The 72089-nt window shown below is 40.9% G+C and overlaps 1 protein-coding gene across 1 annotated transcript; it reads right to left on the bottom strand.

Annotated features, from left to right (window-relative positions):
* Positions 1–24183: 24183 nt before the first annotated feature.
* CERK1 (chitin elicitor receptor kinase 1) lies at positions 24184–49046 on the bottom strand. Its single transcript, XM_087668272.1, has 10 exons — positions 47913–49046; positions 46026–46211; positions 27429–27634; positions 25932–26021; positions 25746–25848; positions 25422–25573; positions 25207–25304; positions 24840–24999; positions 24603–24701; positions 24184–24421 (listed from the first exon to the last, which is right to left on the bottom strand). Exons 1-10 carry the CDS (start codon positions 48559–48561, stop codon positions 24272–24274), a joined length of 1893 nt encoding a protein of 630 aa, XP_087524398.1. The 5' UTR covers positions 48562–49046; the 3' UTR covers positions 24184–24271.
* Positions 49047–72089: the final 23043 nt, after the last annotated feature.

Here is a 72089-nt window from a genome sequence, read left to right as displayed (position 1 = left end):
TGCAACTTGGGTAATTTTTGAGAACATGTTTTCAGTAAATACAAAGGCACGGAAGATTCAACTCAAGCAAGAGTTGAATACCTTGAAGAAAGGGGAAATGTTTGTCAATGAGTATGATTTGAAGGTGAGAAGCATTGTAGATGCTTTAGCAGCAATTGATGCAATGCTTAATGATGATGATTTGGTTTCATTCACTTTGAGTGGCCTTAATAATGAGAAGGCATGGAAATCATTTGTTACTTCAATATACGTACGGAAGCCATTTCCATATTTTGATGAGCTGATCTCTCTCATGATTACTGAAGAGATTAATATGCAGGGTGACTCATCTGGAAAAAATGGTGAACAAGTTCGAGCATTTTACTCAAGTTCATGTTGAGGTAAAAGGCCCTTGGGCCTGCCCGTATATAGTGACCACCCATATTCTTTATTTATATATATGTGAAAGTGCAATAAGGCTGTCATAACATTGTTGACAGTATCTACATTGTCTGTGCTCTTCTCTCCCGCATCTCCTACATCCCTTTCAACTGGTATCAGAGCCACTCCTTCGGGAGCTCTTCCTGCCATCTACACGAGGTATGAGAGCTTGCTTCTCACTTAGTTCTCAGCCATTTTTTGACATGAATAGTAGGGTTTCATGAAGAGACAGCCATATCTTCCATTATTGAAGCTTGTTCTCTTCACCTCTTGCTTGGACTTGTCCTAGGCTTGTGTAGGCCTATTGTAGGCCTTCATTGGGCTCTTGCTTATCCCCTACCCACCCTGACTTGGTCCCTCAAGTACAACAGCATACTCACATTTTATTTGCGCCAGTTTGCAAAAATGGCTCAAAAATCACTCTTTTTGTCATATCTCGGGCATTCGAAACCTAATTCAGGCAAAGTAAGAGTCTAAGTTGGGATTTTGGCACACTCAACGTGATGGTGATATTGTATTTGCCAAATTTTGATGACAAAATATTCTGCAACAGATTTCAAGTCTGAGACAGTATGTATTTATGTGTCTATGGCTTATGTGATGCTTCTACTAATGTCTATTGATACCGGATCACTTGTGGATGTTATGCCTCTTATGTGATACGCATTTGGAGCTAATTTAGCTTAGCCATTCACTATTTTGAATAGTCCCAAATCTGTCCATAACAGGGCAGCCACCTATTACTTCAATTTTATGCTTATAGGTCTAGGCATTTGATGCCCGATTATGCCCGGTTGGTGCCTATACATACGGGAATGTATACCTATGGTTTGCCTATGGATTTGAGCTTGGATTGAGCTTGATTTGCTCAGTTTATAGAGGTTTTATGCTCTGGAAACTTCAGGGTTGAAGCTATTTATGCTACAATTGGGTATGCCTATTGGTCATGGGGTGCTCCCGACTACTCGATATGATGTCATGATGTATTTGGACTGTGCCATGTGTCTTGTTTATACTTTGGAATGCTTTTGAGCTGAGATTAGAGCTCGATTTGGGTTTGACTGTCACTTCTTTGCAACTGGCATTTCATCTATGACATGGTTTACACCTAGGCTACCCAGTACGGGTTCTGATATCTTGGTGAATGCTTCTTCATGCTTTGGCTGTGGATGACAGTTGTTTGAGCTCGTCTCAACATTCATTTGAGTATTCCCTTGAGCAGTTGGACATTGACTTGGATTTTTTCGTTACAACTTGGCTTTTTCTGTTACGACCTTGGATGCTATATGGGATTTGATGCTCTGATTATGGATCTTGGCTATTACTTGGATGCACTTACAAGTATTGGGCAGTGAACTAATCCCTTGTTTTGGCCATTTCCTATTGAGCTGTGATTGCTCATTTGCATTTGATATGCGGAATACTTATTGATCAGTGGACTTGGATAGCGCTTGGGATTTATAATTATGGTTGTCCTGCTTCTCTATTGTATGGTATCTATGCTATTTGGGCTATTATTGCCCGTATATGTCAGGGAGCAGTTGGTCTTTATGGCAACCCGTGTATGCACGTGGTCTGCTGCTATGTATTTTATAGAGCCTCTTACCTAGATGCTTTTACACAGATATTTGGGCTTTTATTGGAGCTTGATTCTTGCAGGTTTATTTGCCACCTGCCGTTCTTGGTTGGACATGTATGTTAGTACATGGTATGAGACACTGCAAAGTTATGTATACTCCTATGTTTCGGGGATACTTATGCACTTATGGCTCTGAGGCATGCTTACGCTTTTATAGCTGCGAGCTACTGTGGTTGGTTATGTCATACAGTTCGCTATGACTCTTCTTTATGTGGGAGCTTTTGCATCCTTGATTGATGCCTTTATATCCTTCCATTCATTGAGGTTTCATGAGCATTTGCAAAATGCTTCTACCACTACTGTACTAGCAGATGATTGTCTTTATGAGTAGGTTCCCTATGTTAGGACAGCCCTCGACTGCTTGAGCTCTGTGGATGCTACGGATAGCCCTATTCATGATGACTTGGATTCCTAGTCATCTTCTATAGGTTCTTCTACTTCTGATGTTGTTTGCTTCCATTGTGGGAAGCTTGGGCATATTCAAAGAAAATGCTTTAGATGGATTAGAGAGCAACAAAGACAAAGACAGACTCAACATGAGCAAAGATTCAGAGATACAGCAGATGTAGCAAGTGTTACCACTCTTACTAGTGGTGAGGTACATGTTGTTACTCATGATGATGTAGATGAGCATGTACTCATGTCATCTAGTTTTCCTACAACTTACTTGCTCAATGATCAGGCCCATACCTTTGATTGGCTTTTCGACTCTATGGCATCTTGTCACGTTATCCCTCATAGAGCATGGTTCTCTTCTTACAGGGAGGTTGATGGAGGTCTTGACCTTTCTTTGGGCCTTGAGCAGACTTATGCTATTGTTGGTATAGGGGACATTCACCTAGCTTTGCATAATGGGGCTTCTCTTATGCTTAGGGATGTTTTACATGTTCCCATGCTTAGTAAGAGCTTGATTTCTGTCTGTCTGTTGCATAATGCAGGATATACTATTTCTCTTCAAAATAGGTCATAGAAGATCTGTCATGGTTGCTTGGTTTTGGCCAAAGGTTCTAGAGTTGGTTCTCATTGCCCAGTGGATGTCTCTCATGTGGGAGATTCTATGGTTGCGGTTATCTGGATACCATATGCATTGTTATGGCATTATCGCCTAGGCCATATGCACTACAGAGAGATGGAGATCTTGTCTCGTTCAGACTCATTGCTGCCTTCGATGTCACTTACAAATCTTGATGCTTGCCTTGATTGTACTCTTGGTCCTTGCAGAGCCTCTCTAGCTTATGGAAATCATGTAAGGCATGCTCCTCTAGATCTTGTCCATGTTGCAGTATATGGATCTATACCTTCCCAGTCACTTGGTGGAGCGTCGTATTTTGTGACCTTCATGGATCATGCTACCCACCGTGTTTGGGCTTACCCTTTCGTAGGGATTGAGAATGCCGCAGCTATGCTTGACAGGTTTATGGATTCTGCTGGTTGCAAGCCTAGGTGCTTACATATGGATTATGAGAGCCATGCTATCTCTCCTAGCTTACGAATCTCTTGTCAGCAGTATGGCATTGATTTCTTATGCCCCCGATATTATGGGATTGCTCATGGTATGTGCCTGACCTTACAGGCAAAGATTGCTGCTATGTTTACCACAGCTGGATTGTCTTATGGCTTTTGGGGGCTAAGGCTCTTATGGCGGCAGTCTACTTGGTTAACAGGACACCGTACTTGACTTTGGACGGTATTACACCGCATGAGGCATGGAGTGGTATGAGACCCTCCTATGATCACTTGAGGATATTTGGCTGCCAAGCTACTGTCAATATGCCACATGAGCCTATGTCACGCAGATGTCTTCTCCTTGGTTATGGAGATGGTGACTTTACGGCTTACAAATTTTGGAGTTTGGAAGCCTAGCAGGTTCTACGCAGCCGTCATTCGTCTTTTATGAGATGCAGACGCCTCTCAAGCCTCTTGATGCACGTTCGGTGCGCTTTATGGCTGATTCTGCAACTGTATGTCATTCTTCTGCTTAGTTGAGGTCGCATACTATCTTGAGACCCCATTTGACTTGTGTCCGGGGGATGCTTGCCCTCTTTCAGTGATTGACTCTGGAGAGTTTGAATGCTCTCCGATGTCTTGTATGCACCACGCTAATGCTATGCGCTACTCTGATGATGATGATGTACAGCCTTGCACTCATGACTTGTGTTGGATTGCTCCGTTGTATGGAGCTGCGAGATCACTTGCCTCATGGATATCTTAGACTCGGAGATTCCCGACACTTATTGCGCAGATCGCTTTTCGATTGGGCGTTGGGTGAGATGTCATGATTCCTCACCCTGTCTCTTTTCTTTTGTTTTGTTTTTTCACTCCCTGGCCCATTGGCCTTTTAGTAGGAGATTGTTGGGGTAAAAGGCCCTTGGGCCTGCCTGTGTACAATGACCGCCCATATTCTTTATTCATATATATATATATATATATATATATATATATATATATATATATATATATATATATATATATATATATATATATATATATATATATATATATATATATATATATGAAAGTGCAATAAGGCTATCATAACACTGTTGACAGTACCTACATTGTGTGTGCTCTTCTCTCCCACGTCTCCTGCTTCCCTTTTAGTTCAAGAAGGGGGCGTGGTAGATCCTCTTCGAGAGGCCATGGTATGGGACGTGCTGGTGATAACCAGCAAAACAGGTTCAATCAGCAATTTGGTGAAATTTCAGGAGGCCGAGGAAACTTTAGAGGCAGGGGGGGCTCTAGAGAAAGAGGTGGATGGCAGAATAGAGGTTCTAGAAATTCTGTTACTATTTGCCATTATTGTGGCAAAACAGGCCATATTGCAGTCCATTCCTATGCTAAGAAGGATGATATTCGCAGTGGTAAATTGCAGCAAGGAAACTATGCATCGTCTTCACGACAGAATGAAGACAAAAATGAGCGTATGTTTCTTATGCAGCATATAATGAATGCAGTTACAGGAAATGGGACACATGATTATGTATGGTATGTCAATTCAAGTGCATCTTATTATATGACCAGTCATGTTGAATAGTTTGGAGAGATGCAAGTCTTACAAAATCCAGGTTATATGCAAACGAGTGATGATTCATGCCACCCAATTTCACACATTGGAAAGGTTCCCGTGTCCTTGTATGATGGCCAAACAAAGAGTCTGACAGATGTATTACATGTGCTATCAATCATAAAGAATTTAGTGTTTGTTAGCCAAATGGTAGAGCAAGGGTTGCAGGTCCGATTCAATGCAAAATATTGTTTTGTAGAAGAATTTAATGATAAGTGGAGGTTGGTCGCAAAAGGAAGTAGAGTTGGCCGCATGTTCACTTTAGATGTTGGAATTCCTACAATGGATGCTGCTATGTATGCTAAAGGAAAAGGAGTAGTTGCAAATATTAAAATATGGCATAAACGTATTGGACATGCAAATGTGCAAAGGTTGAAATTAATGTAGTCTAAAGGATTAGTTACAGGGTTGCCTTCTTTTAGAGTTGCAAAATTGCATAAAGTCTGTAGCATGTCAATTTGGTAAGCAGGCAAGACAGCCTTTCTCGCATGACAAAGAAGTGAGTAGAAAAATACTTGATGTAGTGTATACTGATGTTTGGGGGCCTACAAAGAATGTATCTCTTGGTGGCAGCAAATACTTTGTCACATTTATTGATGATTGTTCAAGGAAGTTATGGGTATACTTCATGAAGGAAAAGAGTGATGTGTTTGAGCACTTCAAAACTTTTAAGGCAACTGTTGAAACAGAAACATGCTTAAAAGTGAAGTGCTTGAGATCAGATGGAGGGGGAGAGTATCTCTCTAATGAGTTTAGTGGCTTCTTGAGGACTCATGGGATAAAAAGGCAATTTACTTACAAGTATATCCAACAACAAAATGGGGTTATAGAAAGAAAAAATAGGCATATTGCAAAAGTCGCACGGACATTGATGGCTGAAAAGAATATGCCCAAACATTTTTGGTTTGAGACTGTCCATATTGCTATCTACATTATGTACAGAACTCCCACAGTTGCAGTTCATGGGATGACTCCTGAAGAATGCTTTATTGACAAGGAGACCGATGTATCGCACTTGAAGGTATTTGGATGTGTTGCATATGTTCATATGCTAGATGAGCTACAGAAGAAGCTTGATCCAAAGGCAGAAAAATGTATTTTTATTGGATACTCTTTAGAGCAGAAAGGGTATTGCTGTTATAACCCTGTCATAGGTGAGTTCAGAGTGAGCATGGATGTTATCTTTGATAAGATGGGCAGTTGGTATGTGCCTACTGGTGATGCATTAGATGATGATAATAATCAGGACAGCTATGTGCAGGAAGAAAAACAAGAATCACGAAGTCTTAGTGGACTAGAAACATTATCTGGTACTATACCTATAGTGAGCCCTTGGTCTGGGAAACTAAGGAGTAGCCCCACATCTTCAAGTGGATCTATAAGTGTTGTAGGAAAGGACAAAGGAAATAAGAAAGTGCTGGATGGTAATGATGCATCTACCAGTCATTTGGGATTTGATAGAGATTCTAGTGGTTCGAAGAGTTTGGATGATGAGCTTGGTATTCCTTCAGTCAGGACACCAGGTGTACAGAGAGCTCATAGTAATGTAAAGGCTCCATTGAGTGATCCGGTTGGTACGCAGATCTAGCAAGGTCAGATACCATGTTAAAAGATTTGGTTTTGAAGCTTATGCAACTCACCATTATGCTTATATTGTGAAACTAGTTGAGGATATTAAGCCCACTTATTTTGAGGATGTTGTTAGTCATGCTCATTCGGATGCAACAATGGATGAGGAGATGGCTGCATCAGAAGCTAATAAGACTTGGGATTTGGTACCCTTACCTAAGGGTACGAAAACTATTGATTATAAGTGGGTTTACAAAGTCAACCATAATGTAGATGGTTCAGTTAGCAGGTATAAGGCTAGGCTAGTTGCAAAAGACTATGCTCAAACATATGGCATAGATTATGAAGAGACATTCAGTCCAGTTGCTAGGATGGCAACTGTTAGGTGTGTGATTGCCTTGGCAGCAGCCAAAGGTTGCAGTTTATAGCAAATGGATGTTAAGAATGCCTTCTTACATGGTGAATTGCAAAAAGAAGTGTATATGGAGTAGCCAGCAGGTTATGAGGATTTAGAGCATCCCACATATGTGTGCAAGTTAAATAAGGCACTCTATGGGCTGAAGCAAGCACCTAGAGCATGGTGTGACAAGATTGGAGAGTATCTTGTCAATATTGGATTTTGTATTTCTGATGCTGATCACTCAATTTATGTGAGAAAGGGAGATGTAGGTTTGGTCATCATAGTCATCTATGTGAATGACTTGATTATTACAGGTGACAGTGACAATGGGATTGCTGAAGTTAAGGACTTCTTGAATAAGAAGTTTGAGATGAAGGATTTGGGTGAGCTGAGATACTTTCTTGGTATTGAGGTGATCAGATGTAATGATGGTATATGGCTACCCCAAAGGCAATATGGCTTGGATATGTTATCCAAGTATGGTATGACAACATGTAAGCCTCTTTTAGTACCATTGAAGCAAAATGTGAAGCTGAGTGCTGATGTAGGAGATGAGATAGAATACCCTACTATATTCAAGAGGATGGTAGGAATTTTGATTTACATGACTATCACAAGGTCAGACTTAAGCTATGTTATTGGCCTTGTCAGTTAGTTTATGCAGATGCCTAGAAAGCCTCATTTGGATGCAGTTAGACGTATATTGAGATATGTGAAGTCCACTTTATATTATGGACTTTTTTATGGGGCAGGTAAGGATGTATATGTCTTTGGATACACAGATGCAGATTGGGCTGGTAGCATGTCAGACAAAAGATCTACTAGTGGATTCGTGTTTTCCCTTGGTAGTGCAGTAGTTACATGGAGCAGCAAAAAGCAACCTACAGTTGCTTTATCGAGTACGGAGGCTGAGTATAGAGGTGCTGCTATGGCAGCATGTGACGTGGTATGGTTGCAAAAGTTATTGGGTGATTTGGATGTGCAAGGAGATGTTCCAATTGTCATTCATTGTGATAACATGAGCAGCATACAGTTAGCTAGGAATCCAATGTTCCATGCTAGGACAAAACACATTGAGGTGCACTACCACTTTATGAGAGAGACGGTACTTGCAGGAGAGATTGACTTGGTATATGTCAGCATAAAAGATCAGATAGCTAACATTTTCACAAACGCATTACGTGCAGAGAAGCTTCAAATATTCCAGAGCTTACTTGGAGTTGCAGAGATAGAGTTGAGCTTGGGGGGAGTGTTGAGATGGCAAGCTCAACACGTGTAGACATTGATGAGATGGACCACCTGACTAGATGAGTCCGCACGTCTGCACTTAGCATGTTGGTGGTCATTATGATACTCACATGGCCATTGACTTATCACTTATTATATTTAGTTTGTTACACCTACCTACAGCTGGCAAAGATATAGCGCCAATCAATTAGTGTAGTCAGTTATGCACTATTTAACTTAGAAGGCCACTTTCCTTTATGTTGTATCTTATCTATACTTTGTGTATATTGTATAGTGTGTGAAAGAAGAAGAAGAAGAAATCATCAAGAAAATGTTTTGGCATCCATCTCTCTTCTTGTATTCTTGAGTGAGATTCCTCTTGTGTATACAGTGTATGTTTGGCGCAACAGCTCAAGCAAATCCCCCACCACGTGATTCTTGACAGAATCAAGGTTTCCTTCCTAGCCAAATCTGTCCTCGAAATATTGATGACAAGCCAACAAATGTAGTCCCATTGCCAATCTTTAAGGGAGAGTACAATGAAGACCTCGATCTTCATGTAGCTAAGTTTATAATAACATGTGTAGTTAACAATGCCAAAACCCCTGAGCATTGGTTAAAAATATTTCATGCCACTTTCAAAGACGCAGCATTTCAATTATATAATTAAAGCAGCATTAACTTTTGACACATGGGATGACCTGAAGTCTTCCTCACCAAATTCAAGTGTGAAAGTTTTGAAGAGCGGATGCAAGAGTTCATGAACTTAAGTCAATTCTCTAGTAAACTAGTGGAAGCATATATCTCTAGAATGGAACCCATATTGAAGAGATGGACCAACCATCACTTGGATGAAGGCATTTGGAATGGAGATTTTCTTAGAGGCATACAACCAAAAGCTCATAAGTTTGTGGAGCTGAGAAGACTAGTCAACTGACAAGCTGTAGTAGCTACAACAAGTACTCCAAGAGGAGAAAATTTGAAAGATTATTTGTCCAATTTTGTTGCAAGCATCAAGAAAGAGTTGATGGATGTGATTATAGAATAGCCGTAGACATTGAAGGTGAATGCCACTAGAATATCCAATACTACAAGAGTTAGAAGAGATGTGATATGAACTAATACATGGTGCAAAAAGTACCATCAGGCAGGACATTTAGCCCCACTGAATGTACCCGAAAGCCAACTATCCCTGGAGCCTTCTGCTTGTACTGTTTAAGAAAGAACCACATAGAGTATATCCGCTCTTTGAAGGAGATATATGAACAAAGAAAGACAGATAAAGCAAGATTCAACTTGTTGGAATCCAAGATTACCACCCAAGATATCGAACCAAATCCTAAATAATTTGGCCCTATTTTTTATCCAAAGAGGTTCCCTACCCAAAGTTACAGAGGAAGACAATCTAACGGTGCCCAAAGATCAGTAGTGGAGTGTTATAGATGCAGAGAAAAGGGACATATCTCATCAAATTAGTCCATGGACTACAAGCCCTTATGCAATCGATGTAAGGGAGAAGGCCACATTGCAAAAGACTATCCTAGTCAAGATCCTGTGAAAGCAAACACCACTAATAATCAACAGAAGACCCAAGAACCTACCTCCAACTTGGTGAAATTGGAAGTTGCCATAATAACGCATGCCAAGAAAAGAGAACCCACTATTCCAAAAGAGAGCATTCCCTCGCAAAAAAGAAACAGAACAGTATAAAACAAAATAGTATAGTATAGAGCAGTCAAGTGTCACAAAAGCACACAAACAGTTACAAAAGCAGAACCAATGGTCTAAGAGATAAAGGATGTAGAAGTACCCCCAGTAATAGAAGAAGTTCCAATGTTGCCACTGCTAGAAGAAATAGAAAATATGGAAGTGGATGTTGTCCCATTCCCTAGCCGACTAGAGAAGCCGGTAGACCCTATCAAAGAGTATAACTTGGTCAAAGGCCTAGATACCTTCAAACCAAACCTAACATTCTGATAGTTGCGAATGATATTCCCCAGTTGTCGAAAGAAATTTAAAAGCATACTCACTAGAAGACCTGGCCTAAGGATTACCCCCACAACTGCCACTAAGTCTAATAAAGCCCCAAAGCCTGTGAAAGAAGTGAATGTGGCTAACACCTTCCTAAATCTCGATACCCCAGAGATTGGCGTTTGGATTTAGGAATGTTTTATTGCAAATGCATTGATTGATGGCAGCTCATCAGTGAACGTAATGGAAGATATGACAATGAAGAATATAGGCTTGCAAGGCATGCAACCTACATAGTGGCTTATTAAACTAGCAAACCAAAGCAAAATTAAGCATTTGGATATTCTCCCATATGTTAAGACAACTCTCGCAAAAAGAGACTATTGGTTGACTTACTTGGTGGTGAAACCAAATTCCTATGGAACTTTATATTCTCTGCTACTAGGAAGACCGTGGCTTTTTTAAGCGAGAGCATAAATGGATTGGTTCAAGGGAACCCTGACCCTGGGCAGAGGACCTAACAAGTGGTAGTAAAGTTATATGGCTCGCAAAAAGTAATGAATCCACCTCTATCGAAGTCTTAACAAACTCCTCCAACGAGGTTACAAATAGTACATCATCATACAAAAAAGCTGTCAAACAGATCTTTCCCAAGAAAACAAAGGCATAGTCCCTGACAGTGGACACTGTAAGCTAACTCCCAAAAGAAGCAAAGTCCTTATCAATGGGTGAATATATTCTACCTGAACCAAAAATGACTTCCAAAATTACTTCTGACAGTGAGAGAGACATGGTGATAGTAAAGTTGTATGGCTCACAAAAAGTAATGATTCCACATCTATCAAATTCTTAACAAACTCCTCCAATGAGGTTACAAATGGTACATCAACAGATAAAGAAGCTATCAAACAGATCTTTCCCAAGAAAACAGAGGCATAGACCCCGACTGTGGGCACTATGAGCCAACTCCCAAAAGAAGTAAAGACTTTGTCAACGGATGAATATATTCTACTTGAACCAAAAATGACTTCCAAAATTACTTCTGATAGTGAGAGAGACACAGATGTACTACTCTCCATGTTACATGGCCCCACAATAGAGCTAGAGATAGAGCAGTAGATACACAAGCAGAAAAAGAAGATACAATAGAGTCTGTTTTTCTCCTACAGAGTCCCTACACAAGTAAAGCCAAAGTTTGAAGAGGACAATAATGAAAGTCAAGATAAAGATTACGAAAGCGAGGTGGAGGAATTTATTCAACCTGAAGATGATACTAATGAGGAGAAACTCCTAGAAGCGTTTGAAGCTAATGATCCCATATTATGGGATAGAATGACTCTAGTACCGTTTGGACAGGTAAATGAATCTTATCGTATGCAAAATATTTATAAAAAATGGATTAAGCAAAATAAGCCATTCTTTAGCAATGACTTTTGTCGCCTTAATTTATCCTCAAGAAAGGACGATAATGATGCACCTTGCCAACAAACATCAATTTTGCAGTAGCCTGAACAGAACGCAAATGGTTTTTGTTATGTGACATTCATGTATTTAGAAACACGGATCTTGAGCAAGGTTAGCTATGGAGGTTGAAATTCATGGACAAAAAGCGTGATGACAAATGATTGAACAAGACTCTTACTCAAGTGAATTAGATTTCAAGATAAATTAGCTTGGACTCATAATTACAATCTTAAGTAGATGTAGGCAAGACTGAAAGTACAAAGTACAATAGCATTCTCATCAAATAATTATGAAGTACATTACTTTATAGTTACGAGATAGTTCAACTTTTCCCTACTGTGTCTATGGGATACATGATAGTTTTTCTAGGCTATTGCATATTCCTTGCCTTATTGTTCCATACAAAGAGGCTATCATAGGAATGTGATTGCATATTTCTCAACATCTTGGATGTATCCTCAAAAAATGAGACTTCGAGTCGAGAGAATGACTCTCCCACAAAATCCGAAATAGCCATGATACCATTTCAACATTCCAAAGAGCCAACTAAGTCCCCATGGAAAGAAGTCGCTTCCATAGAGCATCAAATGAGAAGACCACTCCCTTGGAGAAGTCAAATTTATACCCAAAAGCAATCCACAAGACCTTCATCCGCGAAATGAAAAGTAAAATGCAATTAACTTTTGTGGATACAGGTGGCACTAAACATCACTTGAAAGTGGGTATCAATCTTCCAAAAGAGGAGTTGTCGGTCTTACACAACATACCGAAAGAGAACTTGGATGTGTTTGCATGGTCATATAAAGATCTAAAGGGGGATTGATCCCAAGGTGTGTCAACATCATATCTGTAAGAGAGGGGAAAATACTAGCTACATTGGTTGGTAGATAAGGTGTTAGGGACTTGATTTTTGACCATCAAATAATAATACAAGCCTCCTTTTATCTTCACCTCTCTCCAAGCTTTCATGGCTTCGTCCTCTCTCTTCATGTCTTTCTCTCTCCTTTTCTAGTCTTTCTCTCTCCTCGTCACTCTCTTTCTCTCTCTTCTTGTAGTCTTTCTCTCTCTTCTACATACTCTCTCTCTCCTCCTCTCTCTCTTGTCCTCTTCTTGGCAAGTGGTATCAAAGCTCTAGTTCTAATCCATTTAGTTACCTTACATGCTCACTTACCATCGTTTTCAATTAAAAATCCAAGAAGCTTCAGGTACACAAGGACAAGCACTAAAATGGAGGAGCATTGAAGGACCCAGAGGTCAAGGGCCAAGAAGACACCAATCAGAAGTATTAATGGAGTCCTTGGACCAAGTTTAGAGGCTAGAAGATCGGATTTGGTAGCTCATGGGTCATTTTGGGCCAAATTTGAAGGTAAATTTCTAAGAACAATGGTCACAGGAGTTAGAAAAGAGTTTAGTCTTGATTACTTTTCACATGGAGTCTTCTCTCTCCTCTTCTCATTCATGTACTCTGTCTGAGCCACACTATCTAAAATACCAAGGATACCCACATTGCCTTCTTTAGCTCCGCCTGTTAGACCTTCATATCAAAGTCCTGTGATTTTATGTCTGCTAGCTCATTAGTTGAGTGACCAAGAAGAACTTCAGTATGTTCATTGAAGGCAAATGCCCAGGCTTCACCAGTGAAATCAAAAATCTTTACAGTCATGATGTATCTTCGGCTGAAATTATCATATTGCTTTTGGCATCCCTCACACCAGAACCTCGATCAAGATTGGTATGCCATATACCACATGGCTTGATCAAGCTTTATAAAACTAATGTAGGCTCTAACCTTGAAGTATGCAGGCTTCTCTTCTCCAACATTAGGTTTAATTATCTCCGAGATGAATTCTCTCTCTGGATAGAGAGATCGAGCATCATTTCAAGCACCACCCTAAGAAAGACTGGCACCTGCGCAGCAGTCAAATGAGCATCTTTGCCCTCCCCACTGAACCATGATCTTAACTTCTGAGCTTCTTTAACATCATGATTGATAAGAACAAGATTGTTTTGCGTTGTTGAAAGTGAGACACCTTGGAAGTCAGAGACTTGTAGTCCCTTGATCAGCACTATAGGCGAATCATTCAACATGTTCACCTTCCTTTAAAGCAAGGCTATTCCAAAGGCTTACGATGACAGTCTTCTTGATGTCATCTGCTATTGTCACATCTCGCTTGAGGATCTCCTCATTATTACTTTCCTTCTAATGCTTACTACACTAGCAACATTTGGTACCACGCCAATCACATCTATAAGCTCTCCCATTCACATGAGGGCCAAGTTCATCAATCTTCATTGGTCGGCAAAAAACCTCAACAGGTGCAGCATTATGATGTTCTTCTTGGGGAGGTTTTTCTTCTATGGCCCTCAAAGCTCAACCCCTCTTTCTCCCATTGAAGAATCAAGCTTAAAGACTCAATTCTTGACTGAAGTTTTGCCATCATGAAGCTAATTGGAGCATTGGAGAGCAACCTTGGGACATTGGCCAATGATTCTCAACCCTTCTTCACTAATCAAAGAGGTAATTGACTCTTGAACTCTCTTTTATTTCCATCCTATTGCTGAGCCAAAAAGCCTATTGTTGGGAGAGATTCAAGTAGTCAATCATGCATTTTATTGAAGGTTTCAATGCTTACATGCTTCCAATTTAATCTCAGTCCTCTCTTAGGCTTTCTTGCATTGAAAATTTTCCATTCTATGCTGAAATTTTTCATTATTGTTTAGTGATTACCTCACCCTAATCTCTTCACTTGTGATGATTGTTTGAGCATAAACTAATCTCTAAAATCCATTGTAAATGGGGTGAGATAGCAGTGAGTCGCTACTTGGTAAGCCCTATCCTTGACCCCAATTTTCCTTTCCATGCATTTCATAAAAAGGTTCAATTCCTACTTCCGAATGCATCTCATGCTGGGTGTTTAATTAATAAATGTTTGCCATGTATATTTTAGGTGAGGAAAAGCCTGATGCCAAGAAAAAAGAGGGGTGACCCCCCCCTTGCCATCAAAGACCCTGAAGGGGTGCACAACCTGGCCCGAGTGGAACTTTTCCCACCTCCCAATGATCCAGAGCCTGAACTTGTTTGTAGGTGCGGATATATTTTGGGGACAGTGAGAATTGGCATGTCATGATGATGCCACTAACGTCTATGATATATTGATGTACTTGGGATTACGCCACTGATGTATATGGCATATTGATGTACCACTGATGTGCTTGCAATGATGTATGACTCAAAATCAATGCTAAAATGTATCTATAGATACACATGCAGTCATGTATGTAGTTATGACAGTGAATGCAACAAACAATGCATGTATGATACTCATACGTAAGTGACACGGTCATGGGAATGCTCATTTTCATGCTCAATAGTGATGTTATGGTGTAGACCGTGTGTATGTATGTTGAAGCAATGTATGGTGCAATGGGAGAAGTGGTTGCAGACATACAATAGACAGGGGACCATATTTCAGCTCCCTTGAATTCCTACAGGGTACTGTAGACATTTTCAGTCAGTTACATAGGTAAAGAGTGAGTACTAGCACTGAAGAGTGGGTCCCAAAGAGTGTTTGCAAACCTCAGTAACCCCCCTATCAGTTTGGCACTTTAGTTGGGCAGCACCCATCCCTTACAGGCCAAAACAGTCCCCTACTACTCCCAAATGGGGTGTAGGACTGCATAAAACAGCTACATATTTGCTGTTACAAAATTTTCTGTACTAAACATGTAGCAGTGTGCTTATGCTCAGTTTGAAGAGGACATCCTTGTCTTCGACTTGAACAAAAAGGTAGGTCAATCGGAGCCCTAGCTCAAGTTACGAGCAAAACAGTGAGTGGGGGTCTAACAGGACTGCACTTAGCCATGGCAGGGAACAAGGGAAAAACTAAGGCAAATGATGACCTCCAACAACAAATAAGGGATGCACGCGCCCCGAGGGATGAAACTAACCCTGAGGTGGAAGATGAAGATTACTCTCATGATGTGAGGAGCCTCAGCATGCTCACTAACACCCTCAGTTCGCATGAGACAAGGCATGCTGAGAGGCATAGAGAATTGATGGAAGACATTGGTCAAATGAAGACCACTATGGACACCCTTGCTGTGCCCAACTCACTAAGTGGATGGAATTCCAAATGAAAGGGAAGGAACATGAGGATAAGTCAGGTATGCATGCTGAAAGAGTGACTGGCCCATCAGTGAATGCAGCAAATATGAACTCCCAAGGTATTTTGGGGAGAGTGGACATCCCTAATAGCACTTTTGAACAAGAAGAGTCTTCACATAGGCAAGAGGACCCTGTGAACAATGTAATGAGGGGTAATTTCCAGCCATCGCAAGGGCCCATGCCATCTATGCGAGTTCAACCATCTTTTAGCAGAAATTACTCTAATAATGGATCATTTTTGGGCAGCCACATGGATCACCCTCAGTTTGGATATATGGAACACCCACCTAATCATAAAAGAGAGTTGAGAGACAAGATTATTTTCTCAAAATTCAATGGTTAATCATCATCTCCAACTGAACTCGAAGAGTGGCTTTCCAAGCTTCAGGATTATTTTGACATCTGGCCCCGTAGTGATGACCAAAAGATCCATTTTGCAACCATCCACTTGGAAGGATTTACACATACATAGTGGAGGTACATTAAAAGAGAAAATCAGCAAGTAGACTCGTGGGCAGCGTTCAAGGCACTTATGCTGCAAGTATTTGTCTCGCTGGTGAAGAAAGAAAAGCTTGCTCGGCAATGGTATGGCCTTGAATAGCATAGTCTAACTGTTAGAGAATACACAAATCAGTTCCTCAACCTTACCATGTATGTTGAGTCGATTAGTGATTATGCCAAGTTACACAAGTATGTGTATGGGCTGGATCCCCAACTCTGGGCTAATGTATCAGCTCAAAATCCATTGGATTTGTTCAAAGCTATTGAGTTAGTTGAGAGGTACTTTCGTAAGTATCGCCGGGATGCTTCATTTCAGCATGGACAGCAAAGAGGGGCGTCTCAGCCAGTGTTTGGGCAACAAAGAGGACCTATGCAATCACATTTTGGGCAGCAAAGAGGTGTTGTAAGACCGGGATAGTTTGGGGCAAGTTATGGTGGTGGTAACGTGCCATTCAACACTCCTAAGATTCCCACATACCCCACTTTTAATGCCTCAAGACCACAAAGTAATTTCAGGACAACAAACAGCCCAAGAATGAATAATAGGCAAGGGGACAACAAGAATAATAATGCTTCAACCTTTGGCAAGTCCAAAGTCCATTCCCATGAATTTGTATAAAAAAAGAAAGGAAAAAGGGCTTTGTTTCAAGTGTGGCGAGAAGTATACATCTGATCATGCCTCAAAATGTGCTTTTAGAAATGCTAAGGCACGAGTTCACAGCATGTTGGTATTTGAGGACTCAGAGGAGGACCCAGAGGATGCAAACGGATAATGCTGATGAAGAGTTTAGTCAATAAGAGTTCTTTGAACCTAGTGACTATTTTCCCCGGTAGTCGTGTATCATGGGATATGGGTGGAAAGAATGAACCACATGCTAAAATACATGCTGCCACTATTTATACCATATCTACGGATGCTTGGACAGGATCCAGAAGCCCTAATACATTGTGCATTAAGGGAAAAACTCATGGAAAGGATCTGTTTATACTTGTAGACAGTGGTAGCACTCGTAGTTTCATTAATAGAGCAGTCATGGACAGGCTGAAGTGTTTTCCACTTATTTACAGCAACCATTGAAGGTGCAAGTTGCCAATGGAGATGAAGAAGTTAGCACTCAAGTATGCCATGTTGTTCATATTCAACTTGCTGAAAATTTTGGACAGCAAATGGATTTAATTGCATTGGAAATGGGGCCTATAGATGTTGTCTTGGGTTTTGATTGGCTAAAAAGTTCAAGCACTATAGCCATGGATTTTTCCTTGCTGTATATGGAGTTTATCAATGCGGGACAGCTCGTTCACTTGCAGGGAATTCAAAATAACAGTGAATTTCAGCTCATTACCAACAAACAACTCAAGAAAGAGTTCAAAAGACGATCCCAAATCTTTGTATTGCAGTTAAATTAAGAAAATTCGGATCAGTCCACTAAAATAGTAAAGAATTCAACATTGAGAGCTCTTTTAGAAGAGTACAAGGACCTCTTCCAAGTACCTACAGCACTACCCCCTAATAGGGCGGTTGATCATCCCATAGATCTGGAGCCTCAGTCAAAGCCTATGAACAAGCCACCTTACAAATTGTCTAGGTGTGAAAGAGAAAAAGTTGCCAAACAAGTCAAAGAATTACTGGACATGGGATTTATTGAGCCTAGTTCTTCACCATATGCTTCCCCTGTGTTATTGGTCAAAAAGAAGGATAGATCTTTCAGGATGTGCATAGACTACGGGGATCTTAATAAGATCGTCGTGAAGAACGTGCACAGATGACTTGCTAGATGAGATCAAGGGGGCTAAGTACTTTACAAAGATAGATTTGAGGTCATGCGATCACCAGATCTGCATGAGGGCAGGGGATGAGGTCAAAACAACATTTCGAACTAATTGAGGGATTTTTCATTTCTTGGTTATGCCTTTTGGGTTAACTAATGCATTGGCCACCTTTCAAAGCTTAATGAACAAAATACTTCAACCCTTTCTTTTCAAATTTGTGTTGGTTTTCTTTGACGACATCCTCATCTATAGTAGATCACTTAAGGATCACCTTTGGCATATGAGGCAGGTGTTTGATGTATTGAGGCAGCATAGACTCTTTGCCAAGGAGACAAAATGTTATTTCATGTAAACAGAAGTGGAATACTTGGGGCACATTGTTAGTGAAGATGGAATTAGGGTTGATCCTAAGAAAGTGCAGTGTATAAAAGACTAGCCCATACCTGCAAATACCACTTCACTTAGAGGATTTCTTGGTCTCTCATCATTCTATCGCAAATTCATTAGGCATTGTGCCACTATTGCAACTCCCTTGACTAATAGGCTTAAGAAAGATGCCTTTTTCTAGAATGTCATAGCTGATAAGAGCTTTAATCAGCTCAAGAAATTGCTTCCCTCAGCTCCCATCTTGGTTTGCCCAAATTTTTCAAAAGAATTCACCATTTAGTGTGATGCCAGTGGCAGAGGCATAGGGGATGTATTGTTACTACAGGAGCATGGGGTTATAGCGTTTGAGAGCCGCAAACTTGCTGAAAATGAGATGACCATGAATGTATATGACCAAGAGATGTTGGCCATCCTTCATGCCATCAAGAAATGGCACCATTACTTGTATGGTAGTAGATTTAGGGTCAAGAGCGACCATAGGGTCCTCAAGTATTTCCTCTCTCAGTCTAATCTTACCCCCAAACAACGCAAATGGATACCGACATTGCAGAACTATGACTTTGACATTACACATACGCAGGGAAAAGACAATGTAGTTGTTGATTTGTTATCTAGAATGTGGGCCTGTAAAGTTTCTGCCACCATGGAACTTCATAATGATTAGATAGAAGAGCTTCAGAAGGCCTATTTGTTAGATGCTAATTTCAGTCGCATTTTCCAAAAATTACAGCAAGGGCATGTGGAAGAAAACTCTCCATATCAACTTAAGAATGGTCTTTTATGGTTTCAGGGCAGAATTGCCATCCCATACACTTCTCAATTCAAGCAAAAGATCATGTAAGAGATGCATTTCTCGCCTACATCTAGTCCTTTGGGAATATTTAAAACCTATGACAAGATTGCTAAGAGCTTTCATTGGAAGGGCCTATGGAAGGATGTAAAAGATTGTCTTGAGCTGCGTGCCATGGCAACAAAACAAGGACATAACCTTAAAACCGATTGGTTTACTTCAACCATTGCCTATGCCCAAAGGAAAATGGACACACATTACTATGGACTTCATTACCGACCTACATGTGACCAAAAAAGGATGGAACAGCATCTATGTAGTTGTGGGCAGACTCACCAAGGCATCCCATTTCATTCCTGCAAAGACTCAATATAATGCTTCTCAAGTAGCCATCCAATTCATGGAACATGTTTTCACATTACATAGCTTACCACAAGTCATTGTGCATGACCAAGATACTAAGTTCATGAGTAACTTTTGGCAGGAAGTTTTCAGCTCTATGGGCACTCAATTAGCCCCTTGCACTGCTTACCATCCACAAACCAATAGCTAGACAAAGAGGGTTAACAAGTGGCTAGAAACTTACTTGAGGCATTTCTGTTGTGATGTGCAACATGCTTAGGACTCATGGTTGCATTTGGCTGAGTTTGCCTATAATAACTATACACACTCTAGCATTGGAGTTTCACCTTTTGAGGCATTGTAGGACTATAAGGTGCCCCTTTCCACAGTTATCTTCAATGATAAGATAGACCCACAAAGCAAGGAGGAGTTAGATAGAATGCAAGCCTTACTTCAACAGTGTAAAGTCAACTTGAAGAAAGCTCAGGATCAAATGAAGCTTTATGCTGATGACAAAAGAATGAATGTTAAGTTCCAAGAAGGGGATTTGGTGCTTTTGAAGGTACCCAAGTCCGGATATGCCACCCTTAAGGATGGGTCCAGCAACAAGTTAGTTCACAGGTTCTATGGGCCATACCGAATTGTCAAAAGAGTGGGAGACTTGGCATATCGGTTGGCATTGCCCCCATCCACGAAGATTCATAATGTCTTCCATGTGAGTCAATTGAAGCCCTTCATAGGATCATCAGTGGATTATGTTGAGGAGCTAACACCGATAGATGAAGAAGGCATCATTCAATACATACCCGAGCAAGTTATAGGACAAAGGGAAAAGAAGCTTCACTCTCGCTCCATCATGGAATACTTGATCAAGTGGTGAGGTTTACCACTTGAGGAAGCTTCTTGGAGGCCAGCTTTAGTTTTGGAAGAGTTTCCATACATACTAGAAGCAAATTTGGCTAAAATCTAATTAACTATGGCGCTGATTTCTCTCAAATTGACTCCAAACAGCTCTCTGTTTCAAAGCAGATTTTATTATGTACTATGGACAGCAATTGGCATCATATATGGACTGAAAGTACTCCTTGAGAGCTTCATTTTGACATATGGCATACCCCGATTGGAGCCTCCTACAAAAAGTTATTACAAATTTACTACAACATGGCCCTATAGAAAATAGCTTGTTGTCCACTGTCTGCAGCTCGCATTTACTCAAGATATTTGGGTCAAATTTTCATTTTTATAATTCCCCAATAAGACCCATGTATAGTACATACCCCAATGACCCATCATACATAATAATACCTCTTTATTTATTAGTATACCCCTGTAATTATTCAACAGAGTAGTACTCTGATCTGCTCCTGGCCAATTATCATAAGTGTCCCAATTGCTTTTTAGGGAAAAAACCTTCGAATGGGGATGGAATGTAAGAGAGGGAGATTTAATAATGAAAAAATATTAGCTACATTGACTAGTATATAAGATGTTAGGAAATTGATTTTTGACCATCAAATAATAATACAAGTCTCCTTTCATCTTCACCTCTCTCCAAGCTTTTATGGCTTCTTCCTCTCATCCTATCTTTCTCTCATTTTCTAGTCTCTCTCCTCGTCACTCTTTCTCTCTTCCTACAGTCTTTCTCTCTTTTGCACTCTCTCTCTCTCTCGTGTCCTCTTCTTCACAATATCAACCTAGAGTCCGATGCCAAACCTCCAAGGCAAGCATAGAGACGCACAAATCCAAATTACTTATCCCTAATAAAAGCAAAGTTGTTGAAGCTCCTTGAAGCTGAGTTTATCTATCCAATGGCCAATAGTGAATAGATTTCGCCCATCGTAGTAGTACCCAAGAAGAATGAAAAGATGTGAATATATGTGGACTTCCACAAGTTGAATTCCAAGATGAAGTATCATTTTCCTATTCCTTTCACAAATCAATTGTTAGACACAATGACAAGACATAAACTCTATTCCCTATTGGATGGATTCAATGGATATAACTAAGTCCAAATAATAAAAGATGATCAATCCAAAACAACCTTTACAACAAAATGAGGAACATGTGTTTATAAAGTGATGCCATTTGGGCCCTGTAACGCCCCTACTATCTTTCAAAAAGTGATGATAGCTACATTCCAAAATCACCTACATGATTTTATTAAGATATACCTAGATAACTTCTGTGTTTATAACCTAATCCGTGAGCATTGTAAATACCTAGAGCTGTGCTTTAATCCATGCCAAGAATATGGGATCTCTCTCAATCGATTAATGCATCTTTGGAGCCTCTTCAAGAGTTTTTCTGAGCCACATCGTCTATGCACAAGGGATAGCAACAGACCCTACCAAGATTAAGAAGATCGCAACTCTAACAACACCAACCAATCTCCAACAATTGAGAGAATTTCTCGACCATATGGGCTATTACGAACACTTCATCACACATTTTACAACAAAAGCGAACCCATTGCACAAGCTCCTGAGAAAGATACAAAGTTCATTTAAATAAATCATTATGAAAAAACTTTCAACACTTTATAGTATCTGATTGAAGCCCCCATTCTATAACCTCTTGATTGGATAAAAAAGTCCCATGTGTATGCTGATACATCTATAGAAGAGTTAGGTGCATTTTTATGCCAAAAAGACTTCTCCAAGCTTAATCAACATGTCTATTATACAAGCCGTAAGGTCATTGATCAAGAAATGAACTATACAGTGCCTAAGTTAAGAGTGTCTAACAATGGTGTTTGCCTTGGAGAAGTTTCAACACTATCTATTGACATACTTCAAGTTCTATGTGGAACATAGAGACATTGTCTCTCCTAATGAATAAAGCAAATGTTAAACATCAAATGATGAGATGGCTCCTATTCCAAGAGTTTCATTTTGAAGTGATCACAAAGCCTAGTTACTCCCATGTTTTGGCCAACTATCTATTGTGGATTTCTCAAACTAAAAAAGAGAAACAAAATGATACAAACCTTTCTAATACTTCCATGTTTCTGGTCAAAACAATAATCCCATATTATACCGACGTTGCTAACCTCTTGGCCACACAATAGCATCCCCCCTACATCTCTAACAAAGAGAAGACACTTCTATTGGAATCAATCTCCTACACTCGGTTAAGCGATGCTTTGTACAAGAGATGTAAAAATGAAGTGCTACAGAGATGTGTTGTGAGAGATGAGATTGGAATTGTGCTAAAAACATACCATCACAAGCCATGTAACAAACACTGCGCGAAAGAAGCAACGGCCAAAAAAACTCTACTCACAAGTTATTGGAGGTCTATACTGCATAAAAATGCCTATGACTACTACAAACATTGTGATGCTTGTCGACAAATGAAAAAGCCTACCAAATCCAATGTTATGCCACTACAACCCATCCTTCCCCTAATGCCATTTGAGTAGTGGAGCATCGATTTCGTGGGCCCAATCGACCCTTCAACGAAAAGGAAGCAGAACCAATACATGCTGTGAGAACTGTAATATACTTGCCCTCTTCCAAGTCCACTCATTTTTCCTCTTCTTCAGGGGTTCTAAATTCAACAAGAATGCCTTAAGGCCTCAAAATTTAACAATGTTATTTTTCAACAAATAAATGAAGCTTTTTCAATGAAAAACAAGAAGCAGGAAAAAACATTTACTTACGCAAAAGAACTAAACAATAGAAAACACACAAACTATGTGGTCAACAATGTGTTGTGCACCTTGCACATAAGCATTACCAAACAAAGGAGGTTCAAGGCTTCATATCAACTTGCCATTGTCGTAATAGGCATACAAAAATGAGTCTCTAAACAACCAAACATAAGCCTCCATACCTTGTCATATTCTCCGACTAGTTAAAAGATTATAGTGAAAGGGAAACTTTTGAATGCGCAACTAAATTTGAAAATTAAACAAATAGCAGTGAGCCCAACTAAATTAGCCTTGCATCCAACTCTTACTAACATTAAGTCCATTGACAAGGAATGCTGCATAACCAATAACTGTCCATCAGTGACCATTCAGAGCATCTTCATCCTTAAACAATGTTGACATCTCATGGAACTCAGCTTACGAAGGATCACTCTCTTCTTTTGTTTTCATTTGCTGAGCCAGACATCTCATGAATCTTAGCTTTTAATATCCAAAAAAACACTTCAATCTGAGAGACTGTGGGACACAGTAGACACTTCACAAGAACTCATGCAGCATAGACTAGCTAACATTTTTAAAGCCATAGCCTCGCATTGAGAAGCGACTCCCTGCATGCCCACTTCTCTCACATTGCAGACAACCATGAAAAGCAGTGAATTCATGAAGACAGTACTACATTGATTAAATGGATCTTATAAACATACAAGAACTTAAGGCCTGCAATCCCTAACCTCAGTTTGGACACCTTCTCAAAGGAAGAACCCTAGACAGCTAAAAGGGCGACAGGGTGACAGGAGACAAATATTTGTGCACTAAAAAAACTTGAGACCAAAGAGATTGAAAAGTTGGAATTTATGAAATACATTTATGAGGAACTATTACACTCTGTAGCTTTATGCCTCTAAATTCATCATCTTCCAGATAAAAGACCCTCCATTCCATGATCCGTATCCCATTCCTGGGTTGCAGAGGATAAAGTCATTAGAGCCACCACAGCCACCCTCATGTTGGGTCTTAGGAGAGGCTCTTCTCTGGTGCACGCCCCCGCAAGATTAGCCATCTACAAGCCACCAAGCGTAAGATTTTGAAGCAACTTGTTGAAAAGGATAGCAAATGTTCCAGAAACTATTGAGCAGCTCATCAAAATACTAATGTGATGATAAGATCTGAACCTGAATTTCCTCCATTTTGAGAAAATCCTCCCTAAACTAGGTGTCTTAGTTCAACAACAAGAGTCTCACCTTCCATACAGACTCCAAGGGATAATCATCACCGAGTCCAGGGTCTACAAGCTTATGCAACTTTTCTTTTCCATTACTGTCGTTCAAGACATCCTGAAACTAAAATTCAAACAAATGGCAGATGTCAAATATGTGATATCATTATTTCAGACACAGTGAAACTAGCAATTACCAGAAACATTTTAAAACAAAAACGTGCAACTGTACAAAAACTTATTCAACAGAGAAGAAAGTTACCAACGTGACTAGCCCTTGCGAGTTTCCTTTCAGGGGCTGATTTGTAGAAGTCCCGTCCATATTGTGAACAATTGCTTCTTTGGCAGAAATGATTTCAAAAAGCACAACACCAAATGAATAGACGTCCGCCTTCGGTGACACATCCCCAAATCGTGCATACCTACCAACACATCAAGAAGCAGGAGCAGAAAATTTCAGCAGCTAAAAGACAAAAGGCTTCTCAGGACGGAGCAGTTAGATATACTCACTTCCAAAAAATAAGCCTCCTAACCAAATTATTAGCAGCACAGCAGATGAATTAGAGATAGGTCACAAATCCATTCAGTAATTGAGAAAATATACTAGCGAGCTGGCCAGTTCAACTTACTCAGGGGCCATATACCCAAAAGTACCGACCAATCTTGAAGGGATAGTACTTGACACATTTCCTGACTCTGTTAGCTTGGTCAGCCCAAAGTCAGCCACCTACATGTATATTCACAATAAAAGACATGTATTACATATAATGTTTAGACGTTGGCCACTATATAAGACATCAATTTCTATACCCAAAAAAACACTATATCAACCCAGAACACCAACCTTGGCACGGAAATTCTTATCAAGGAGAATATTGCTAGTTTTGATGTCACGATGAATATAGGTTGGAGTTGTATGTTCGTGAATATATTCAAGGCCTCTTGCAGCATCTAGGGCTATCTGGACTCTGATAGGCCATGTCAGATTTGAGCTCCCTGTCCTATCAGAGAGACTTGACGTTTAGTTCTACAGTTCCAAGTGTTTGACACTAGAGACAATGGTCTATGACTAAACAGCTATCTACTCTCTCAGAGATGCTGGAGTTCTCTGATAACTCTCACACTCATAAATTAAACAATTAAGTGTCTACTGCAATTCATTGCTTACCTTCTCTTTTTGAAGATTTTAGGTGTTGACCTAGAGTTCCATTTTCAACATACTCATAAACAAGAAAGAGTGATTCAACCGTACAGTAACCAATGAGACGCACCTGTATACAATTCATTTAGTGTCTATATCAAAACTCTTTCCAGTCAAGACTGGAAGCAAACAGTTGGAAGTCACAGTTATTACCAAGTTTGTGTGATGCACACGTGTAAGCACCTTCAATTCAGCCAGAAATTCCTTTGTAGCTTGCATATTCATCATCTTTATTGCCAACTTCTGAATACAACAGGCATGCATCTTATGAGGACCAAGACACTTTACATATTTTCATACATCTTCACTTGAAACATTGTAAAAACAGTCTCTCTCACTGGTCCATGAGAACACACCAACATACTGCCAAGCACATGCCATGACATCCTTGACCACAGATCCAAATTATTTACGGTTTTTCAGAATGCCGCTTAAGGTAAATTCTCAGAGCACACCAAAAGCCTTTGCCAACTTTCACCCCCTTTGTATCAAACACTCCTATGTTACCTTCTGACGAGTTTTGTGTCCTCATAATGAGATAGTGTCCCACCTATGTTACCTTCTAATGAGTTTTGTGTCCTCACAAACTCAGTGTTGAGATAGTGTCCCATTCCATTTTGGGCATCCCGATCTTGTGTCCTGGGTGCCCCACTATTTTGGAAACTTTATGCAAATTTGGCACACCTCAAGTGGCATTCCAGCATTGTCGATTTACCACTTCTAACAGTAGGGACCTAGCTTCGTTTTGCCAGGGCACCATGCATGAGATGCAGCATTTCTTTTCATACATCTGGAAATCACACAGTAGACCTAGACAGCAAGATGCAGCCTACTAACCAGCAGCATGCTTCCACTTCAGAGAGTCTCACCCACGTTTTGACAGAGTTACTCTTAGAGAAAGATGGGAAATACAAACATAAAGTCAATGCATATGAGGCAGTGGCAAGACGCCTTCTTAGACATTTGGAATTCTGATACATTTTTTCAAGTAGAACTTCAAAGCGGACAGCCTGGGAGCCTAGTTTTTATATTTTCAAATTTATTTTGCCTCCGCAATAGTCATTGCTGAGGGAAAATTTTAATAGGATTTTATTTTCCTAAAAAAGGGGAAAGGGTTTGGTGGTGATGGTGGTTGCAGGGAGGTAGTCTTTTTAAATGGCAAAAATGTTGAGCTTTGTAGGGAACGTAATGATTGTACAGATCAATGTATAATCCAACCTTTAAACTTAAAGCCTGGACACCTCCCTATAATTTCATGGATCTTTCCACAGTAAGTGAAGAAATCCATAAAATTTCTAAATTATCCAACCCAATATCTCATGCTTGGCATGCAGATATCTAATCTTACATTACATGCTCATCATGATGCATAAAACGAATTAATTGTCGTGTGCCCACTCATGCATTCAATGACCTAAAATAACATAAAAATTTCCCTTCAAAGCAACAACTTACCTACCTGACCACGTAGTTCCCCATAAAATTTCTAAATTACCCAACCCAATATCTCATGCTTGGCATGCAGATATCTAATCTTACATTACATGCTCATCATGATGCATAAAACGAATTAATTGTCGTGTGCCCACTCATGCATTCAATGACCTAAAATAACATAAAAATTTCCCTTCAAAGCAACAACTTACCTACCTGACCACGTAGTTCCCCATAATAAACTGAACCATAGCCTCCTTGGCCTATCTTTTTGGCAATGCTGAAGTTGTCTGTCGCAGCTGCAAGTTCCTCTAGTGAAAATTCAACAGACCTATCTGCACTGAAGTTTGATAGACCTGATGACAATGTGCCTGCTGTAAAATTCGAGTATCCACTGTCTTCAGAGAGATGTCGGATGGGCCCTGTTTAGATGAAAGAAAATAGCCATTTTAGACTCGAAAAGAATGCCATTCATAAGTTGAAGTAACTATAAATGCCATTAATAAGTTGAACTCACTATAAGCTTGAAATATCCAAATAACATGTTCAGAATTCAAAATGTTAAAGCCAATGGATACATTCGCCACTTCTTGAAGGTTGTACAATGCCTAATTCTTTCATACTTGCTGATTGAAAATAGAATTATTATATGAAACAGATCAAGGTACGTGATAGCATCAACATTACTCTTCTTCTTCCAAGACTGCACAACACAGAACTCTTCAAGACTCCACACCACCAGATTCTTCAAACTTGACACTCCACCACCATACGGCACTCAATTGGAAGTCAAAGACAATGCTCAAGTGCTGAAATTGTTTTCAGCTGAGCATTAAGCAAGAAATGTCTTCATATAGTGAGAAGGGATTGATGCTTCTCGGTCTGAAAATTCACAAAATGAAAGGGGAAATGCATTGGCTGATCTTGGACAAGGCTCATAACATGGGCAGCAAGATGGAAATGTTATGAGCAAGCTGAAAATGTTGATGTTAACCAAAATGCGGTTTCTTCTAGGCCTCTTGATGCTGATGATCAGCAAGAAAGTCAAGAATATGATGACAAATTCAAAGTTCAATTGAGACAGTAGCTGATATGTTTGCTCAGTTGGCAAAGGATGCTCAATTTGCTTAGTTTTTGAACTCATCAAAGAAGGACACCAAGGGCAAAAAGAGAGTCATTCTCTAGAACTTCAGGACAGCAGAATGTACTGAAAGAAATGCCAAGACCATCTCATGATGCATCTGTTGATCTAAAAATGCATTACCTTTATTAAAAGGGCCCCAAGACTTAATAAATTAATGAATTAAACCTTTTGTTAAGAAGAAATAGGTTCCTAGAGTGTGTATGTGTACCATAAGCACAAACGCTAATTGGTAGGACCCAAACTTCCTATAAATAGGTATGCTGGCCTCCACACTGCCACAATCTCACTTTTGCAGCTTGCAAGTGCCCCAACTTTGCTGGCGCACACCCCGTATGTGGAGAATAGGCGCCTATTGTCTACACTATTTCCAGCTGCCGCCTGCTGTCAGCCCGTTATAAAGCTGCGTTTGCAGCTGTTCTTCACCCTCCAACCTACATTTACCAGCCATGAGCTGTCACGTACAACTGGCAACTAGACAAGCTACGTTCTAACCAGCCTACTGCCACGTTGCATCCTCCTCACCTCCAACTAAGGCAAAAGCCTGTCCTTTGTTTGATCCTTGAACAAACAAAGTGATTGTCCAAAGAGATGTCGTTTTTTATGAGGGGGAAATTGTACATAGCACAGTACTGGCCTCTGAGCTAATCCCTTCTTCCACATCAAAGATAGTGCCATCTAAGGCGAGTCTACTACCCACTCCTAACCCACCTGCAAAGTCTTTAGGACCCAAGCCTCCTCCACAAGACCCGTTACCTTGGTACCAACAAACCATGCAAGATTTGGGGATCCTTCCACCGGATTCCACTCCAAAGTGCCCTAAAAGATCTTCCTACGTTGCACCTAGTGTTTCATTTACGTTTGTCTTTACGGCAAATTATATACCGCATTCTGAGCTAGAGAGTTGGCAAACGGCTCTAAAGCATCCTCACTAGCGAGAGGCCATGGAAAAGGAGCTTGCGAGCATTGACTGAAATGAGATTTGAAGCTTTGTGGATCATCTGAGCCATAAGAAAGTCATCAACAAGTGAATCTATATGACCAAATTTAAAGCTGCTCGAACTTTACATATATACAAGGCTCGCCTTGTAGTGCAAGGTTTTCGACAAAAACATGGCATAGATTATGAGGAGACCTTTGTACCCACTGCGCGGTTAACATCATTCCATTTGTTGGTTGCCCTCGTCACTCATCTGTCAGAAGTGGTGCAACAATGGAAGCGTAAACATGAGTTGTAATAAACTGCTGAAACACAAGACAAAAGAGAAAGGGAAAGAAAAAACACAATACAGATGAGAACTCAGATGTATGCTCAGGAAATGAAATCCATGTATCAGACATGAGACTGTCACACACAACAGTGGACACAATACAGATGAGAACTCAGATGTATGCTCAGGAAATGGAATCCATATATCAAACACAAGACTGTCGCATACAACAGTGAGTTACTGGCTGCGTGGGCACTGGCACCGGCTCCTCTCTCCACGGGACCTCCAAGTGGTGAACTGAACTAACTAAGGAGGAGGAGCCCATAATATATATAGGCATAAATAATGCCATAAAATATGTCAAGTTGGCCAGCATTTAATGCTGGCTGACTGGCACCAATAAATGCCCCAATAGCATAAAATTCTACACACTAAAATGCCTAAAATAACTATCTAATGTATCCAGCCATTATACATGCTCAGACTCACACATGAGCTGACATACTCTGCTAACATCATCATGGTTGGCCAATCTATCAAATGGACATCAAAAATGCCTTCCTGAATGGTTATTTGAAGGAGAAAGGCAATGTGTAGCAACCTCCTAGATTTTCTTTTGTTGACCATAAAGACAAGATCTTTCATTTGTGGAAAGTTCTTTATGGGCCGAAGCAAGCACCACGTTTCTAGTTCCATACAATGGATGAGTTCCTTAGAACTCATGGATTTCATTCTATCCCTTATGACCCAAATGTGTATATCAAAACCACTTTAGAGGGGGTAAGCTACATTCTCTCGTATGTAGATGAATTACTTATCGCAGGCTCAAATTCTACTACCATAGCAAATATTAAGGCCCATCCTTGTTCTACATTCGAGATTATTAATATTGGTCAATTATCCTAGAGGTAGTTCGATTTGAGGATAATATTTTTGGCTCACAACAGTACACTCTTCAATTAGTGGAACAATATTGTACTGATCAGACACGGCCTATGGCCACGCGTCTTAACCCAACTATCCACTTGTCTAAGAATTCCCTAGATTAGCCCTTTAATGAGCACACCTATAGATCTGTTGTAGGAAAACTTCTCTGGTTGATTCATACTCGGCCTAATCTTGCATATTCTGCTTATCTACTTGAACCATATTTCCATTGATTAGTTGTATGCGTGTGTTGAGATATGTTTGGTATACTTTTTCTTGTGCTCTAACTTATGGTCATGGTTTGCTTTTTGCAAGGGACCACAAGTACAATGATTCCAACTGGGCTGGAGATCTGTGTCAGAGTGAAGCAATGCGGGAGCGAATGACCGTGGCAAAGAGTGAGCAAAGTTAGAAGAGAGGGAGAGAAAGAGACAGTGAAATGCAAAAAATCTGCAATGAAGAATGTTGTATAAGGATGCAAAATTATACACAGGTGCAGAGAAAATATTTGCGTATGTCTCCACCTCAAGGACCTCGATCTCCATCAGCCCCGAGTGCAGTCTCCGTCACCAGTAGGCTGAAATCTGTCAGATACAAGTGTGTAAGACTGCTGAAAACTCAGCCTTATAAAGGCTGAAAAGAATGCCTCGAAAATGACCCAAAATAACCAAGTCGGCTGCATTTAATGCAGCCGTCAGGACTCAAGTCGGACAATCTGTCTACTGCCACATGGCAGACTGCAACGTGGCATTGCTGACATGGCAGGAGATGGCTCTCAACAACCCCTCTCAAATCCTGGACAAGGCAGCAGACAAAGGGATCTAGAATGTCGATGAAGTAAAGCCTAGGGAAGTGCCTTCATAAACAAATCTACAAGATTGTCTTTGGTCTTACAGTACTCCACATCAATGGTCGCATCTAGCATTGGAGCTCAACTGAGAGTGACAAAAGTTCGAGAGGAGTGAGCGTGAGAGTGTGACGGCTGGAGAGAGAGAGAGCAAAGTCAAGTACAATTTGATAAGAGTATATCAATAATGTGTTGGTACACAAAGAATAAAATGTATTTATACTTAGGGCACGTAAAGGGTGCATTCACATGTACAATGTGCGTGTACTATACACAGGGGGTTAAACCGGGCCTTTATCCCAACAACCTCCCACTTAAAGGTCCAATGTGAACCTCTAGCTAACCAACTCCCACTAGTCGTATGCAATGCTCGTGCTGAGCTTTGCTTAGACTTTTAGTGAGAGCATCTGCAAGGTTGTCTTGTGTTTTAATCTTGGTCAATGTGAGTTGACCATCTTCAAAAATCTGTCTGATGAAGTGATATCGCATATCTATATACTTTGTGCGTGAATGATACATGGCATTCTTAGCCAGATACATAGCACTCTGGATATCACATCCCAAAACTACAGTATCCATAGACATGCCGAGATCTTCTGCAAGTCTACTCAACCATATAGCTTTCTTAGAAGCTTCAATAGCTGATATGTATTCAACTTCAGTGGTACTCAGTGCAACAATGTTCTGCAAACTGGAACACCAAGAAACAGCTCCATTAGCAACTGTGAAGACATACCCGCTAGTGGACCCACGAGTGTCCAAGTCACCTACCATATCTGCATCACAATAACCCTGCAAACTAAGTGCACCCTGCCCATAGCAAATACACTTTCTTTGTGTACCCTTAAGGTATCGAAGAATACACTTGACAACCTCCCAATGTGCTTTGCCAGGATTTGACATAAATCTGCTAACAACTTCCACTGCATTAGCAATGTCCAGATGAGTAGCAACCACAGCATACATAAGAGAGCCACAAGCTAATACCTAAGGGACTCTTTTCATAGCATTTGCTTCCACATCATCTTTTGTGCTGTTGGCTTTGCTAAGCTTGAGAAAAGGAGGTAAGGGTACCCCAAAAGGCTTAGCTTCAACCATGTTAAATCTGTCCAGTACCTTTTTAATGTACTTTTCTTGAGATAAAAACAGCAATTTCTATGTTCTATCTCTACAATCCTCATGCCCAAAATACCACGGTTTTGAGTGCCACTTCCCAAAATTCATGAGGGAGATTAGCAGTGGACAACATGCACCGCGCTCTTTCACATAAAGTCCTATTATATCTTTCAGCCACCCCATTTGAAGAAGGGCTGTAAGGGGCTGTAAGCTCCCTCTTAATACCATGCAAGTCACAAAAGGAGTTGAATTCAATCGATGTGCACCCCCATTATCAGTTCTCAAGCATTTCATCTTTCTATCTATCTGAGTGGTCACAAATGCACGAAAAGTTTTAAAAACAGCAAACACTTCACTTTTCTTTTTCAGCAAGTATACCCTAATCTTCTTGGAACAGTCATCAATAAAGGAAACAAAATATGCAACACCACCCAACGATTTCACGGGCATATTACATATACCAGAATGCACTAAGTCCAAGACATTGGACTTACGAGAGACACCAGAGTAAAATGAATTTTTTATTTGCTTTTCAAACTGACACTCATTACAAAAGTCAAGTTTAGAGCCTTTTCCATCAACCCTCTTCAGAGAGGTAAGAACATCAAGTCCTTTTTGGCTCATATGGCCTAATCTCTTATGCCATAACTCCAAGTGGTTGCAAATTTCAACAACTGCAAGAAACTTGCCATTCAAGGCTTTACAGTGCAAACGATACAAAGTGCCCTTCTTGGTTTCTTTTGCAATCAGCATGGAACCCTTTTTTACTTTCCACAAACCACCACCAAACAATGTGGTATAGCCATGCAAGTCAAGCTGACCAACAGATAGTAAACTCTTTTTAATGCCAGGCATATATCTGGCATCTTTCAACACAAGCTCTTGACCATTATCTAAAGACAAGTGTACAGTGCCAATTCCATCAATGCTGCAAGCATGGTTATTTCTAAGATACACCTTTCCATAACTGCCTACATTAAACATAGCAAAACACTCCAAGCAAGGAGTCACATGGAAAGAGGCACCAGAGACTAGAATCCAAGTCTGAGTGACACCATCATCAACTGACAAGAGTGCATCAATCACATCAGCCTTGGTAATCTACATATCCTGCATATAACATACAAGGGCATCATAATCAACTACACATAATACATCAGCCTCTGTATGTGAAAGCTCATCTATGACCACACTAGAGGCCACATTGGCCTTTTCTTTGCCTTTGGTTGCCTCAGATACATCTATCTTGTCTTCCTTCTTCTTTTTATCTCCTGCATTCTTCTTTCTCTCTTGTTCCTTCTTGTAATACCTGCAATCAAGTTTCTTATGGCCCTTCCGACCACAGTGATAGCAAGTAATGTCACTCTTTTCCTTTCCTTTACTCTTGCTCCTGTTTCTGTCCTGCATTTGCATTTTTCTTTTCAATCCTGTCTCGTACATTGTAAGCTGAGTTGCTGCCTTCCCCACTAGATATACGTCTAATTTCTTAATTCAAAATAGAACCCCTCACCCCATCATATGAGAGATTGGGGTTATTGCTAAGTGAAACCACCAAGGTCTCCCAAGAGTCAAGCAGTGTCATGATCAAAAAGATCGCCCTCAACTTATCATCAAAGTCCAAATTTGCATCTTTGAGCTGATTTAAAATCCCTGTAAATGCACTCAAGTGCTCAGCTATAGGCTTTGACTCATCCAATCGCATATTCACCAACTTGCGCATTAAATGCACATGATTAACAGGTGTGGTGATCTCATAAGTAGTTTTCAACTTCTCCCATATTGCATAACCTGTATCTAAACCCTTAATGTCTATCAAAATGTCATCAGTGACACCCATCTTTATGTAAGCCACAACCTTTTTATTTACCCTGGCCCAATCTGCATCAGACATTAGTGCGGGTTTCTCTTCTTGCAAAGCATCCTCACAATCCTTTAGGAACAAAATGCCCTACATACAATCTTTCCAAAGGTCAAAGCCATGACCATCAAACTCTTGATGTCTAAACTGGAAGAAGTTGCAACCATTTTACCACGAACACGAGAGTAAATGCCCCTAAACTGCAAAAACAAAAGCTGAACCAAGAAACACATTCTTGTTCTTTCTCAACCAGAAATAAATCGCTGTTGTTTATACATGAACCAGCCACCACACGGGCAAAAATGCAAAAATTTATCAAATTCTACGCAAATCCCCAAAATTTCAAGTCCAAGATTGCATAAATGTCAGCCAATTTGACCCAGCTGAGCAAAACTTTGCCAATACATGAATAGCCCCAAATTTTTGGGATACAATGTCAAGAAATTTTGCTCAAAAGAGCAAAATTCTGACTAATTTGGCAAAATCCCCAAATTAATTGAGGTCACCACTCGCAATGTCTGCAATTTCTGACTCGAAAATTGCTGACAAGCATAAACGATGTCAAATCTGGAAAAAGCCTTAAATTTTTTTGGGCCAGAACTGCACAGATCTGTGACCTATGCCTTTAATGCATGAACTCCCGCTAAGAGAAGGAATTTCCAAAAAGGATTTGAAAAGAAAATAAAGATTCTTGATTTTACAAAAAATTTGGCAAGTCCATTGACTCGCCGGCAAATGTCACATCGCGAGACTGGCAACGCCTCCGCTGATCCACGCTGGTCGCCGCTGGTAACAGGTCCCCAACAGACTTCAGCTGCCGTTGCACTGAACTCCAGCTGTCGCCTGCACTCCGTCACGCTGGTCACTAGAATCTCTGCTGTCACACAGACTGGCTAGAAGGCCTGTGCCCGCTACCTGTCTCCTTTCGCCTACCAGTCGTCAGCTAGTCACAGCTTCCACCTGGGCTTGCTCACTGGACGTCAGCCCTATCACGCAGTCACCAGCAGGCTGAAATCTGTCAAATACAAGTGTATAGGACTGCTAGAAACTCAGCCTTATAAAGGCTGAAAAGAATGCCTCGAAAATGACCCAAAATAACCAGGTCGGCTGCATTTAATGCAGCCAACTGCAGTCGGGGACTACAGTTGGACAGTCCGACTGCTGCCGCGTCACAGATTGCCACGTCGCACTGCTGACATGGTAGGAGATGAGACTCAAAAATCTGGACACATGGCAATCTCACGGCATCTATATGTTTTCTTTGGGCACAACTCCCATTTCTTGGTCAAGCCATAGGCAGAAGATGGTAGCTACTTCCACAACTAAAGTAGAGTATCAAGCCCTCTTTGATGGCACCACACAAGCTATCTACTTTGGGGGACAATTGGCTGTTTTACACTTCCCATGGAACTTTAAACTCTCATCTACAATGACAACCAGAGTGTCATAGCATTGGCTAGTAACCCGATCATCACACCATAGACACAACATGTTGGAATCCACTTCTGTTTCACCAGAGAGTAAGTTGAGCTAGACACCATCCGCCTAGAGTTTATGCCTTCATCAAACAATTTTGCAAACATTTTGACCAAGGCCAATCAACCAACTGATTATCCAATTCTTGCTACCTAGGATCAACATGGATGCACCCTCCCCTATTCCCTCGGACTGATGAGGAAAATACGGTTCCCTTTGGCTTTGTCTTCCATATTGAGAAGGGGCAGCTTTCTTCTCTTGAGGGGTGACAAAATTTTGGTTTAAGTTATTGTTTCAAAGACATTTATTATTTTATACATTGTATCATAATCTACATCCTCCATATGATCATGATTATAAAAGGGTGCTTGGGCAAGTGAACAATTTCTCTACAAGAGCACTGTCTAAGTGACACCATTGCATTGCATTTTGCATGAGCATGATCTGCATTGCCTCTTGCCTAACTCTAGTGCATCGACATTCTGTTCTTGTAAATATGCATCTATGCACATTTATCCCTTTTCAATCTTTTGGAGCGGTCAGTCTTTTAGAGTAATCTACCATATTGGCCACAACTCCCATGGCATTCTCCCTTGCTTGCTTTGCTTGCTCAGCTTAACTAGCTTGCTTCCACCTATCTTTTTTGCTTCCTCCACATACCCTCCATAGATTTCTCCATCACTGACATCCAGTAGTGGTTGGGATAGCTTGCTTGTTTAGTGAAGGTCTTAGGTCTGACCATCCCTTCATTCTTCCCAAAGCCCACAAATTACTTAATAGAACAAAAACTATTTAAAAACCCTCATTTAAAGTTAAATTTGTTCAAAACTATCAAAAGCTCTTCCGAAAAACCAAAAAAACAAGGACAAAAGAAAACAAAGAAAGTTTGCATATCTCGGTAGGCCATTGGGCAAACCAACAAGCACCGTTTGTCCAAAGCCTTGGCCTCCATCGCCTCTGTAATCTTTGTAGGTCATTGGGCAATCAACGTGCACCCTTTGCCCAATGCCCTGGTGACTTTATGTGACACACTTTAGAAAAAGAAAAGAAATTTTGGGCTTGGGCTAGGATTTAGGGATATTTAGCTATTTATAGCCTCCCCCACTCACTTGGCAAATCATTTTCCATTCTTCCCTTGCAAGTTTGTACTTCCATTCTTCCCTTGCAGGTTTGTAGGTGTACACTTCGACTTTGGTCTTATTCATCTCCAGTGCCGCTATAACCATCACCCTGATCTAGTGCCCTCACTGACACTGTGGGCTACATACAGGGACTAATCAGTCCTATATTCAAAATTAGTTCTTTGTTCAGTGCAGATTTCTTTCTTCTTTTCTTGCAATGTCATGAGGACATGTATCTTTAAAACCTCACTTAATATGTGGATTAATTTTTAATCACATGGTTAAGTAAATGTTGCACATGCAAGATGTACCTAGGATTAGAGTAAATTTACAAGCCCAGGACCCAAGGAAATCACCGGATATCAAAGGCAAAAGTTTCTATAAGTTATGATGTACAAGTACTTGGTGGTATCTGGTGCCGGAGAGGAGGAAGCTGTTATAGAGCAAGGAAAGGCTGCTCGTGTGATTTGCAACCACTATGGATCAGTCCTACAACATGTGACAACAGTTTGGAGCCCTCTAGGAGCAAGTGATAGTAGCCCAAGGTCCTTTTGGAAAGAACACAAATTAATTATTAATTTTAAGAATTAATATTCTGAAAATTAATTTAATAAGGTTGAAAATTGCTAGAAAATGGATAAGGAAGACTATCACTTGGCAAAACTTTCTATTCAAAGTTACTGACAACTGAATTGGGGCTAAAGGAATTGGGAATTGTTGGCGAGAGATGTTGATGCCTACTTATTGAATTATTTCCCAGCCATTAAAACCATTTTGGTGAAGATGACTACATATTCCTAACCTTGGAAAATTGACGATTGCTGGTGATACACTTTCTCCTTAAGATTACCGCCTCTAATGTTTCTATTCCTGCTATTAAATCCATTTGGGACAACTCAATTTCACCAATTTCTCGTAACAAAACTCTGAATTTTCTCTCTCTGCAGCTTCCTCTCTATTCTCTCAGCCATTTCACAGCTTGCCTCAAGAGATCTCAGCCAAATCCAATACTAGGAGGGTGCAATTGAAGAGATGCTGCTGTAAAACCCTAATTTTACAACAGAAATTAGGGTTTGACCACCACCTCAGGAAGTGTACTCAGAATTCAGGGCCTATGGCTTGGAATTCAACAGCTGAAATTTGTAAGTTCAAGGAACTCCAAGAGGCCAATCAGCCAACATCACACTTGGGGTTGAATTTGTCATCCAAGGAGCAAGATGAAGACCAACCCCCTATTAGATCAAGGGGCAAATCATATTGCAAGGCTTGCTAGTCATTTATGGCAACAAGTGGCATTTGGATTAGTGGAGGAGATTAAAAGAATCTCAATGTACTCCAACAAATTACAATAGAACCTAAACAAATATTGCAAGGGGCAACAATTTTGGGGCCAACAAGATGTCCAATGTCCAAGAATCAATCGGTAACATTTCAAATTCAATTTATGTGAGTTTTGTACTTCTTGTGATTAGTCTTTAATTAGGTGATTACCACCCTTTCCCTTGAGGAAGGTTGGTTTCACATCTGAACGCGTTGGCTTCTGCAAGGGAAACAAGATGGGCATCAGTGCCAACATCTAGAGTAGGTCCCCAAACTAATAAACCAAGCCTTCAGAAGTGACAAATGTGTGAGAGTACACAATGAAATAGAAACATGGAGAGAGGAGAAAGAATAGAGAGAAAACGCAAAAGAGCAAAAGGAGTATTGATCTAAAAGCACAAACATAGGGCTAATAGCTTTACACAATCAGCCCATGCACACTAGGGAGGTGTGTCAATAGGAGGCAATGCATTGATGGCAAAAGATTTGACTAAGGAAGACATGGAAGAACAATGATGGTTGGAATGTATGACCATTTGATTTGGATGATAGAGGCATGGGTATGGGGCTACCTATAAATATTAAATAGGCATAGGATGTATGAATAGGCTAACCTAATGCCAAAAGGATGACAATGGTTGGAACTGGCCACCTACATATGCCCAAGTGGCCAAAAATGAAATGCACTTCCTTGATCATAAGCGTGCAACGTAAACAAATTGGAGCAGATAAGTGGCCCTTGCACTCTAGTCTCCATCTAACGTGCCTGAAGTGAAGAAGAATGACATGAGAATAAATGATAGACTAAGACAATGGCATAGCTCCCCAAGTCCTCATTTAATTCAAACGAGGCTCACAAGCAAGAAATAGAATACAACATACACCACATTTGCTAACAAAAAGGTGTTGGTTGAAGGAGGAGTTGATATACCACATTACTGACGATTCTCCATTGATAATTATGGATGGGGGTGGATATAAGATCGTCTAAGGAGTAGGATCATTGCACTCTCTTGACCACCAAGTGGCAACATTGCCACCTCTAGGCGTAGAATCATTGCATTGGTTACCCTAATATTGACTAGCCTTATTATTGCCATCAATATGGCCAAACTTACGCCAATGGGTACAAAACCTATTCTTTGCATGTATGTACCAAGAAGCAAGTTTCTTCATGTTGGTTTCCTTTGTGAGAAGAGGACTAGCACTTTGGAGAACTTGCCTTCTATTCCTTGGAATTCTTACCATTCCTTGTTTTCCCATGTGAAGAAGTAGAACCCAAGGTCGAAAGGTCAGCAAGGTGTTAGAGTGCAGCAATGCGGAAGTGTAGGACAAAGACTGAGAGAGAGAGGAAAAAAAGGAGACAGTGTAAACGTAGAAAATCTGCGGTGTAGTATGCTGTATAAGAGTGCAGAAATACACAAGGAGGCAGAGGAAATATCTATGTATGTCTCCGACTTGATGACCTCGATCTCCGTCAACCCGAGCACAGTCTGTCTCAGCCAACAGATCTCAAGATCAGAATCTGAATATTGAATGTTGGAGTAAGCCACGAAGCCGGCTATAAATAGCCGAAAAAATAGGAAATAATTGGAGCAGGTCGGTTGCATTAAATGCAGCCGATTGCATTAAATCTGGCCGACTGTACCAACAAATTTGGCCGACTGCTGATGTGGACTGCCGTATTGCTAACTGTCCAAGAAATGACTGTCTAACACCCCCCTCTCAGATCCTGGACGGGTCAAAAGACTGAGGGATCTGGAATGCTGCCGAAGCAGAGCCTAGGGAAGCACCTTCGTAAACAAATCTGCAAGATTATCCTCCATCTTGCAGTACTCCACATCAATGGTCCCATCCAAAAGCTTCTCCCGAATGAAGTGATATTGGATCTCAATGTACTTTGTCCGGGCATGGAATACTGGATTCCGTACCAAGGCAATGCAACTCTCATTGTCGCACCGCAAAAGAGTAGGACGAGTCTGGGGGCAGCCAAGCTCCTTCCAACAATCTCTGAAGCCACACAACCTCACATGTGGTGGAAGACGCAGCCCGATACTCCGCCTCAGTAGAAGAAAGGGCTACCGTGGGCTGCTTCTTGCTACTCCAAGAGAGAATACCTATACCCAAGATAAAACAATAGCCTGTAGTAGACCGTTGGTGGTCCACATCTCCAACCCAATCCGAGTCACTCCAACCTGCAAGAACCAGATCTGTAGCATCTGTACCTGCGGGATAAGAAATCCCTAAGTCACAGGTCCCTCAAATACCGAAGAATCTGTAGGGCAGCCTGACAATGCATCTGTTTGGGTTCCGTCATGAACCCTACCAAAAGACCCACAGCAAAACAAAGATCAACACGAGTGTTGAGAAGCCAAATCAAGGATCCAGTAGCGTAAAGCATCCATCACGGGAGATCAAAGTGTGAAGTGGCCTTCCAATTTGGATCCATTGGAGTAGTAATGGGCCGACAAGTCTCCATCTCGAAAGTCACCAAGAGTTTCTGAATGTGCCTCTGCTGAGAGATGAAGAAGAAATGAAGAAATGAAGAAGCCCCAAATCCGTCATCTCAAATGCCTGATGTAAAGCTATCTTGGTCTCACGGACATGCTGTGCATGATCCCCTGTCAAAATCAAATCATCAACATACAACACAAACAACACACGGCCAACCTCGAAAGTATGCACATAAAGCTGCGGATCGGCCTTGGAGCACCAATATCCCAACTTCAACTAAAGAAACGAGTCAATCTTCTCGTTCCATGCACGCGGAGCCTGCTTGAGGCCATACAAGGCCTTCTTCAACATGTAAACTTTTCCATCGGAGGATCCAAAGCCAGGAGGCTGCTCAACATAGATCTCCTCCTGCAAGTCACCGTTCAAAAAGGCCGACTTCACATCCAACTGATAAACAACCCATCTCCTATGGCCAGCCAAGGCAAGAACAGCTCGAATAGTCGCCATGCGAGCAGTGGGGGCAAAAGTATCATGGAAATCAATGCCCGGGGGCTGAGCAAAACCTTTAGCAACAAGGCAAGCCTTGTGCTTGTCCAAAGAACCATCCCTAAGGTACTTGGTCTTGAAGACCCACTTGACACCAATCACCTTCTTGTGAGAGGGACGAGGCACAAGAGACCAAGTGCCATTCCTCTCAATAGCCTCCAACTCGGCTTCCATGGCCTGCCGCCGATGATCAGACAATAAAGCCTCCTTCACTGAAGTGGGCTCTCGATCCTGCATAACACGGGTCAGCAAACAATAGTTGGAGCAAACAAGCTCCGAAGAATATGCATGGTTCCTCTGTGACCTTCGCGGTCCATCCTACGGTTCCCACTCCTCAGGGACCCCTCCGATCCCTGAATCTCGAAGGGTGTCACAGGCCCAACGAGGAGGAGGACAAACCTCTCCCCCCGTGGCTCTCCATCTACTGAAGACTCGTGAACATCCACCGATAGAAGCTCCTCGAGGGTGGCCGGTGGAAGAGAAGACTCGGAATCTGAAGAAGAATCTCCATCAAGAGGCTCTGGCTCCAAAGAAACTGTCTCAGGAGCCCAACTCTCCCCTGGATCTCCAAGGATGGGGTGCTCCTCACCCCCCTCTGTGGCCAGTACTTCCATGAACCGCACATCTAGGCTCGTGTAGACATCCCGCTTAACGGGATCAAACAAACGATAACCTTGGGATTGGGAGCTATAGCCAACAAAAACCTATTGTCGAGAAGTCGCCTTGAACTTATCACGATGCGTCTTCAAAATGTGAACATAAGCGTCACATCCAAAGATCCTGAAATAAGAGACATCAGGCTTAGTCCCGAAGTAAGCCTCAAAAGGTATCATCCTGTCAACGGCTGAAGTGGGAGATCAATTAAGAATGTGAACTGCGGTAGCCACGGCCTTGGCCCACAGAAACTGAGGTGTTTGTCAGTGCTCTGTCATGGTGCGTGCCATCTCGATCACACTTCGGTTCTTCCGCTCCAAAATGTCATTCTCTTGGGGAGTGTTGGTGTTAGCAAACTCCTAGTGAATGCCCCTATCTACACAAAAACGAGCAAACTCATTAGACATAAATTCACCTCCCTTGTCTGAACGCAAAGTCTTCAATCGCCAGCCAGAACGGTTCTCCTCAAAAAGAAGCCAATCCTTGAAATGAGAGAAAGCCTCCGACTTCAAAGTCAAGAAATAGGCCTAAGTCATCCTGCCGTAGTTATCTACGATCAACATGAAGTACAAGCTCCCCTTTAGGGACTCGGTCCTCATCAGGCCACAAAGATCCGTAGATACAAGCTCCATGGGTGAAGTAGACCGCCTACAAGCTTTGTTGGGAATCGCATCTTGATGTAGTTTCCCACGAATGCAGGAGACACATGACTGATGGCTCACCAGTATGTCTGGCAAACCTCGGACAAAGGACCCTCCCGATACCTTCCAAAGGTACTCGTAGTTCAAGTGGCCAAACCGAGCATGCCAGAGCTCAAACTGTGTCTGAGAAGTAAGAAGAAGAGAAGTAAGAGCTAAAGAAGACTTCAATTTGTAGACTCCATTCTCCTCATACCCTGCAGAGAGAACCTTCCTATCACTATCAAACTCCACCAAGAGGCCTAGAGCACAAATCTTATGAACCGAAAGTAAACGATACCCCAATCCTGGCACATGCAACACCTCAGAGGTATGGGTACCACCACGTCCATCTGGAATAAGCTGCATCTCACCCCGCGCAGGAATAGACACAGAAGAGCTGTCTCCAATGAGAATCTGCCCACGCGAAGGTCGCAAATGGGCAACACCAACGGAAGGAGTCATGTGCCGTGAGGCACCATTGTCCACAATCCACTCTCGAGCTTAGGGAGCTGTCATCGCAACATTAGAAGTTGTCGATGTAGAGTCCTCAATGACTGCTAAGTCAAGAAAAGCAACTGATGAGGGTACAACCACCGCTCCCAAGTCCTTCGTGTCCTTCTTCTTGGTATCCTTCTTGTCTTTGTCGAGACAATCCTTCTTCCAGTAACCGGTCTTTCCACAAATATGGCAAGTTGATTCCTTTTCCTTATCCTTCTTGGATTTGTTGTCCTCGTTCTTCTTCTTTTGGTCCTTCTTCTTCTTTTGGTCCTTCCCCTTCTTCTGAGAGGCTTGACCAACCAATGCCTCCGATTTGGAAGCATTCTATCCCTTCAATTGTTCCTCCTAGTCTAAGACCATAGGAACCAACTCTTCCCACCGAAGAGTCGATTCCCGTCCTGAAGCAATAAGAGCGGAATAAAAAGTACCGAATCGTGGCGGCAACTGGGATAGTAAGGTGATCACCATGTCTTCGAAAGAAATAGGCTTCCCCGCATTTTGAACCTGCATCTGAAGCTGCTAAAACTTGTTGATGTGTTCCCGAAGCGAAGAAGACTTATTCGCGGACAAAGTCCGCATCTACACCTCCAAAAAAACCCTCTTCGTCAAGGTCATCCAATTGTATATCTGGTCGAGCTCCAACCATATCTCACGAGCCACCGTCAAGTGCTTGATGTGAGCTATCATGGCTGTGGTGCAAGACAGAAACAGAAAAGATCGAATCCTGGCATTCAGTTTGTCCCAATGAGGCTGGGCCTTGGTCAACTCCGCACGAGCATTGAAAGAGAGTTTGGACTCATCCCTCACCGAGGGCTTGTTAATCGCCTCCATCACCAGTTCCATCAAATCATAAGACTCTAAAATGGGCCAACATCATCGCCCGCCAAATGCGGTAATTCTCACCATCAAGCTTTTGATCTGTTGAAAGAGCTGATAGGACAGGCACTTTCTTGTCCATAATCGCCTGGAACTCCAAATCAATCTCTGAAGACATGTTAACCTGCAATACCTGCACAAACACAAAAGCAACCCCCTCTGACTGTGAAAACGCAGCCTTCTAGGACTGATTCCTCCCCTGCCCAAGCCTTCTTCACCTGCCGAAGGTGATGAAAAGGTAAAATCTGCAATGGAAGGCATCAAACGCAGCCTCCCTTCCCTTCGAACAGCAATAACCTGCAGCAAATTCACCGATTAGACTCCTTTCCCGCACACCCACACTCGCTTCAGCCTTGATCCAATGCGCAGCCCTCCCGCTCGCCCTCGAAACCTGGAAACGCAGCCTTGTGTCGTGATGAAATCTCCTCTTCAGATAGATTTAGCCCTCAGTCAGTCCATCTTCACCGCTCTGATACCATGTCAGAGTGCAGCGATGCGGAAGCGTAGGACAGAGACTGAGAGAGAGAGAAAAAAAGGAGACAGTGTAAACGCAGAAAATCTGTGGTATAGTATGCTGTATAAGAGTGCAGAAATACACAAGGGGGCAGAAGAAATATCTGCACATGTCTCCAACTTGATGACCTCGATCTCCGTTAGCCCGAGCACAATCTGTCTCAGTCAACAGATCTCAAGATCAGAATCTGAATATTGAATGCTGGAGTGAGCCACGAAGCCGGCTATAAATAGCCGAAAAAACAGGAAATAATTGGAGCAGGTCGGCTGCATTAAATGCAGCCAACTGCATTAAATCTGGCCGACTGCTGACGTGGACTGAGTGGACTGCCGTACTGCTAACTGTCCAGGAAATGACTGTCTAACACAAGGTAATAAAGAAAATGACTTGCTGCATAAATGGAAGTACTTGGAGGGTGGCTTGTTGAGAAATAAGTGACATGATCATCATCTAACTTGGGGGAGCCAATGCGGTAAACTTAAGTGAGTAAATGCCAATATTTGGCTATCTTGATTTTCAAATCATCGAGTTTCTTAATGGTAAAATCTTGCAGATCCTATGGCCTGTAATTGAGATTGATATAACATGTACAACTTCTAACCACATACGATCAATAAGATGGATGCACACAGAGAACGAACTCCGCAAATAACAAGTGAATGCTCAACATGAAATGAATAAAATGGTGCACAATCCCCCACACAAGTAAGGTAAGAGATACATGAATGAATACAGGACTGATATCAACTGCAAGAGATGCCAAACAAAAGATGAAGGCTCAAAGCTGAGGGCAGAGCACAAGGGTTAAGGACACTTGGAGACGCAGTCAGGGCTGTGCAACAGACTGAGAGCAAGGTCATAGACGCCAAGGACAGCTGGCCTGAGTGTGTGGTCACTTGTATGAATCCTGAATGTGAGCAGGCAGCTTGCACTCCAAGTCAGAACAATGTCAGGATGTCAGCATTTTGATGTCAAATGTCCATGCAGGAGCAGAAGGCTGAAATTCATCAGTCTGAGAGCGGGCAGGGGATGATGTGGCAGGCTGAAAACCTGCATTTGCAACAGCAAACAGCAGCTGGAGCCTGCAAAAGGGAGGGCATCAACACAGGAACTGTTGTGGAGGCAGCAACGGACTCCATTTGAACCTGGATAGATCAGGGCAGCAGCCCCTCAGCACATGGCAGCGACCATGGATGGCTTGAGCAGTTAGACAGCAAGCAGTGGGCTGCCACAACCTGCACTTGGATGCAGGATGGAAGAGCAAGCGCAGGCTGATAATCAACATCTGGGTGCTGAAGGTCACAATGGCACTGCTGGCAAACTGATGACTAAATGGAATGGAATGTGTTTCTCCCTCTCCTTGCCCCTTTAAAAATTTGTTTGGACTTCTGCCCCACCAAACTTCAATATAAGCCGAATTTCCTGGTTGGAAAGTAAAAGAGTTGAATAAATTGGTCAAATACTTTTGGCCTAATTTTCATTGCTCAACAGCAGTGAACAACCAGATCGGATTACAAGAGCGATCACTATGAATGAAAGAAAATAGCTTCCACATGGCAACTAATTGTTCCAACCTGAGGAATCTGTCACAGTCGGCGTAACTAGTGCACCTTGATGATGTTTCTGCACAGCCAGCATCTTTTTGCGCTTTCGGGGTATATAGACCATATAGTATATGATCGTCCCTACAATAATCAAGAGAAGAACAGCTGCTCCAGCTAAACCTCCTGCGATGGCCTTGGATTTGTTGCTCTTTTTTCCTGTACCCACAATTATTTTTTCACCAGTACAGAAATCAGACTTTTCTCTTTCAATGAATCTTCAAGCAATAGTAGTATAATTAGATTGAAGGTTCCATACCAAGCCCCCTGAAAATGCAGACAAGGAAAGAAATTATGAATACAATAACAGAAGTCGTGCTGCAGAAGTACTTGATATGCTAAGTTAGCTCATAAGAGGGAAGTGACTTACGTGGTATTGAAAGGTTGGTATACACCATTTCCATCTGGAACCAAAAACACAATGTTGCTCAATAACCTCAGAACTAATGACAATGCACTCATAAATGTGAAGGCAGACTAAGTCACACACTTCAAATAAAACTCAAAACCCAGACCGTACAACACAAATACATTATGGGCTACATTGTCTCAGTAACAATGGCAACCAAAGAGAGATCTTAAGGCAGAGCAAGTTTGGTATAATTAAAAACAGTAAAAGGCACTTTTGGCACCAAACAGAACATCAAAACCAAACTGTCGTCAAGGGCACCCTCAAAAGGTCACTTATATGGTACACATATAATCCAACCACTAAGATCATAAATGCTTGAAATGCTCTAACAAGACCGGCTCAGCAATAGAATAGAGAATTATTTCGACCCCTGGGCACAAACTGGCATAGCAGAGCTTAGCACAGGTAAAACATGATCGTGCTTGGTCACAATGACATGACTACTGTAACAATCAATCTACAAAATTGCCTCTTTCCTTTTCTACATTATGTTGTGGCGAGTTTTGCCATATATTTACAAGGTGCAAATGGGGTACATGGACTATTAAATTATGTTGACCAACTTCATGGTTTCCTGATTATGGACTCAAATTTGGACAGGATCATCCTTTATTTTCGTCAATAATTTTTTGTGTTAAAACATCAAGCGACACGCAAATTAATTAGTAGTTCTCACTCTTACGATGCAAGTGCAAATGATAGCGAATGTATAAACATAAACGACCAGAAATAGCAGGCAGGGTGGCCATATTCATCAAGGTGTTTATTTTCCCTAACCATATCATATATCCATCCATTAGCAAAATTATACATCTGATGTTTCTTGAAAGATGCACTAAAGCTTGAGATGGGTTAAACAAAAGCAAGCAAGCAGAGATCTTTTGGTGTCAATTCAATGAAAAAACAGTTACAGTGCTTTTCTTCTGCTCTCCTGTCTGCTTTAATTGACGTGGAAAAGCAAAACTCTTTGAACCAAGCAATCTCACTTTGCATCCACGGGACCTAGTGAGAGGTCCAAGTTTAGTCTTAGCTTTCAGCAGCTTTAAAAACTTAAAAGAAGCGCAAGTGCAACATGCTGACCCAGCTTATATTGCAGAGGGCCAAGCCCAAGGGCCTATCATAGTGAGGGCGTTGTAAAAGCATAGAAGATACTTGCAAGATCCTACTTACTCATATTAAGTCACACTTAGCTGTTATTGTGTTCTTTCCTAAAATTCAACGTCAGATGTTACTTATCAACATTCAACACTATAGCTATTGAGCCAATTTGGAACTTTGCTTCCAAAGGCATAACTTTGATTTAGAGAGATATGTGTATGGAACTTTTACTTCTATCCGACCATACTATTCAGGTATCTGCACATACTACAGTATCACAATGTTCGCTAATGAAGCTACAATTTGTCATCAGACCACAAAGTCTAAATAGAACTTCCCAGAAACACTACCTTTGACAGGAATATAAAGTATGTCAACATTTTCTTGGAGGAGGTCCAGATTATAGTCCTTGTTGTAGCTCTTCAGCAGGTTAAGCGAGATGTTGAACTTTTTGGTCAAAGCATTGGAGTTGTCATTTTCCTCAGCAACATAGGTGGCAAATAATCCGTAGTCCAGACTCACGCTAGGATCACCACAGGAACAATTTACAGGGATATTCAGAACATTGCCTGGATAGATACTGTCCAAAGTATTGCCTCCATTCGCCGCCGTCATGTCTGACAATGATGTTAAAAACTCATATTTCACAGAGGCTATGGTATTGCCTTCATCATTTTGAACCACTGCATAGCGGAAATTGTGCCCCAACTGATCACCCGAGCATCCGCAGGGAAAGGGAATATAAAGCGCCTGCCCTGACGAGAGATTCGAAGAGCTGTTTAAATGGCTGTACCATAATATGTCTGATTCACTCGCTTGGAACCGAGTTGCGATAGAGCTCAGATTGGCATCAATAGAGCTATTGTAAAGATAATAGGCCAGGGCGACACTACAACCCTGCGGGGGAACACACGATGCATAGGCGAACGGTAGCAGATTATGAAAGCCAAGAAGGAGGGCGAATCCCAGCAGGCTGCTAACCAATCCATATGTCTTCATTGATGAGCGACCGGCGATTCAGCAAGCCGACGAAGGCCGATGACACTGAGCGTTCGCTGCTGCAGCGGCGCCGATCGTTGCATCGGACAGGCAAAATCGGATGGCTCTGAGAGAAAAATAGAAATATGTAGCGGAACCCTGACCTGATCGCGCGGAACTGTGTCCCCCGTCGAGAGAGAGAGACAGAGACAGAGAAAAAGAGAGAGATTTGAGCTCGTTTGCAAACCGCCAGACGATCAATGGCGCCAAGCGATGAAGGAGAGGCAGCCTGCAGAAAGGAGAGGAAACCCTAGGTAGATCAGAAGAAGAGGTCTGGGTCGAACCTGCGCAGGATTGAGACTCGAGAGCTTGTCATTCACGGGCAGCTTTGACCAGCGCAGAGATGCCGGCGTTGAAACGAGGAAGCTTACTTTGCCAAGCTAGCAAAGGTGCCTTCACACGTCTCTCTTCCTCTCGACTGCCCTTTGGTCCTTACTGCCCTTTGGAGAGAGCATCTTTTCTGAGGTGTTCCCCCGCAGCCCGCCGCCCCCGCGCCCAAAGAAGCATGATGCCTCTTGGTCACAACTTATTCCATTCCAATGGGGTTTTTACCACTTAGAAACTCTCTCACGCACCTCGTTCCACGCATTCCAAAGCTCTCTCCTTACTCTGAGGGGGGGTGGTTTGCTTACAAGTTGTGCATCGCATTGGCAATGGGATTAATAACTATCGAGGTGTGTGTGTGGGAAGGGGGGACGGGTGTTGGTTTGCAACTAATGCGAGTTGTATGTCGTGTTGGCAATGGGATTGTACTTTCTCTACACAAGCCTTCCTTTGGTAACCAACTTAAAGAACTCTAGCAATTTTACATGTATATGTTTGCCATTGGCCAAGTCAAACTTAAGTAAAAATTCGTTAAAGAATTCTAGCAAATGTTCCTATATAGCTTTGCCAAATATTCTAGCAATTGAAAAGCAATGTAACAAATTCACACTCTTTAAGAGATTTCTATTCTTGTTTATGGTTAACACAAACCCTCTAAAAGACCCCCCTGCTTTTTTTTTCTAGAAAATGATTGAATTGGAATCAAACTACACCTTTGCGAGTTTGTTATAGCATTTGTTCATACATGCCCATCAAATTTATTTTCCAGGCCCACCCATTGTGATGTATGTTCCACATAAGGATATTACCATCATATCTCATTGGCAACACCTCCACATGTATGATCTCTTTTACCATTGCAAATGTTTGTTTCAGGGAGCACTTATCTGGAAGGTGCCTTAACAATGTCAAATACTGCTAGTGGATTGGCTAAAATAAGGCGAGGATGAAGCAATACTTGCATCACTACCATGCACAACAAAGGTTCTACCAAACTAAGTATCCAAATGGTAGATGCGGTCACTACCCACAACTATGCAAGGTAGCTCAAAGGATAAGTCACTACGCTATGGATTAGATAGTTGGTGCACACTGATAGTATTTGCGATAAGCCCAAACATTGCAACAACTTTCTCTCTAGAGACAATGGCAAAACCATTATCTACTATGTACTCCACTCTCTTGAGTTTTTGTTCATCTGTTAGTAGTGCATTCTCCATCTTCCAGTAGTGAAAGCCAGCCAACTCAAGCTAGTTTTGTTTTTTTCCATTAGCATAATCCACATTGTTTTTGCATATGACCAATATCTGCATTGACAGCCTGATTATTGACATGAGATGACAATAAATTTAAATAGCTTTGAAGCTCCCACTCAAAAGAATTCCACGAGATTTTGGCACATTGGCACTCTTTATTTGCAAATTTTTTTATCACCTCTCATTCTCTCTCCATATTACTCTATCGCCACACAAAGATAAAGTACCAGTGGTACATCTCTATAATACTAGTCTCTCTACCATTGTTTTGCCATCCAAAACCACCATCATCTCAATCTCAATCTCAATCTCTCTCTCTCTCTCTCTCTCTCTCTCTCTCTCTCTCTCTCTCTCTCTCTCTCTCTCTCTCTCTCTCTCTCTCTCTCTCTCTCTCTCTCTCTCTCTCTCTCTCTCTCTCTCTCTCTCTCTCTATATATATATATATATATATATATATATATATAGTTATTTATTTATTTATTTATTTAATACTTTTTTTGTGCGGTGGATCCCTCAATGCCGAATTAATGAAACCCTACCCTATTAGCTAAATCGTACCTTGACTAATTATCCTAGTTTCGTCGACGAAACTAGGAAATGCAATTAAGATATCCTTGCAAGATGAGATATGGAGTATTGGTGTTTGCTGCCCTTTCTATGCAGAACGCATAAAAGAATAGAGAATACTTCATGAAGCAAATACTCCGTATCATGCCTAGAAATCATAGAAACTCGGAAATAATCATATAACAACATAGATCTACTCTACTCAGCACTACAAATCAGAGAATAAGGACCATAATGCATAAATCATGCTGTAAATAGAATGAATACACTAGAAATGATGGTGCCAACTGCCAAATCCTTCATATTTCTAAGTAAATCCATCGTACATCAGAAGTAGACATCAAACATGATTGGATAGACAAGAAGAATCCACGAAAATGCCTCATTAGGTCACGTTTTTGCAACTACCCAAAAACTACACTTCATGAGGTAAGGAACTTCATGAGACAATTAAAGCCTGCCTCACACATAAAACTAACACAACTAAGGTCTAACTATCCTAAGAAACCATCCAAAAAACTATAAATCTCATGACCTACCACATCATCCAATAAAGAATCCGTGAATGAAAGAGGAAATGGATCAATGATTGTTGCTACATTCAACTTTCTATAATCCACACAAACCAGTATCTTGCCATTCTTTATAGGCACCACCACAATTGGTGACAACCAAGTCACTTCATTGACAGGTTTGATAAAACCAACTCGAAGGAGTTTATCAATCTCTTCCTTCACCTACTTAGCATAATTAGGATTCATGCGGTACTGTTTTTGCATAATGGGCTTTGCATCTGCCTTTAACTTAATTCTATGTTGACACACCCTTGGATCAAACCCCTTCATATCAGCATATTCCCAAGCAAAGATATATTGAAAGTCTTTACACAAATCAATCAATTGCTGCTTTAACTCTTCCTCAACAAAAATACTCATCTTAATTGGTTTAGAGCCAGTTTCAACTTCGAAATATACCTCCTGGACATCATCCTCAAAAACTCTAGCTGACTTATTCATGGTATGCTCATATTTTAACTCTGTGTCTATAATAGCTTGTTGACTTGCTTTGTCCAGATCATCCTCCGCCTCTAAAGAGGGCTTCTTTTGCTTTTTAAGAGTTCCAAACTAATGTCTTGACTTCCCTCAAAGGTACCACTACTTTCCACAACCAAATTACTACTCTGCTGCATGAAATCACTACTCTGCTCCATAGAGTCACTGTTTTGCTCCATGGGGCAACTATTTTGCTGCATAGAATTAGTCTATTGCTGCATGGGGTAACTGTACTTATTGGTTGGTAAAACCACATATGATAATGATACTGCTAGAAATACATGATATTGGGACAAAATCTTTTCAACATCCACTTCAAAGACTAGTACAATTGTAGAATTAGCTTGTAGAAAAAGTTCATCCTCATCATCTTCAATCTCCGTTGCAATATTAATTGTCTAAGCAACTAACGGACGGTACTTAGGCTTCAAAACCACTTAATTAATTGTAGATAGCTTGACTTCTTTACTTCCAGGAGGAATAATTGCTATATCTGAACCCTAATCCTGCTTCAACTTAGCAAGTCTAAACCAAGGTCTTCCCAACATCATATTATAGGAATCTCCTAAACCTTCCATACGAATAACAAAACTAACCTTGAACTTCAGCCCGTAGCTACTCAAATAAACTGATTCTTTAATATTCCCAATGGTTGTAATCTTCTTTGATCTACCATTTTAACATGAAATGGTGCTGCAACAAGCCCTTGCAATTTATGTGCCAAATACATCTCTTCAGGTAGAATGTTAACTCCTGAACCTCCATCCAAAAGAACATCATCAAACTTACCACCCAAGAACTCAGCTTGAATAGTTGAAACCTTGTAATCTACCACCTCCATTTGTGTGGGAATCACTGCTTGACATTCTGAAATCTATTCCCTGTCCATAGCATAATGTTTCAACGCTTTATCCTGATTGGACATAATCTTAGCTAAAAGCTTTTCCTTAAATCCTAGAATTAAATCAAGGATTTGCTCCAGAGTTAACTGTAATGCCAACTTAGTTAGTGCATCAAACAATTCATGAGAACCATGCAATGCCTCATAGGAATCCAAACTTTGAGGCTGCATACTAGACTGCATTCCTATCATGAACATATCTTGCTGATTTTCCTCATGAAGCAGTGGACTATCTTGAACTTCATGAGGCAATTCTATAGCTTTAAGCTATTTGAAGTGCTCCTTCTTTTGCAACTTCATGATTTCATTGGAAGCTGCTTCCCTAGCCATTTCTTGATCATTAAATTCATTAGTATCATAACCTAAAGAAACTTGGTTACCCTTCTTCTTAGATCTGCTCATGCCAAGCCTTTTTTCCACTCTTTGTGCCGCATCAGCCAATGCATCAATGGTATTATTGTTTCCCACCTTTGCACTAGCAATAGCACCTGCAATACCCTATCTAACCCCTTAACAAAGTATGAATATTGTAAATCCAATGAAGGCCTATCCTATTGACTCAACCTATTCACTAGGTTTTTTAATTTTTGGGCATAATCCTGCACTAACATGTTCCTTTGCTTAATTTGCTTCAACTTTTCAAGCACATCTTAAGCAGTCTTGTATTTCCTAAACCTACTTAGAAAGCAATTTTAAGATTATCATATGTTGTAAAATGTCAAGCATCATAAGTACTGTACCAATCCATGGCTTTACCCTTAAAGGTGCTGCAAAATGCTGTAATTTAACTTGGTCCCCAAACATATTATTGAAGCCACTTGCCACCCACCTTGTCTCAAATTGTGCAACATGACAATCTGGATCTTCCTTCTTTTGCCTCGAAAACTTTGATGCCCTAACTTTAGGGTTAAGTGGTGGGTTGGGATTCATGGCTTTAGGCTTTCTCTTCTTTAGTAAAGGAAAGGGATTAAAAGTAAGATACTTCTTTGATGTGATAACCCTACCCCTCAATAGGATAGTACTCCCCAGTACCAAATGCTACAATCTCTCTACTACTCTATCAAGAGGAGTTGCAAAATAGTCCAATTTAGGTATTGCATTATCATCTTCAATGGGACTTGGAGGAGATTCATTCAATGTAGCAGGAGAATGATATGCTGTAATGATACCAGCAGAGGTACCAATATCTTGGACCTCGTCCCTAAACAAGGAAAGCACCTTTTCATCCAGAATGAGATTTCCTCCTGCTTCACTATCTTCATTTTGCCCTGACCCTCGTCGTTGTCCTGCCAATACTTCTCTAAATTCCTTGGATTTGCTTCGGGTTAAAATAACATTTTATGGATACTGGTAATTCTCTGACATAAATGCAAAGATACCAAAGTAAATCTTTAATCTGCATCATGCTGCTTCAAGCAATCTACCAATGCTCCAAGAAGCAACTAGATTGTCCAATACATATCATCATAGATAAGTATCATGCCTATGCTTTAACATTAGAAAACAACATAACAAGACTTTAATAAGCTTGTCTCTAAGTTTTCACTGCTAGTCCCAACCGAATTCTGCTTCATACCAAAAACTACTTCATGCAAACAACTGCTGCTTCACGCAGGCAACTATTGCTTCACGCAGGCAACTACTGCTTCATGCAGCAAACTCGAATTTCTGACCTCAAACTGAGTCATTTTCAATTGTACCTTCCACCACATGATCAGACAAATGAATGCCACAATCTATATACAGAAAACCCCTTGAATTGTATACTGAAATTTAGGTTTTCTTGCCAAGAACAATGTCATTTTTGAAAAAGCTTTGTACCAGAGGTTTGGATCTGATAATGGCAAGATCGCCAAAGTGTTTGCTGCCCTTTCTATGCAGAATGCATAAAAGAATAGAGAATACTTCATGAAGCAAATACTCCATATCATGCCCAAAAATCACATAAACTCAGAAATAATCATATAACAACATAGATCTACTCTATTCAGCACTACAAATCAGAGAATAAGAACCATAATGCATAAAGCATGATGTAAATAGAACAAATACACTAGAAATGATGGTGCCAACTGCCAAATCCTTCATATTTCGAAGTAAATCCATCATACATTAGAAGTACACATCAAACATGATTAGATAGATAAGAAGAATCCACGAAAATGCCTCATCAGATCACGTTTTTGCAACTACCCAAAAACTGCACTTCATGAGGCAAAGAACTTCATGAGACAATTAAAGGCTGCCTCACACATAAAACTAACACAACTAAGGTCTAACCATGCTAAGGGCATAATACATGATCAATATACTATGAGACCATGACCATGGCTAACAATTGGATTCTAATCATGATGATGGTTCTCATGTTGCCACCCCTATTCTGTTTACCACCAAGCCACTGCATGTTCTTGATTGTGATGTAATCTCCCATGACAAGGTGCTTCTTAAATCAAATCATTTAATCATTTCTAGTGTTGCCCACAATTTAGATACCAAAGGTGATTCTTTGATGCTCGCTTTTCAAGTGGCTTGTCAGTTTCCCATGGCATAGGTGGCTAAGCCTATAGATGGCATGTTATCATGCTTTTGTGTGCATGCTTTAATGCTAGCAACAATATCATACACATTTAATTATCACACACATTCTATGCTAATAAGAGGCAGAGCTAGTAGAATGTCGCCAATGAAAGTTGTGCCACTCTTCATCTATATAGGTTAATACTTATAAATTTTGTGGAGTAATGACACAAACATTCTTATTATTGACACCATATTAAAAATTATTGTAAAAAATGGCCATCTAATGCATGGCATTGAGGCACATTAAACAAGTCAATTATGGACTATATACTAACAAGTTTTGATCTTGATCGACCTATCAAAGTGCATCTCTCTCCTAGCTAATGCCTTGAATGGCCATGGTCACCTTATTTTCACTTATTGGTCCTTTTACCCATATTTTCACTTTGAGTTGAATTGGGATATTGGCAAATGGTGGTGTGCCAATAAACCATGGCCATGGCGTTGTGCATTTATTGCCCTCTCAATATCTTGCTTTGCAAACTATTCGTCTTTGCACTGACATAGAGGGGTAGCACACTCCCATTTGCAAATTTTTACCTCCCTTTCAGAGCCAATGGAACCATCAGATTCGTAGTCTGAGCAGCAAAGAAGAAGCTAGTGTTTGGTGCTCATTTTTTATCTACCAAGGAGCTCCAAGAGATCTAATGCTTGGAGATTGCTTCCGAGTAGTCCCAGACAAGGATTTTGTTTATCTTCTCCTGTTCTATCAATACATAGTGCTTTGAATCATTGAGATTTGTGTTTATCTTGTGTATCTCTTGTCTATTCTTTTTCTGCTCTTCTATCTCCTATTCCCTACTTCTTTCTCTCTTTGATCCCTGGCGGATATGACCTTTCGACTAAAACCCCTCTGACATTGGTGAACCCAATGTGAAAGGGCATCGGAAGGAAAGCTAGGATGGGATAACCTTCAAGCACAATTTCTAGTGATGTTTTGTAGCAGTTAATGCAAAATATGAATACGCTTATGCAGGTACAACAACAATAACAACAGGTGATACAAGCTTATGCTCAAACAGAAACTGTTGTGATGAATGCTCTACAAAGCAGCAGAGCATGAGATGAAGTTGTTTAATGGCAAGAATGTATGTACATATTTCCTTATCTATGCTCAAAAGATGGACTTCTTTGGGGTGGCTCAACTTGCACGGAGCTAGTATTTTGTACATGTCATTGTACATTAATTGAAAGCTCGAGTTACTAAATTGTACATGCAAGATGCTGATTGGGTAGCTTTCAAGAAGACACTTAGGGAAGAATTTTTATTACTTGCAAGACTTTCCAAGAGTGTGTTCTACAACCCAATAAGGGTCTTGTGGTGGCTAAAGAGTTATTAAGAGAATTTGAAAGTCAATTTAAGTAGTTAGATCTTACAAAACAACAAGCTCTTGTTGCAAGTTGAAAATTTGAATTATTTCTACAAGTAGTAGATTCTAAGTGTCAAGAGAAGCTTGATGATTTGTTAAAGGATCGAACTATAGAGACAAGACTTAAAACATATGTGTTGCTTATTAGGAGGCCTTGGCATGACAGCTCATCTTTTGGAAAGGTGGCAAGATCCATGGACAAGAAATGGGATTACCTCTTGCTTTGAATTTTGGGAAGAGAGGTATGCAAAAGGGGTTGGAAGACTTGGCTATCCGAAATGCTTATGCGGTTGTACATGCTACTACTTTTGGGAAGAGAGGTATGCAAAAGTGGTTGGAATACTTGGCTATTCGAAATGCTTATGCAGTTGTACATGCTACTACTTTTTATCTACAATTGGATAGAATGCCTGGCCAAGTGATGGTTGGTCTGAAGGCTGCAATATGGGCACATGCTTTGTTAGTTGAAAAGAGGGAAGCTATTGATAATGAAATGTCTTATGCAAGGCAATACATTCCTCACATTACTAGTTGGGAATCACTGATAGATGCATATTCAGTGGATGTATATTTAGCAAAAGGGCAAAACACGGATGTACTTGTGGAAGAGAAACAGAAGAGAGATGAAGATAATCTAGGGATATCTAAGAGAGTGACAAGAAGAAGTATGGATGTGCCTAAAGCTAGAAATCAGCCACCTCCCGAGTATGTTATGGAAGAGGTTGGTCAGGAGAAAAATTAGAAAAGCAAACAAGAGGGCAAAAAGAAGGGCAAACAGCCAAGATATAAGCTGCAGTCTAATATTGAGACATCCATGAATGACTTGGAAGATCATGTAGTGGAAGAGACAACCATTACATATGTAGATTTTCTTAAAGCATATGAAGAGGTTTACAAAACTCATGTTTTACTTGATGTAGGGACTCAAAGGGAGATTGGTAAAGTCTTGGATACACATGATTTGAAGGATACAATTATTGTTTTTGAGACAGTTCATGAGCTCGAGGATATGCCTTTAGAGGATGTTAGATGTAATGCTTCACAGCTGGAAATTGTTTCGGATGCTTTATCAAAGGCCTTGATAGGAAATTGAAAGATGCTTCAAGATATGGACTGCTTCACTATTTTCGATGATGGTCAGAATGTGTTGGATGAAAAGTGAGGCTCAGTTTATGTTTGATGTGGTACACAATTGTTAGTATAAGTAGATGGCCTTGGAAGCAAGCACAGGAAGGAGAGTGTGGTATCCTCTTACCCAATCCATTCTTGGTTGTATGGCTTATGCGATGAGTTGTAGACTTTTGTTTTGTGACTTATGTCTCTAATAAATTTTGGTCTTGACATCGATCCTCCTTTCTTATTTTTAGGACGTAGACATGCAAAATGCCTCTAGATGGCTAGTATACAGGTTTGTATCTTGTTTGTTAGGTTCTTTGAATGAATGTTTTTGATAGTTAACATATTTTTGGTTGTTGGAATTAGGTTTCTTCTTCACATTGCTTGGGATGAAGAAAATTCCATCATTCCTTGACATTTGCAAGGCTTGGAATATCCTCTCTCCTCCCATTTATTGCATGTATATCTCACAAAGTTTTAGGGAGAATAACAAGCTAGAAAGTTATTTCACATTGTCCGATTAGGAGCGCAAGCATTGCCCTTGGTGATTAGACATGAAAAAGGGTGAATGCATAGAGGAAGAGAAGGAGACATATCTTAGGCACTTGAAGGGAGAATGCAAGTCAGACTCGGGCTCTTTAGGAAATTTGGATGAGCGACAATGAAAGAAGCTGGAGGAAGAATTGAGGCAGATCAAAGAGAAAGAAGAGGCTGAGAGACTAATGAAGCACACCAAGGGCAGACATCCTACTGATTGATTAGATCTACGGAAGAGTATGCTTTGACATTGGGCCTATTGGGGATTTTATATATTTTCTTTCTTTTTGCTGGTTTGTATGTAAGACCCATTGGGATGTTTATGTAGAGTTTGTGCATTTGACTATTGCCATCCTTTCTTGCAAGAAGACGGGTCACATGGAGTTGCAACATGCACCCCTTGAACATTTTCACAAGCTTGCAAATAAAAACCCTCAAAGTCACACATATGTATGGCAATATGATTATATTTAGCTAGTAGGAGAATCGCTTGCTAGAAATTTCAAGGAGGGTTTTGAGGTGATGAGGAAGTTCTATTAAGAAGTGGATGGTGGGAAGAAGCTAAGAAATTCAAAGACAAGATGTTGGAGTGTGGCGTATTGTTTCATTGATCTTTTCATAGGCTCCCATGTAGTGGGTTTTGATGACATTTCTCCATAGAATAGGCTATCAAGCGAGAATATCAAGTTAGCATTGATAGTGGTGAGTGCAGTTATGGATGACTTGGGATGGGTGCTTGTTATTTGTATCCCTTCATGCCTTGGAGTTGTGGAGAAAATGGCATCACACGCAAGATTGGAGATAGGTCTCCAATGGGCAATGGAGTGTTCAGAGACTTACTCAAGTTCAACAAAATGTGGAGTATCCTTTAGGGTGTGAAGTGTTTTTCATGTTTCTTAGTTGCTCATTAGCAATTCCTCTTTAATTGCACTGTAAAGTGTATTTGTGTTTACGCAAAGTCAAGTTTTTCATGTGATGGCTTTTCATAAGGTTGGAAAGAGACCAGAATATGTCATAGAGTCTACCTCAAAGGTAGGAAAAATAAATAGTATATCCTTATTCAATAATGCTATTTACATATAAGTTTCAATGTTAGCTTTGAGTACTACAAAGGGTAACTGTATATTATGATGGCATAGGTTGGGGATGCCTTGCAAGAAGATTTGAGAGAGGATGTCATCCACCATTACTTGCCCTCATCTTTGAAAGCACAGCATGATGGCAAGGGTGGCAGATGGTGTGGGCTACTAGAGAAAAGTGCCTCGCATATGTTACTGGCTAAAAGCTACGATCGATTAGACTTAGATCTCTTGGAAGAACCTATAGCAACGGAAGTGCAAACACTCCCTTGCTCTTAGGAGGAGTAGGAATTTGTATTCATTAAGGCTTTTGAAGAAATTGAGGAGTTAGTTGTAATTGAGATATCTAGGGAACATGCAATCAAACAGCGTATGACGTCTCATTATGTCATATAATAAGAACACGATCATGGCCACCACAGACCAAGAAATTGAAAAGTTGAAACAACTTGCTGACAACGACTCCTCTTTCTTGCAAAAATGATACACTCTTTGATTGCAATGGGAACTAGAGGGATGCCAAATAATGACCAATGTTGAGTAGAGACACGCAATCAAGGCATCGGAATACAACCCGAATATGTAGCTTGAACCTCATATAGGGTGTTGACTACCCTCCATAATTGACCCCTCAAAGAACACATTAAGGGACATCCTTATTTAGATCATCCTCACTAAGGAGGAGTTGCATGTTGCTAGCCAAGTTGAATCTGGCAACTTCTTGCTTGATGTCCTCACTTACAATACGCATGTAGGCATCCGCCCTTTGGACATGGATAGCTATGCTACTTTAGAATATAACCCAAATTTCTATGCTTGGCTCATGTGAAAGCAAAACACTAAGATTATGTGCTGAAGGCCCTTCATCCTCTAACACTTTAATCCTTGCAAGGATTCTTCTCATTTCAAAAGGGGGATGCCTTGTAAGTTGAATCAAACCAAACACATAAGGAAAAAAATAAAGAAAAAGCACACATGGAAGTCCTCAATGGTAGGATGAAACAACTTGTGATTGAGGAAAATGTTAATAAAATTTGAAATCAATAGACTACTTGGAGGAAAAGTTTAATTCTATACTAAAAACATTTTAATTCACCAAGCATGAAGTTCTTTCTTCCAGCAAGTGATTGCTTTGAAAAGCACTTATGGCAAACCATGGCTTATGAGAGAAGCTAAAGATGTCCCAGCAAGACCAAGCCCATCGCCTTCCCTTCACGGAAGAGGAAAGAGCAAAGTATGGCCTCTCCCTGGAAAACTAGGTGTATAGCCACCTTAGATTCATAAGCATTCATAACATTGAAGAGGTGGTGACCACTGAGGAGGCCGTCAAGAGGATTGTAGACGAGTGCAACCTCACCAAGTACATCAAAAAATTTGGACAAGAGCCTAACCACACTAAGTGTGTGGAATTCCTGAGGACATATAACCTCGACAAGGAGTGTGGGACAATATCTGTGGGAAGCATAAAGGGAATCAAGCAGGTGTAGGTCCCACTCAGTAAGGTTTTGGTGGAGAAGGCGCTGGGATTGGAACCAAAAGTGGAAAAGAGGTAGAAAAGAGATGTTAATGCCATGTTGAGGATGAGAAAGGAGAGCATCTTGACGAAGATAGCATAAGCATCTAGGACATCCCCAATACGAAAGTCAGATTGTAGGCCAAGATGATCCACTTCCTTTTCTCTAGCCAAAGGTACAACTCACTCATGCATAGAATCAACATATCCATGTTGGAGAGTGTGGTGGCTCATTCACTAGATGACGTGGATTAGAATGACTATGTGCGAAAGACCATAGACCAATCCGCTAAAGCACTAGCCCTTGGAAGCAGTCCACGACAGGTGGAGAGTCCCCAGCATTGAAAGGAACCGATAGGAAGAAGCCTTTAGGCAAAGCCTCGTTTACAGGGTATGGAGGAAATTTGATTGCCCTTATCCAAGAGGTGATAAAAGAGGCACATGATGAAGAACATGGAGTGGATGAAACACTGGAAAGGTCACCTCCTCGTCATGACAAAGAACAATCAAGTGAGAGGATGGCTAGTGAAAAGGAGGGAGAGCAAGAAGCTCAATCTAGCAGAAGGAAAGAAAAGATGCCTAAGAAGAAGTCAACACAGAAAAAGTAGGATGAAGAAAGGAAGAAAAAGGAGGAAGCACACTTGCAAAAAGCCAAGACAGAGTCAAAAAGAGCCAAGGAAGAGAGGAGGAGAAAGGCCACCAAACAGGAGGAGGAGTTGAGGAAGAAGGAAGAGGAAGACATTGAGCTGGCCAAACGTAGGTCAATAGAGTAGCACAATGAACAAGGAGAGATGGACACCTTGAGCCTGAGGAGAGAGGAGGGCCCGGATTCAAGCACTCAGGTACTTAAAGGCACACCAACCACATCGTAGGAGGGCAAGCGAAAAGCCCTTGTCCATCTCCACAATGGTGCCTGTCCCCGCAATGGCAACACCCACCCAAAGCACCCTGAGATGCCACTAATCTTATGGCATGCGTGCAATATTTTGTCAACAAGGAACTAGATCAGGTAAAGAGCGTGGAAACCCCGACTGTAGGATAAAAAAGACCAACATCAGCAGCAGCAGATGCATGACCCTAAGTGGCAAAAGGTGGGAGCCTCCACAAATCCCATCCCCACAATTGTGACACCACCTGTTGACTACAATGAGTATGTCACGGAGCTAATCTCTCAACTTGAGAAAGCCAAGGAGGAAAAGAGAATAGCGGTGGCTGAGTTGGAAGCCGAGAAAGAGTCACGGTGACCTTTTAGTTGGAAAAAACTCAGTAGGTGACCATGTGCCAAAAAGAAATTAGCGAGCTAAAGGTCGAGCTCAGCACGCGAAGGAAGAAAAGGAGAAAACCTAGAGGCAGCAGCTCGAAGATGAGAATTAGGGAGCTGGTTGCGCTACAACGCGACTACAAAATCTTGATAATGTAGCACCAGGACTTAGAAGCTCAACTACAAAGAGTCCAACTGGGCATGGAAGAGCTTGCTGAAAGAGAAGCAGAAAGGAAGCAGGAACATGAGGAGCATCAGCGAGAGGTTGAAGACCTAGTAGTTAGGGTGTTCCTCTTGGAAATAGATGAGCAGGAGAAGTTGGCGAGAGAAATCAAACACTTGGAAAAGGAGAATGAGGGGCTCACCCACAAGGGGAAAGAACAAGAGTTGATCATAATGGCACTAACATAGAGGCAAGGGGAGAGATGACTAAGAGGGCCAAAGAGTGGGCAACCCGCAATGAAGGGAGGGTGAGAACCTTGGCATGCCATCTGGCTCAAGTAGAGAAAGACAAAATACTTGCTAAAAGTAGAGTAGAGGTCGCCCAAGTGGGCTTCCAAATGCAACAACACACCTTCTTGAATACCCTATTGGACATCACACAAGCAGAAGAGGGAGCAATCCATAGAAACCATCAAGAAAAAGCTGGGAATAGCACATAGGGCCTTGAGAGCAGGCCTACAGATGCCGCCACAACATGTGGGAGTTGGCCCTAGAAGAGCAATGCCACTATCTCCTATTGGCAGGCCTAACCCCACAAGAGGTGGATGCGCTTGGATTCACTCAAGGAGAACAATAGGAGCCAACACAGGAGGAGGAGGCGGGATGAACCTTGAAATGGGACTGCACGAGGAAGAGCTTGTCCCACCACCTCCTTCCCTATGACTTGGTGAGTAGCGTCATGCATATACATCCATAGAAAGAAAGGTGGCATTGAGAGAAAGAAGAAAACAAATGGCGGAGAAAACAAGAAGAAAATGGAATGCCAAAGGAGTAAGGGCACCCTCGGCACCGATCCCACCATGTGAGGATGATACCCTAGCAAGCTTCCACACCGACCTTGTGATTTGGGAGAGGTAAGAAATGGCCAGGAATCCCTTTGACTTTAATTTCCTATTCCCCACCACCCTACATAAAGTTTTGCCCATCAAGGTGGTGGAGGTGATTAATATTGGAGGCAGGCTCAACGAGAAGTGGCTGAAGGAGAGAGAGCAAAACCCCACACCATGGGGCAGTGAAGATGTGAAATTTTGGCAAAATAAAGTTTTTGAAGTGCCAAGTTGTGTACTTTGTTAAAATGCCAACCTACATGGAGAAGGAGGATCTGTGACACCAACATGGACACTTGGATGGCCATTTGCAACACTCAACCCTTCGAGCGGAATGACCCAACCTTCATGCCATACCCTTGAATAGTGGGAGTGGATTTTGACTCCAATGTCCATGACCGCTATGAATTCCCAATAATTTATAATCCGCATTGTACTACATATGAAGATGCCCTCATTTTTACCTCAGAAAATTCATATGATGCCCTAATCCACTTCATCAACGAGTTCTCTTCTTGCCCTGACCCTGCCTTTATTACCACCTGTAATTACCTTAGATTACTTAAGATACTCCTTAGGCAAGACCCCACTTTGTAGGAGCGCTACCACTTCTCCATTTTGATCCTAATACTATAGATAGTTGTGCAATGGCTTGACTAATGATGTGAGTTGCTCTACTACCAACGTTTTGCTTAGCTCTTCGAGAGGATATGAATGATAGCCACTTCACCCGCTGCAATCATCCATTCCTCTCCACCACCACCCTTCAAGTCTGCCTAGACCTTAAGGGGTATCTCCAAAGCTGCCAATTCCTCAATAAATCTATTAAGCCTCCTTCTCCGCCACACTTCGATAATGAAGACTAACTTCTATCATGACTATGTAACTTATTTGAAAGAAGAAGAAGAAGAAGAATAAGAATAAGAAGAATAAGAATAAGAATAAGAAGAAGAGGAAAGACAAAAATAAAAGGCAAGAAAGTACAAAACAAAAAGATGGACAAACGGAATGGAAATGGAAAGGGAAATCACATGAAGACACAATGAACGGCACATGGATCATAGTCACTGCACCTAGGGGTTCTCAAGCTAGGCGCGTTCGGTGGCCTCGGTCAGCCAAAACCATGTCTAACCCCCTAGCCCTTTTGATTCCCCACTACACATGCTTAGGGCACATCAAGGGTAGGACATACCTAGGGAGGTAACACTCATCGCCTCTGGTTAGACCTGTCACCCTAAGCTACACACATCGTACCTCCAACTCCCAGTCCCACTAGCACGAGCGCAATGCACCACATGGTAAACCAAGCACAACCCCAAATAGTACACATTCTTTTCTTTTTAGGAACAAACAAAGGCCTCAACCACTAGCTTTGGAGGCCCCATCATCCATGCAATGGGCTCCTAGTCTCCATCACCTTAATTGGGTGATCTGTATCTTTCCAAGCCCAATTTCCTCTAAGACTCCATCAACATCAACTCACATGTCTGCCCTTTCTCATCGAACCTTCACTAGCTCAAAATCGCAAGTGTCTTGGAACTAGCACCTACTTAAGAATAGGGTCATCTCATGAGATAATGTCACCATTCAGGTGAAACAAGGTAGAAGCAGATTGAGGTAGCCCTAGTGTTAAAACATGAATGAAGAAGGTCATTTGGGACAGTGCAAGAGAAGGCAATCGCGGAGGGCCAAATGACAGATTTTTCCAACACGATATTCAATTTTAAAGTTGGATTCGTTCATCAGCCTCTCTCCACACAGGGATCTGTCCACACGATATTCAATTTTAAAGGACAAATTTCCTCACAGCCAGCAGCAAAGAGGGAGCCATCCCAACTTCATCTCCAATTTCGAGGGCCAGTCGACAACCCTCGCAAGGGCTTGTATACACACTCAAAAAAAGCCACTCCGGCTACACCCGTCCCTCCTTCCTACCACTCCACATCAGTGCCATGGAACTAGCACTATACTTGGAGGGGGATAATGTTAACCTCAACTCGAGACGGAATAAAAAGAGGTAGAATACAGAGGGTAATGGAAGAAGTAGGATGGAGAACAAGTAAGGTGCAAGGACGGCCTCTAAAATCAAGCTAAAGGCAAAAGCACATTTTTAAGTGAAAGGCGCCCCAAAATTTTTGTAAAATAGCTCTAGGATCCCTCTTGTGTAAATTGTAAAATGGTAGACAGGCATAAACTAAAGAAATAGGCCAAGTAAAAGGGAATGGGAAAAAGGGCCATGCCACAATGGGGCCATGTAAAAATGAGATGACTGCCCATGGGAATTTAGGGCATGTATATAAAGTTCAAAAAGTGAGTGAAAGCTCATTCTTTGGTGTGTGGCACTAAGAGACTCTTCTTCTTCACTTCATCTCTTCTCTTTGCTTACGTGTGTGTGCTTAAGAGAGGGAGTGTGAGAGTGTGACTGTGTGAGGGTGAGGGATCAAGGAGGTGAAGCTCTCCACCATCTCCTCTTTTCTTCTTCTCTTCTCTTCTCTTCTCTTGTCTCATGCGCGTGGCTATAGAGGATGGAGCTTGGAGGTGGGAGCTTGAGGATGCTTGAGCTTGCATCAAGAATCATGGAGCTATGCTTGAAGGAGGAGGCAACTCATTCAAGCATCAATGTAAGCTCACTACACCCTGGTAGGATCGAAGGCACGTCGACTAGGTGAGAGATAGCCATAGGTGCTCGCTTGAAACGCTTGAACAATAAGTAGTCCGTGGGTCTTGGAGGTTGAGCTTGAGCTTTATCCCAACAGTCTTTCTTATGCTAGGTACTTGTTTTGCTACCCACTTCCTCTCCTACTAGAGGTCACATGCTTTCTCGATCAAGTGACAACCTTTTGTTGCCACTGTAGTGTTCCTCAGTAACGTGACAACTCTCTTGAGCAAACAAAAAAGTATTCATGTAGGCGACAATATTTCTCCCCCATGAAGATCCTCTACATCGACTTCCTTATAATCATGTAGCCATTTCCTCCTATTTTGGGGATGTCTACTACCAAAACAAAAATTTCTTGGGGCGTCTTACAAGATTTTGAAAATGTCTTACAACCAAATTCGTGGCTTTGATGATATAGACGAGGAGCCTTCCCTGCTCTCCAAATGGCAGCAAGACTATTGTGTGGATCATGAAGAACGAAAGTCACCTAGCTTGTTTGTTTAGGAACTCTCCCTCTTTATTCTCTCCATGTCTCATAGAAGGCCCGTTGTGCTGGCCTTCATATGCCATCTTGTAACGTGCTCGCCTATTGGTTGTCCAAGCATGCTTTTGCGGTCCATCAAGAAATGAATCTAAGCGCCGATGCCTGGCACTCCCATGGAATGTTCCGGGGTTTGTTGCTTAGGGTTTCTCGAGTCTGCCTTGCAATGAAACGTTCGTGGCCGGGACCCAGTAGGATCGACTTGATATTTGGGTTCCTAGGAGTAAGGTCTCCTAACAACATTCTAGAGTCGGGTCCTGGACATCCTACTTTACACAGAGAACCAAAGTAGATCCATGCCGCACTTGGTTCAAAGAGAATGGAAAATGAGAGAGATGCGCCGCTCAACCTCTCTACTAGTAGAGCATAGTCCCATTCTAGTCCCCTAAAATGGCATGAATCGGGTTCTAACCTATCAATACCTAAAGGTTGAATGATAGTAAAACCTTGTGAGAAGCCTCCCAGTTATCTGGGATCACCCTATCGTATGACAGACCCATCGGGGGTTCCGCCCACCCGCTTCCCTTGATAGCTTTAGTTTTCTAATTAGGTCCTATCAATATTTATGTGTGACATTCAAAATTAGCTTCCTTTATTAAGCCTTTTAGGAAATGGGGTTTGTTCATGTAATTTACAGCACTGATACAAAAACAAAGCAAGTAGTCCTTTTGTCAAACAAGTTTCTTAACTTATCTTCAAGTTAATCTTTGTCTCCTGCCCATACAATAGAAATTATATATCCCTTCTGCCCTGCAAAAGTACGCGGTCCAAATCACATGGCACCATAATTTCCATCCATTATCTAGAATAAAATCTTCCAATGCCATAGATGTTGGGCTCACGACAGCCTTCAACTTCGTTCCGGACTGGCAAGGGGTGTTTAGAGCTCTACTTGACCCCAAGCGGCCTAGGAGTGAAACACAATTTCCATGCCCTTCTCGGGTTATTCCATGGTGCAATCTTGGAGATGATCCACCCATGCAAAATATCATTTCCTTAATTAATTCATTTAGGAATCAAGCACAAACAAGGTATTCAGCCCTAATATCATCTTTTAGCAAAACATTCCTTTATCCCCATGGAAACGTGTCATCATATACCTCTGCCATGCATTTACCATCAATCACAAGCACTTGGAATAATCATCCAAACCACAATCCAACAAAATGTAAAAGCATTTAGCGTGTTATTCGATCAACCAACGAAAACAATGGTATTCCTTCTGAACATTGCAAGAATAGTCGCGATAACCTTTCCAATGCATATTCACTCTCCCCCTTGGGATCATGAGTGCGATGCATCCTTGATACCTTTGATCTTTGGGAGTTTGTTACCCATCCTATTCCCTGTCGAGCAGAGAATCCCAATGTTGGATCATTAATGGATAATGTAGCCTAATGGGATTGGCTCAACATAAGAGCCTAATCTTTTCTCTTTATGAGCTTATAGGATTCTATCCTAGTGCATGTGCAGAGGTTGCAAAAAGTAGTAGAAGTGTAGACAAAGCTTGCTCAAGAGCTCTCTCTCTCTCTCTCTCTCTCTCTCTCTCTCTCTCTCTCTCTCTCTCTCTCTCTCTCTCTCTCTCTCTCTCTCTCTGTGAGGATAGAGAGAGGAACTCTTTAAGATTTAAAAATGAATATAAATTGATTTTTACAAAAATAATAAATATTTTGTGTTATTTATTACGTTTGATGATTTTTAATTTTACATATTCATTTTTTAATAAATGTACTGGAAATAATTTAAGTTTTAAAAATGTAAGTTTTTAATTCATATTTAAATAAATTTTAAATTATTAATTAAATCTAAAATATTAAGTTTAAATTATCTAGATTTATAATATATGTAATATTTTAATATATCAAATTTTATATTATATGTAATATTATAAGAGTTTATATTTTGGTGTTGAAGCATTGAAAAAGTAATATTTTATTTTATTCTTTGGTATTATGCATCATTATATAATTTTGATATATATATATTTTTTATTGAGTGAAACTTATACTTAAGTATAACTATTTGTGTTAAATATAAAAAATATATATAAATTTTTCAAATATTAAGTAAAGTTATGATCAAAATTTATGCACTATTAATTGAACATAAATAAATTTAATTTTAAGTCAATATATTTATTTATCTTTTACTTTTATGTATTTTAATTTTACATAATAAAATTAGAAAAATTAAGTGTTTATTTTATTTTAATAAATTTTAGTAGATTTAAATTTAAAAATAATTTATTTTAATCAATGATACATGTTGTATATTAACCATCAAATTAAAAAGCATAACAATATGATATTTTCTAAAAAATGTTCATCTTTAGCTTTATATAGGAAGAGATTGAATGTATAGCCTAAGCTCTCTAGAATTTCCAATTTCTTTTAATTATTTGCCTTCCTTGGTGTATCATCAACATTCTTCCTAGAATCTATGTTTGTAATTTTGAACTTATGTTGTGGATGGATTAAGACTCCATGTCTGGTTTTAGTTGCTTGGGTAATACATGGTTTCAATAGAGACTCATGCATGTTGATATGTCATTGGCTTGTTGGTGTAGTAGAAAATGAAAAGATGGCTTGTAGTGGGTTGGGGTCTAGTTTACCCAAGTGTTTATTTGGCCACTAAATATGTATAGTACTTAAGACTCGTCCCATCCTTCATGCCAAGCAAAGTTTGATTCAACTTTAGTCAATCATGCACACCAACTTTAAACAACAACTCTTGTGTGCAGATGGCTCCATATGGATTTGAAAACCTTTTCCAAAACAAGTGAAAGACCAATTTTGAGTATATTTTTCCAGTGGTCTATAACATTATGCCTAAATACTTATTGCCACAACTTAGTCATGTGTGCCATCACCCTCCTCTCCTCACTATTCATGAGCATGGCATCGGTTTTCTCATCCATTAAGTACACATACCTTGGTGAAGTGCATCTAAAATGCACCCTCTCCCACCTACAACCATGATCTTGGGCATAACGAAGAGATCCCTATCCATCTAGCGTACCTGCAAGGGTAGTATCTCCTTGGGTATCTCACAAAGTAGCATCCATAAGGGTACCACTTGTGGACAAATAAGCAAAACCTGGAGTTAGGGGAGTAGATGTCTCTATAAGTGTAACAAATTTTGGAGGTGATAATTGTCTACTCAATCGATGGGATGATGGGGACACTACATCAATGTCTCCATAACATGTACTCGAGCTACCCTCTCTATATTTGGTACAAGAGTGAGGAGTAGCAATCGGTCGTGGGGTCACAACATCTATATTTGCACAACACCCCCAAGAACCACCACTAGAACGAGGAGGAGAGGAAATTTGCAACTCTCAAAGGCATCCACCACAACTACCACCTCTACCAATCCAGTGAGGCATCCTTGAGCTTTTCCCGATGGCTAGCCTAGAGCATCAACTCCGCCTCCTAGAGATTGCCACATTGGAGCATACCGAGGTAGAATGCATAGAACATCCACACGATGATCAAGACAACTCTTGGTCTGTACCATATCTCTGAAGGATACCATCTAATCTAAAGACTTACACGTGAAGATCTCTTGTAGCTCCTCATTTGTCATCCCTTGGCTCATCCTACTCTCTGGATCATCTATAGTGACCTGCACATCTAGAAAATGATGTTAACACAATTAATACAAGGGTAAAGGTAAAGCATGATAATATATATTTGCAAAGAAAGATGTTTGTTAAATATATATAAAATAAAATACCAATATAAGAGAATAATTAATAAATTTAGCAACAAAAGATACAAACACAACCATTCCTACAGCTCCATGACAAGCTTTTAGCATAGCTCGGCATACACTAGAAGGTCTATGCATAGGTTCCCACAAAAAAGGAGTCTATTTCATTCTCGAAAAATTCTTGTACTTGTGTCTCTTTACCTAGGTTTCTTGTGCTTATCTTCTCTACACACTGCAAGCCCTTCCCGCCCTCCACCCCCCTACAACAATGACTCCTCTACCTACATACTCTCCACATCCACGCTAGGGACATTGCTTTCATTACACACTTGAGCGCTCTGAGGTGTTGATGGCACAATATACCACCAACAAGGTTATCATGGGTTTGAGTAGAAGATTACTTCTTCAATATCAAATAAGAGCCTACCACAAAGAATGAAAAAGCATTTTTGCTATTAAAAAAATAATGAAAAAGGTCATACACATGTTCACAATAACCCGACAAGATAAATATGTCATGCAAATTATTCCCTTTCTCGGAGGCTATCTCCAAGAATCTAAATGGTCCTTGCCAAATCGTTGTCCTTGCTCCTTTCAATAGCACTTTAAACCATTGTATATCAAATATGATAATAGAGAAACTATAGTAATCTACTGAAATAACACTTTGCAAGTTGCCAAAATACTCCATCTCATCCACTATAATGTTCAAATCTATGACCTATCGACAATTCTCTTGATCAAACTTTGCCATGATACCACAGTCTATTATGGAGCACATTTTGTCAATGTGCTCAACTTGAAAATGTCACCCATGTGACCATGCCACACTAGGCTTTATACTTTATATTGAAACATTTAGGTTAGTTGCTACATGTAATTGATAGATACAATAACAAAGAAAGTACACGGTTGCCTTTGGGCTACATTCTCTCGAGAACTTTCACTCCTCTCCAAAGACTTCCACCCCTTGGCATGAAGTTGCGACCAAGAGTACATTATGCAACCATCTCATAGGCATGAATCATGGCAACTCCTCCATGCCCCTTGGATATCAAACTGGCCGCCGCCATGTATACTATATCAAAATTCTAATCGCACTGCCTCCCATTCCCTTCTAGCTTGCTTATACCTATCGAGCCACTTCTTTATGGATGCATGATGTAACATATAAAAACAATTCACTTTCTCCTCCATGGCGCCATCCATCCTCTTTCCTATCCCATTTTTTACCACCATATCTCATATTAGTCTATTGTCATCCTTCAGTATCCATAGTATTCTATTATATAAATCCACCATCAGCAGCCACTTCGAAATATATACCAATGTCTCCACCACTAGCCTCGGCCATGCTGGTCTCTAGATGAGCCCATTGTCACACAAAGCCTTTTAGGGTTTTCTTAAACACTCCAAGAAGAACATCCATCTGGTTTTCATCCATAAGATGTACTAGGAGGTGAATCTATATCGTAAGCATGCTCGTGGTGGGCAAGTTCTCAAAGATATTGTCTCCACTGCTCCTTGCCTTGCTGATTCAATGAAAGATGTCTTGATTTCCTTTTGCAATTTCCATTGCATTAAGTTCGATAACTTATATATCACAAAACATATCTTTGAAGTGAGATACCCTACGATCATGATTGTTAGTGATGCGAGGAGGTATATTCCACGATGGATTCCGTGAGAATTTGCGGTGGATTCCATAAAATTTTATTATTACCGGGGCTCATACACAAAGTGGATTCTTTGTGCGAAAAGTCGATGGGGACGCCTATCCTTTTTGAGTGTTTTGTTAATTTAATGTGTAAGTGGGTGATTCCATAGCAGGTGATTCTGTAAAATACATACTTAAATTAATAAACATTTATGAGTTTAGAGTGTGCACTCGTAATAAATTAAGGTTAGGATTGATTTCTAACCAATTTATTTTTGTAGCTGAAGACTGCTAGGCATTCACTTTTGTC

This window comes from Lygodium microphyllum, chromosome 26 (assembly GCF_053477565.2).
Source record: "Lygodium microphyllum isolate KBCC chromosome 26, Lygodium_microphyllum_v1.1.10, whole genome shotgun sequence".
NCBI lineage: Eukaryota > Viridiplantae > Streptophyta > Polypodiopsida > Schizaeales > Lygodiaceae > Lygodium > Lygodium microphyllum.
The sequence above is the reverse complement of the archived record's forward strand: the minus strand, read 5'-3'. Positions and strand labels throughout refer to the sequence as shown.

Bases quoted from the DNA above. Each gene is read 5' to 3' on its own strand.
- CERK1 (XM_087668272.1), bottom strand. From the start codon at position 48,561: ATGAAGACATATGGATTGGTTAGCAGCCTGCTGGGATTCGCCCTCCTT. The intron at 26,022-27,428 runs GTAGGTAAGTTG...TGTTGTATTCAG, and splicing joins ATGGGGAACTACGTGGTCAG to AAGTTGGCAATAAAGATGAT. The intron at 25,000-25,206 runs GTAAGTTGAACT...ATGTGTTGGTAG, and splicing joins TTTGGGTATATGGCCCCTGA to GTATGCACGATTTGGGGATG.